This window comes from Rattus norvegicus, chromosome 4, assembly GCF_021556685.1.
Source record: "Rattus norvegicus strain SHRSP/BbbUtx chromosome 4, alternate assembly SHRSP_T2T, whole genome shotgun sequence".
Taxonomy (NCBI): Eukaryota; Metazoa; Chordata; class Mammalia; order Rodentia; family Muridae; genus Rattus; species Rattus norvegicus.
Window position 1 is genome coordinate 1,542,056 of NC_141537.1, and position 72,089 is coordinate 1,614,144.

The 72,089-nt window shown below is 42.6% G+C and overlaps 1 non-coding gene and 1 pseudogene across 1 annotated transcript; both read right to left on the minus strand.

Annotated features, from left to right (window-relative positions):
- Positions 1-33,120: 33,120 nt before the first annotated feature.
- Positions 33,121-33,273, minus strand: LOC134486900 (5.8S ribosomal RNA). Its single transcript, XR_015687308.1, has one exon. It is a non-coding gene; the product is annotated as a 5.8S ribosomal RNA (ribosomal RNA).
- A 1,037-nt stretch (positions 33,274-34,310) lies between these two features.
- LOC147994623 (18S ribosomal RNA) lies at positions 34,311-35,205 on the minus strand (annotated as a pseudogene; the record flags this gene model as incomplete).
- Positions 35,206-72,089: the final 36,884 nt, after the last annotated feature.

The following is a 72,089-nucleotide window of genomic DNA, read 5'->3' on the forward strand; positions in this document are numbered from 1 at the left end:
GTTGAATATAGGTTTTTATAGTAAGATCTGATGATTTTTTGAATTTCCTCTGAATCTGTAGTTATGTCTCCCTTTTCATTTCTGATTTTGTTAATTTGGACGCACTCTCTGTGTCCTCTCGTTAGTCTGGCTAAGTGTTTATCTATCTTGTTGATTTTCTCAAAGAACCAACTTTTGGTTCTGTTGATTCTTTCTATGGTCCTTTTTGTTTCTACTTGGTTGATTTCAGCTCTGAGTTTGATTATTTCCTGCCTTCCTCTCCTCCTCCTGCCTTCTTGCTTCTTTTTGTTCTATAGCTTTTAGGTTTGCTGTCAAGCTGCTGACATATGCTGTCTCCTGTTTCTTTCTGCAGGCACTCAGCGCTATGAGTTTTCCTCTTAGCACAGCTTTCAATGTGTCCCATAAGTTTGGGTATGTTGTACCTTCATTTTCATTAAATTCTAAAAAGTTTTTAATTTCTTTCTTTATTTCTTCCTTGACCAGGTTATCATAGAGTAGAGCATTGTTCAATTTCCACGTATATGTGGGCATTCTTCCCTTATTGTTATTGAAGACCAGTTTTAGGCCGTGGTGGTCCGATAGCACGCATGGGATTATTTCTATCTTTCTGTACCTGTTGAGGCCCGTTTTTTGACCAATTATATGGTCAATTTTGGAGAAAGTACAATGAGGAGCTGAGAAGAAGGTATATCCTTTTGCTATAGGATAGAATGTTCTATAAATATCCGTTAAGTCCATTTGGCTCATGACTTCTCTTAGTCTGTCAACATCACTGTTTAATTTCTGTTTCCATGATCTGTCCATTGATGAGAGTGGGGTGTTGAAGTCTCCCACTATTATTGTGTGAGGTGCAATGTGTGTTTTGAGCTTTAGTAAGGTTACTTTTACGTATGTAGGTGCCCTTGTATTTGGGGCATAGATATTTAGGATTGAGAGTTCATCTTGGTGGATTTTTCCTTTGATGAATATGAAGTGTCCTTCCTTATCTTTTTTGATGACTTTTAGTTGGAAATTGATTTTATTTGATATTAGAATGGCTACTCCAGCTTGCTTCATCTAACCATTTGCTTGGAAAGTTGTTTTCCAGCCTTTCACTCTGAGGTAGTGTCTGTCTTTGTCTCTGAGGTGTGTTTCCTGTAGGCAGCAGAATGCAGGGTCCTCGTTGCGTATCCACTTTGTTAATCTATGTCTTTTTATTAGGGAGTTGAGGCCATTGATATTGAGAGATATTAAGGAATAGTGATTATTGCTTCCCTTTATATTCATATTTGGATGTGAGGTTATGTTTGTGTGCTTTCATTCTCTTTGTTTTGTTGCCAAGACGATTAGTTTCTTGCTTCTTCTAGGGTATAGCTTGCCTCCTTATGTTGGGCTTTACCATTTATTATCCTTTGTAGTGCTGGATTTGTAGAAAGATATTGTGTAAATTTGGTTTTGTCATGGAATATCTTGGTTTCTCCATCAATGTTAATTGAGAGTTTTGCTGGATACAGTAACCTGGGCTGGCATTTGTGTTCTCTTAGGGTCGGTATGACATCAGTCCAGGATCTTCTGGCCTTCATAGTTTCTGGCGAGAAGTCTGGTGTGATTCTGATAGGTCTCCCTTTATATGTTACTTGACCTTTTTCCCTTACTGCTTTTAATATTCTTTCTTTATTTTGTGCGTTTGGTGTTTTGACAATTATGTGACGGGAGGTGTTTCTTTTCTGGTCCAATCTGTTTGGAGTTCTGTAGGCTTCTTGTATGTCTATGGGTATCTCTTTTTTTAGGTTAGGGAAGTTTTCTTCTATGATTTTGTTGAAGATATTTACTGGTCCTTTGAGCTGGGAGTCTTCACTCTCTTCTATACCTATTATCCTTAGGTTTGATCTTCTCATTGAGTCCTAGATTTCCTGTATGTTTTGGACCAGTAGCTTTTTCCGCTTTACATTATCTTTGACAGTTGAGTCAATGATTTCTATGGAGTCTTCTGCTCCTGAGATTCTCTCTTCCATCTCTTGTATTCTGTTGGTGAAGCTTGTATCTACAGCTCCTTGTCTCTTCTTTTGGTTTTCTATATCCAGGGTTGTTTCCATGTGTTCTCTCTTGATTGCTTCTATTTCCATTTTTAATTCCTTCAACTGTTTGATTGTGTTTTCCTGGAATTCTTTCAGGGATTTTTGTGTCTCCTCTCTATGGGTTTCGACTTGTTTATTTATGTTTTCCTGTTATTCTTTCAGGCATTTTTGCGATTCCTCTCTGTAGGCTTCTACTTGTTCTCTAAGGGAGTTCTTCACGTCTTTCTTGAAGTCCTCCAGCATCATGATCAAAAATGATTTTGAAACTAGATCTTGCTTTTCTGGTGTGTTTGGATATTCCATGTTTGTTTTGATGGGAGAATTGGGCTCCGATGGTGCCATGTAGTCTTGGTTTCTGTTGCTTGGGTTCCTGCGCTTGCCTCTCGCCATCAGATTATCTCTAGTGTTACTTTGTTCTGCTATTTCTGACAGTGGCTAGACTGTCCTATAAGCCTGTGTGTCAGGAGTGCTGTAGACCTGTTTTCCTCTCTTTCAGTCAGTTATGGGGACAGAGTGTTCTGCTTTCGGGCGTGTAGTTTTTCCTCTCTACAGGTCTTCAGCTGCTCCTGTGGGGCTGTGTCTTGAGTTCACCAGGCAGCTTTCTTGCAGCAGAAAATTTTGTCTTACCTGTGGTCCCGAGGCTCAAGTTCGCTTGTGGGGTGCTGCCCACAGGCTCTCTGCAGCAGCAGCAACCAGGATTACCTGTGCCACCCCTTCCGGGAGCTTCAGTGCACCAGGGTTCCAGATGGTCTTTGGCTTTTTCCTCTGGCGTCCGAGATGTGTGTGCAGAGAGCAGTCTCTTCTGCTTTCCCAGGCTTGTCTGCCTCTCTGAAGGTTTAGCTCTCCCTTCCACGGGATTTGGGTGCAGAGAACTGTTTATCTGGTCTGCTTCCCTCAGGGTCCGGTGGTGTCTCAGGCAGGGGTCCTGCCGCTCCTGGGCCCTCCCCCACGGGAGCCCAGAGGCCTTATACAATTTCCTCTTGGGCCGGGGATGTGGGCAGGGGTGAGCAGTGTTGGTGGTCTCTTCCGCTCTGCAGCCTCAGGAGTGCCCACCTGACCAGGCGGTTGGGTCTCTCTCTCTCACGGGGTCTGGGAGCAGAGAGCTCATATGTTTCCTCTTTATGTGGTAGAATCTTTAAATAGAAGAACCTAGCTTTATGATAACACATACTGCTCTTCTTTTTTTATCTTTATTAACTTGAGTACTTCTCATTTACATTTCGATTGTTATTCCCCTTCCCGGGTTCTGGGTCCAAATATCCCTAACCCCTCCCTGCCCCTTATATATGGGCTTCCCCACCCCATCCTCCTTCACAGTACCACGCTCCCCCCACAATCACGTTCACTAGATATTCAGTCTTGGCAGGACCAAGGGCTTCCCCGTCCACTGGTGCTCTTACAAGGCTATTCATTGCTACCTATGAGGTGGGAGCCCAGGGTCAATTCATGTATAGTCTTTGGGTAGTGGCTTAGTCCCTGGAAGCTCTGGTTGGTTGGCATTGTTGTTCATATGGGGTCACGAGCCCTTTCAAGCTCTTCCGGTAATTTCTCTGATTCCTTCAACGGGGGTCCTGTTCTCAGTTCAGTGGTTTGCTTCTGGCATTCACCTACGTATTTGCTGTATCTGGGTGTGTCTCTCAGGAGAGATCTACATCCTGTTCCTGTTGGCCTGCACTTCTTTGCTTCATCCATGTTATCTAGTTTGGTGGCTGTATATGTATGGGCCACATGTGGGGCAGGCTCTGAATGGGTGTTCCTTCTGCCTCTGTTCTAAACTTTGCCTCCCTATTCCCTCCCAAGAGTATTCTTGTTCCCCTTTTAAATAAGGAGTGAACACATACTGTTCTTATTGTGTGTGTATGTGTGTATGTGTGTGTGTGTGTGTGTGTGTGTGTGAGTGTGTGTGTGTGATATAAATGATAATGTCTGGGTATGTTTGCTGACAGAGGACAGAGGAAGACATAATGCATCTTTCTCTACCACTCTTTCTTTTTCCCATGATACAGGGATACTCTGTCCTAATTTTACAGACTTATTAATAAATCTTTTTCCATAGCTACTCAATTTGAACACATTACTTGTACGGGAATTTCCCTTAATTAATTGATTGGCTAATAAAGATGAAAAGAAGCCAATCATTGAATGAGAAGGAGGAGGTGAGTCTTCCAGGTCCTAGAAAGGAAAAGGGGACTAAGGAAGAATAAACAGGTTTTAAACAGGGAGGCAAGAGGGAGAGGAGGCAGGATATAGACTGGAACTGTTAGCCCTGGTAGCAGCCTCCACCACAAGAAGATTTCTAACATAGAATAATTGGTGAGTTTAGAAGGATAGATTTCACACCTAGTGGTTGTCTCATCTGTTTATTTTAAACAAAGAGTACTGGTGTTTTCCATTCTAAGTGACCTAGATGAGCATGAGGGAAAGAACATAGCCAGGCGGCATTCAGCTAGGGTTTTGAATGGAAAGACTGTACAAAAGTCCAAGCTCCAGAGGAGAGGAAACCACTGGAGAGCCGAGGCTGGCAAGAATGTCCCCAGAACTGACTATGGGGTGGTGAACTGGCAAGAGAATGATCTTTGAGATCAGGAGAGGTAGAGCTGGCATTTGTGAGAGAGGCGTTGGCTAGGAAAAACACACAGTCATGGATCTCAGACTCTGTACCAGGATAGGAACAGACACCGTCAATGCCAATACATAGCTGACTTTAGCATGGGTTCATTTTTAAAGCTACATGGCTACAATTACTCATAATGTCCAAAGCATGTGAATAGTCCAGTGGACATAGTAAGGTTTTTCAAAACTTGGCTTAACATGTGTACCTTGTTCCATCAGCTATACTATAAAGAGTGTGTAAAAAACAAATCTAGCTATAATCCCAGTAAGGAAAATACATATTATTTATTTGTTTTGATGAGCATTCATTTTTTTCTATGCCTTTTACATGTTTTGGTATGTCTTGACAGAAATTCATATTAAAAAATGTTCATACCACAACTTTTGGTCTCAATTTCTCTTCTAGTTTTCTTTATGTGCTATGAAGAACATTAGAACTAAAAGCAACTTGGTAGAGAAAGAGTATATCTAGCTTACACATTTAAGTCAAACCCCATCATTTAGGGAAAGATTGAAGTGGGCTCTTAAAACAGTAACAATGGAGGCAGGCTGCTTGGGGACTCAATCTGGTTTGCTCAGGCTCATACTTAACTAACATTATAATACATCATGAGTGAACCTTCAGAGGGATTGGTGCCACCAATAATAGACTGAGTCTTTCTAAATCAATTAGCAAAGCAGTCTCTTAAAGACAGGATGTTGAAGACAGATTATTTCATTGAGATGTCTTTTTTGGATGAATCTAGGTCATGTCATATACTTCCTCTACATCCACAAATGTACACTCATCTGTTTTTATAAATGGTAGGATTTTTCAGGAATACATGTTTAATAAATTTAGAAGAAAACTATTAAAAACTTTATAGAACTATTACCCTACTAAAAAATATCATCATTAGCAATTTTCTGAGGAACCAACACAAGACAAGAGAATTATGACATTTGAACACACACAGACACACACACACACACACACACACACACACACACACACGACTTGATAATAAAGAGACAACGTTCTGATTTTTCTCTAAGAAGACACCACTGGATTATATAGAGCTGATTATTATATTTTATAAGCACAGTCAAGTAAATTGATTTTCCGGAAACTGGTAAAGTTACAGTCTGAAGTTACTTATCAAATAGTTTACATACATGCTAGTTGTGTATCTGTGAGAATTGGCTACTGAAAAATGTCTAGGTTTCTTTTGGAGATCCTATCTGACATCAGTGTTGTTAGTGAGCTAATGATCATTAAGCCAATTTCAGCAACTAAACCAAATATTATAATATTTGAGATTTCAGAGTACTCAGGATATGTACCAGAGACAAAAGTAAGTTTAATTTACTTAATATTTGTAGGAAACAAGTTTTAGAAAGTTTTATTTTTTTTTACATTTATGGGTACATATATATGGATGTGGACAGATGAAAGAAGTTGCTCAAAAAGTTCAAAAGTTGGCCTTGGATTTTTGACAGTTGAAGTTACAAACTGTTGCTATCCACTAAGTGTGTTTGCTACAAACTGAACTAGAGCCCAGTGAAAAGCTGCAAGCACTGTCAACTACCAAGTGATCTCTCCACATCTTATATAGTATACTTTCAATTATGACCTGAGGCATTATTAAATCTTTCACTGAAAATAGCATGAGCATTTTTCTTACCAGAGGAATCTTTGCTTAAATTTGTTTTTGACAAAATGTGTAAGAAAAGCTATTCACGTTTACACAGTCCCCAAAATAGCTGAAAAGAAACAACACAAGAAGGAGCTTAAACACCACGCATGTGTGCGCACACAAACACAGACACACCCTGTTTCTCTCCCTTATACAGTCAACCAATGTTGTGTTGAGACCATTGAGTGCAACCATTGATTGTAAAAGTTTAAATTCACAGAGGATGGAAAGAAGATGGAGGAAGACAAAGATGATCCAGATTCTGTGTGGCATTAAATAGCCCACAGGTAGCTATGAATATCTTATAAGGAATGGATAATTACAGGACAATTTGTCTTATCTAGTTCCAGAGGGAGAAGACTTCATCATGGCTAGGAAATATCAAAGCAGGACGAAAAGCTGCAAGATCACATCTTGTAACAGAAATTCAGAGCAGACAGAGAGAACCAGATGTAAGCTGCCTCAGGCTCCTGTCACCATAGCCAGAGCTGCTCTGACTGCCCTGCCTTCCCCTCCTCCATGAGGCCGGTGTCCTAACTGGCCACTACAAACAAACCATGGATAAGTTGATTTAGTTGAATATGTTGTCACAGCAATGAGAAGAATAACAAATACCATCATCTCCCTGAAATGAGAAGTGCTGGCCACCTCAACAGATTCCTGACTTTTCACAAAGCATTCATTCACAAGAAAGAAGTGAGTCTCTGGTATCATCAAAAGACCAAAGCTGTTAAAAGTCACTATTTGTACACTTTCCAGGGATGACAAGTTCAGGTTGAAAAGAGAGCAACAAAGTTAGTTACTCAAAAGCTCTTAATGTTTCACAAAGCCGTTTTCACTACAAAGCCTTAATTAAATGTCACCCCTTAATTATTTATGTGCCACCTAGTGCTTTCCAAAGATTTCCCTAGAAGTGGCAGCTAACCTTCTGCAGAGTAGAGAGCATTGCATACAGTGACTCAGTGACATTCATTCAGACTACTACCTGGTTCTTCCAGTCTGCCTTCAACTGCAGAGAAAGCTGAGAGCTCATGAGGACTCTGATGAGATTAAGAGCTAGGAAAGTGCTGGTATTTGGGGATACTCATTTAAGGCCCAGGGAAATGTAAAACTCTAAGGTTTTTGTTTGTTTGTATTGTTTTGTTTTTGTTTTTTGATGTTTTAAAAAATCAGCTCACAGGAGAACAATCAGGCTGAGACTTGAACAGATTTTAAAGAACTTATAACAACCCTGATGAAAGAAAAGTGATCAAGTTATCTAATGCAGCCTCCTGGTGAGCAGACTGACTCTGAGGTTTCAGGAGAAGTGTCTGGCAAACTCCAGCCCCTGGCAGGTGAGTTAAGAACACTTGAGAGAGAAGGATCCCAATCCGGTCCATGTCCATAGTCCCCAAAACAAAGAGCAAGGATTCATTGGATTCTTATATTCCTAGCTCTTGGAGGGTGGAAGCAGGAGTAGCAAAGTGCTCAAGGTCATCTTTGGCTACATCAGTGTGTTCGAGGCCAGGCTGAGCTATGTAACACCTTATCTCAGAAAGCAAATACGCGCTTCCTGGTTGCTGCCGCTGCAGAGAGCCCGTGGGGAGCACCCCACGAGCGAACCTGAGCCTCGGGACCACAGGTAAGACCAAATTTTCTGCTGCAAGAAAGCTGCCTGGTGAGCTTGGGACACAGGAAAGCAGAATTTCTCTAGGACCGGGCACGTTCTGTGTTTACCGGAAGTCCCACACCCGAGGATCCCGGCCCGCAGCAGCTCTCTGCTCCCAGACCCGGTGAGAGAGAGACCCAACCGCCTGGTCAGGTGGGCACTCCTGAGGCTGCAGAGCGGAAGAGACCACCAACTCTGCTCACCCCTGCCCCCATCCCTGGCCCAAGAGGAAACTGTATAAGGCCTCTGGGCTCCCGTGGGGAAGGGCCCAGGAGCGGCAGGACCCCTGTGCCTGAGACACCGCCGGAACCTGAAAGAAACAGACCGGATAAACAGTTCTCTGCACCCAAATCCCATAGGAGGGAGAGCTGAACCTTCAGAGAGGCAGACAAGCCTGGGAAACCAGAAGTGACTGCTCCCTGCACACACATCTCGGACGCCAGAGGAAAAAGCCAAAGACCATCTGGAACCCTGGTGCACTGAAGTTCCCGGAAGGGGCGGCACAGGTCTTCCTGTTTGCTGCCGCTGCAGAGAGCCCGTCGGCAGCACCCCACGAGCGAACCTGAGCCTCGGGACCACAGGTAAGACCAAATTTTCTGCTGCAAGAAAGCTGCCTGGTGAACTCAAGACACAGGCCCACAGGAACAGCTGAAGACCTGTAGAGAGGAAAAACTACACGCCAGAAAGCAGAACACTGTCCCCATAACTGACTGAAAGAGAGGAAAACAGGTCTACAGCACTCCTGTCACACAGGCTTATAGGACAGTCTAGCCACTGTCAGAAATAGCAGAACAAAGTAACGCTAGAGATAATCTGATGGCGAGAGGCAAGCGCAGGAACCCAAGCAACAGAAACCAAGACTACATGCCATCATCGGAGCCCAATTCTCCCACCAAAACAAACATCGAATATCCAAACACACCAGAAAAGCAAGATCTAGTTACAAAATCATATTTGATCATGATGCTGGAGGACTTCAAGAAAGACATGAACACACTTAGGGAAGCACAGGAAAACATTAATAAACAAGTAAAAGCCTACAGAGAGGAATCGCAAAAATCCCTGAAAGAATTCCAGGAAAACACAATCAAACAGTTGAAGGAATTAAAAATGGAAATAGAAGCAATCAAGAAAGAATACATGGAAACAACCCTGGATATAGAAAACCAAAAGAAGAGACAAGGAGCTGTAGATACAAGCCTCACCAACAGAATTCAAGAGATGGAAGAGAGAATCTCAGGAGGAGAAGATTCCATAGAAATCATTGACTCAACTGTCAAAGATAATGTAAAGCGGAAAAAGCTACTGGTCCAAAACATACAGGAAATCCAGGACTCAATGAGAAGATCAAACCTAAGGATAATAGGTATAGAAGAGAGTGAAGACTCCCAGCTCAAAGGACCAGTAAATATCTTCAACAAAATCATAGAAGAAAACTTCCCTAACCTAAAAAAAGAGATACCCATAGACATACAAGAAGCCTACAGAACTCCAAATAGATTGGACCGGAAAGAAACACCTCCCGTCACATAATTGTCAAAACACCAAATGCACAAAATAAAGAAAGAATATTAAAAGCAGTAAGGGAAAAAGGTCAAGTAACATATAAAGGGAGACCAATCAGAATCACACCAGACTTCTCGCCAGAAACTATGAAGGCCAGAAGATCCTGGACTGATGTCATACAGACCCGAAGAGAACACAAATGCCAGCCCAGGTTACTGTATCCAGCAAAACTCTCAACTAACATTGATGGAGAAACCAAGATATTCCATGACAAAACCAAATTTACACAATATCTTTCTACAAATCCAGCACTACAAAGGATAATAAATGGTAAAGCCCAACATAAGGAGGCAAGCTATACCCTAGAAGAAGCAAGAAACTAATCGTCTTGGCAACAAAACAAAGAGAATGAAAGCACACAAACATAACCTCACATCCAAATATGAATATAAAGGGAAACAATAATCACTATTCCTTAATATCTCTCAATATCAATGGCCTCAACTCCCCAATAAAAAGACATAGATTAACAAACTGGATACGCAATGAGGACCCTGCATTCTGCTGCCTACAGGAAACACACCTCAGAGACAAAGACAGACACTACCTCAGAGTGAAAGGCTGGAAAACAACTTTCCAAGCAAATGGTCAGAAGAAGCAAGCTGGAGTAGCCATTCTAATATCAAATAAAATCAATTTCCAACTAAAAGTCATCAAAAAAGATAAGGAAGGACACTTCATATTCATCAAAGGAAAAATCCACCAAGATGAACTCTCAATCCTAAATATCTATGCCCCAAATACAAGGGCACCTACATACGTAAAAGAAACCTTACTAAAGCTCAAAACACACATTGCACCTCACACAATAATAGTGGGAGACTTCAACACCCCACTCTCATCAATGGACAGATCATGGAAACAGAAATTAAACAGTGATGTCGACAGACTAAGAGAAGTCATGAGCCAAATGGACTTAACGGATATTTATAGAACATTCTATCCTAAAGCAAAAGGATATACCTTCTTCTCAGCTCCTCATGGAACTTTCTCCAAAATTGACCATATAATTGGTCAAAAAACGGGCCTCAACAGGTACAGAATGATAGAGATAATCCCATGCATGCTATCGGACCACCACGTCCTAAAACTGGTCTTCAATAACAATAAGGGAAGAATGCCCACATATACGTGGAAATTGAACAATGCTCTACTCAATGATAACCTGGTCAAGGAAGAAATAAAGAAAGAAATTAAAAACTTTTTAGAATTTAATGAAAATGAAGATACAACATACCCAAACTTATGGGACACAATGAAAGCTGTGCTAAGAGGAAAACTCATAGCGCTGAGTGCCTGCAGAAAGAAACAGGAAAGAGCATATGTCAGCAGCTTGACAGCACACCTAAAAGCTCTAGAACAAAAAGAAGCAAATACACCCAGGAGGAGTAGAAGGCAGGAAATAGTCAAACTCAGAGCTGAAATCAACCAAGTAGAAACAAAAAGGACCATAGAAAGAATCAACAGAACCAAAAGTTGGTTCTTTGAGAAAATCAACAAGATAGATGAACCCTTAGCCAGACTAATGAGAGGACACAGAGAGTGCGTCCAAATTAACAAAATTAGAAATGAAAAGGGAGACATAACTACAGATTCAGAGGAAATTCAAAAAATCATCAGATCTTACTATAAAAACCTATATTCAACAAAATTTGAAAATCTTCAGGAAATAGACAATTTCCTAGATAGATACCAGGTATCGAAGTTAAATCAGGAACAGATAAACCAGTTAAACAACCCCATAACTCCTAAGGAAATAGAAGCAGTCATTAAAGGTCTTCCAACCAAAAAGAGCCCAGGTCCAGACGGGTTTAGTGCAGAATTCTATCAAACCTTCATAGAAGACCTCATACCAATATTATCCAAACTATTCCACAAAATTGAAACAGATGGAGCACTACCGAATTCCTTCTACGAAGCCACAATTACTCTTATACCTAAACCACACAAAGACACAACAAAGAAAGAGAACTTCAGACCAATTTCCCTTATGAATATCGACGCAAAAATACTCAATAAAATTCTGGCAAACCGAATTCAAGAGCACATCAAAACAATCATCCACCATGATCAAGTAGGCTTCATCCCAGGCATGCAGGGATGGTTTAATATACGGAAAACCATCAACGTGATCCATCATATAAACAAACTGAAAGAACAAAACCACATGATCATTTCATTAGATGCTGAGAAAGCATTTGACAAAATTCAACACCCCTTCATGATAAAAGTCCTGGAAAGAATAGGAATTCAAGGCCCATACCTAAACATAGTAAAAGCCATATACAGCAAACCAGTTGCTAACATTAAACTAAATGGAGAGAAACTCGAAGCAATCCCACTAAAATCAGGGACTAGACAAGGCTGCCCACTCTCTCCCTACTTATTCAATATAGTTCTTGAAGTTCTAGCCAGAGCAATCAGACAAAAAAAGGAGATCAAGGGGATACAGATCGGAAAAGAAGAAGTCAAAATATCACTATTTGCAGATGACATGATAGTGATCCCAAAAGTTCCACCAGAGAACTACTAAAGCTGATAAACAACTTCAGCAAAGTGGCTGGGTATAAAATTAACTCAAATAAATCAGTTGCCTTCCTCTATACAAAAGAGAAACAAGCCGAGAAAGAAATTAGGGAAACGACACCCTTCATAATAGACCCAAATAATATAAAGTACCTCGGTGTGACTTTAACCAAGCAAGTAAAAGATCTGTACAATAAGAACTTCAAGACACTGAGGAAAGAAATTGAAGAAGACCTCAGAAGATGGAAAGATCTCCCATGCTCATGGATTGGCAGGAATAATATAGTAAAAATGGCCATTTTACCAAAAGCAATCTACAGATTCAATGCAATCCCCATCAAAATACCAATCCAATTCTTCAAAGAGTTAGACAGAACAATTTGCAAATTCATCTGGAATAACAAAAAACCCAGGATAGCTAAAGCTATCCTCAACAATAAAAGGACTTCAGGGGGAATCACTATCCCTGAACTCAAGCAGTATTACAGAGCAATAGTGATAAAAACTGCATGGTATTGGTACAGAGACAGACAGATAGACCAATGGAATAGAATTGAAGAGCCAGAAATGAACCCACACACCTATGGTCACTTGATTTTTGACAAAGGAGCCAAAACCATCCAATGGAAAAAAGATAGCATTTTCAGCAAATGGTGCTGGTTCAACTGGAGGGCAACATGTAGAAGAATGCAGATCGATCCATGCTTATCACCCTGTACAAAGCTTAAGTCCAAGTGGATCAAGGACCTCCACATCAAACCAGACACACTCAAACTAATAGAAGAAAAACTAGGGAAGCATCTGGAACACATGGGCACTGGAAAAAATTTCCTGAACAAAACACCAATGGCTTATGCTCTAAGATCAAGAATCGACAAATGGGATCTCATAAAACTGCAAAGCTTCTGTAAGGCAAAGGACACGGTGATTAGGACAAAACGGCAACCAACAGATTGGGAAAAGATCTTTACCAATCCTACAACAGATAGAGGCCTTATATCCAAAATATACAAAGAACTCAAGAAGTTAGACCGCAGGGAAACAAATAACCCTATTAAAAAATGGGGTTCAGAGCTAAACAAAGAATTCACAGCTGAGGAATGCCGAATGGCTGAGAAACACCTAAAGAAATGTTCAACATCTTTAGTCATAAGGGAAATGCAAATCAAAACAACCCTGAGATTTCACCTCACACCAGTGAGAATGGCTAAGATCAAAAACTCAGTTGACAGCAGATGCTGGCGAGGATGTGGAGAAAGAGGAACACTCCTCCATTGTTGGTGGGATTGCAGACTGGTAAAACCATTCTGGAAATCAGTCTGGAGGTTCCTCAGAAAATTGGACATTGAACTGCCTGAGGATCCAGCTATACCTCTCTTGGGCATATACCCAAAAGTTGCCTCAACATATAAAAGAGACACGTGCTCCACTATGTTCATCGCAGCCTTATTTATAATAGCCAGAAGCTGGAAAGAACCCAGATGCCCTTCAACAGAGGAATGGATACAGAAAATGTGGTACATCTACACAATGGAATATTACTCAGCTATCAAAAACAACGAGTCTATGAAATTCGTAGGCAAATGGTTGGAACTGGAAAATTTCATCCTGAGTGAGCTAACCCAATCACAGAAAGACATACATGTTGATAAGTGGCTATTAGCCCAAATGCTTGAATTACCCTAGATCCCTAGAACAAACGAAACTCAAGACGGATGATCAAAATGTGAATGCTTCACTCCTTCTTTAAATGAGGAAAAAGAATACCCTTGGCTGGGAAGGGAGAGGCAAAGATTAAAACAGAGACTGAAGGGACACCCATTCAGAGCCTGACCCACAGGTGGCCCATACATATACAGCCACCCAATTGGACAAGATGGATGAAGCAAAGAAGTGCAGACCGACAGGAGCCGGATGTAGATCGCTCCTGAGAGACACAGCCAGAATACAGCAAATACAGAGGCGAATGCCAGCAGCAAACCACTGAGCTGAGAATAGGTCCTTCGTTGAAGGAATCAGAGAAAGAACTGGAAGAGCTTGAAGGGGCTCGAGACCCCAAAAGTACAACAATGTCAAGCAACCAGAGCTTCCAGGGAGTAAGCCACTACCTAAAGACTATATATGGACTGACCCTGGACTCTGACCCCATAGGTAGCAATGAATATCCTAGTAAGAGCACCAGTGCAAGGGGAAGCCCTGGGTCCTGCTAAGACTGAACCCCCAGTGAACTAGACTATGGGGGGAGGGCGGCAATGGGGGGAGGGTTGGGAGGGGAACACCCATAAGGAAGGGGAGGGGGGAGGGGGATTTTGCCCGGAAACCGGGAAAGGGAATAACACTTGAAATGTATATAAGAAATACTCAAGTTAATAAAAAAAAAAAAGAAACAGTAAGTGCTAGTGTGGATGAAGAGGAAAGGAGCTCTTACATAGCAGTGGTGGGAACGTAAATGAATAGCTGATGGACATTATTATGAAACTCCCTGGAACACTAAAAATAGAACTACTATAGTCTCCAGTTAGATGACTCCTAGACATATGCCAGAGGTAACCTAAAGCCTGTATGTCCACCAAGAGATGATGGCTATAGCAGATGTGAGAAACGCATACCATAGATCACTGCCAACCTGACTGGCTTACCTAGGAGATGGGAAGGGTGTGTGTGTGTGTGTGTGTGTGTGTGTGTGTGTGTGCATGTGAGAGAGGGGGGAGGAGGAACATTTTCAGATTAACTGAAGAGAAAAGATTCATCCTGAATATGAGCAAAAACCTCTCATGGACTGGAGACCTTAAAAGAGGTCTCTAGTATAAAAGAGGAGGAAGGCAACAGCTGACAGAACACAGGCATTCTCCTCTCCCTGCTTCCTGGTCTGCCATGAGCATCTTATACACACATGCATGCATGCGCGCGCGCACGCGCACGCACGCACACACACACACACACACACACACTTCTGCCATAGAGGGCTGAACCTGCATTCTCCTCTCCCTGCTTCCTGGTCTGCCATGAGCATCTATGTATACACACATGCATGCATGCGCACACACACACACACACACACACACACACACTCCTGCCACAGAGGGCTGAACCTGCTGAGACTATGCACCAACGTAAATAATTCTACTCCTAAGCTGTCATTAGCAGTTCTTTTGATCACAACCGTGAAAAGGTGACGAGTACATACATAATAAAACTTTATTTAGCCATAAAGAAGAACAAAAGTATTTCATTCAGGAAATGGTGAACATGTGAGGACTGTGTTAAATGAGGCAGCCCAGCCAGAGAGGCAAATGCAACTTGTTTTCTCTCATAGGGGGAATGTAAATTTAAGACACATGACATGGACGTTAAAATGAACTATTTGGGAGGAAGAAAGAAAGAAAGAAAGAAAGAGAGAGAGAGAGAGAGAGAGAGCAAGCAAGCAAGCTAGCCTTCGGGGAATGAGGGGATAGTAAGAGGGTGACTAAAGGAAATCTAAGGACATGCATGCACAGAAATTCTCATGATAATTAAAAATAAATAAATGTTCTCTCTGTCTCTGTCTCTGTCTCTCTCTGTGTCTCTGTCTCTGTCTGTCTGTCTGTCTGTCTCTCTCTCTCTCTCTCTCTCTCTCCCTCCCTCCGTCCCTCCTTCCCTCCTCCCCCTCTCCCTCTCCCTCTCCCATCTCTGTTTAGGTGACAAGGTATCAATCACTCTATAGCCACGGCTGGCCTGGAATTCTCTGTAGGCCAAATTGGCCTCAAGCTCAGATATAAACATCTGCCTTCCATGAGATGAAAGGCAGAAAGGAAGGAGCCCAAACGACTTCACCCCTGCAGGTCAGGATCTACTGCACCCACCCATGTCTACAATCCCAGAAGCTGGCACAGGGCCTGGCACAGAGAAGATCGGTAAACACTGTGGTGGAAGAGCCAAGTTCGAGACTAAGCCTTGCTTCCAGTTCATTCAGTGACTTCACCTCTTGGAGCCTCCTTTCCATCTACAAAGACAAAGGTCACAGCCATCCCTCTCCAGATTCTGTGTTTCTGCTGTTCTCACTGGCAACCGGACAATGTCCCTGGAGCACTACGGTTTTGTTTGGCTCTATTTGTTGAGACAGGGACTAAACTCCTCATCTTCCTACTCTACCTCCCTCATGAGTCCTTTGTGTGCTTGCCCCTCTGCCTGGTGCACACATGAAATTGTCACTGCAGGAAATAGAAGGTTATCAAAGGCCACGCCTGTCATCACCACACACAGCTCACATGAGGGACCCTATATAATAACACAGTTGTGGCATTCATGCAATGGTACCAGAAATCATTCGTAACTTGTTGGCATATCTTGAGAACACTACGAAATATGCACATATAAACTGAGCAGTGCAGCTTGGCATCAGGTTTCTCTAGAAGGCAAAAAGAGAATTGCATGCATTGGAGGTTTAGGACGACTTTAAAAGTCAGGACCACAATGCAGTGTGGTGCATAGTAACTGCCCCTAGGTGGTTAAGTAGAGAAATTTGGTGAACTGACGTGTGCCAGACAAAGTAATAGGATTAAAAAGAACAATGCAAAGGGCAGGGGAAGGAACTGCTGTCGTCATCTTAAAATCAGACAAGATGGATATAATTCTTGCACAATAGGAATTCCACCTAAATTAGGTGCGTAAGTTGGGGAGAAGCAGCGAATGGTTGGTACCCCACTGCCCAGAAAAGACCCTGTATCCCTCCAGCCCGGAAAGGCCACCCATGGTACTGTAACCTCCCGGTTCTTTCTCAACTGAGGGAGCGCACAATTGGATTAGACCTTGCCATTAGAGAAATTGGTCTCTAGAGAGCAGCTCTGAGATCATTCGAGCAGAAAAGTGAGAAAAAGCATTTTATGCCTTGCGGATGCTTCTGAAACTATGCATAAAACTGAGAGCCGGGCCTGCCGAGCGCCAGACTCTGGCTACCAGTTCCGTATTAGATCAAGGGATAATAAATGTGCGGATGAACATTAAAAAAAAAAAAAAAAAAAAAAAAAAAGAAAGCAAACACGCAAGGGAAAATCCCAGAAAACAAACAAATGAGCCACATAGGCACTCACAACTCCTCCAGCATCCTGATAGGACAGGAGAAATAACCCGCATAGGCACTCACAACTCCTCCAGCATCCTGATAGGACAGGAGAAATAACCCGCATAGGCACTCACAACTCCTCCAGCATCCTGACAGGATGGGAGAAATGTCTTTCCACTTGGACATCTATGGCAGGAAAGCTACAGACCGTGAGCTTTCACATTTTGATGAGCAGAGGGAAAAATTGAGGATGTATCCTGGTGTCCAAGAAGCAGGCCAGCCAACATCTGTCCAGCTGCTGGTGGGAGGTGGTGGGAGAAAGCATTGTGGGAAGCTCTGTGACCAGTGAGACTCAGGATAGGAAAACATCCAGTCTGTTAAACTGAATTTTGTATTCACAAATACAGAGTAAAAAAAAAAAGAAAGAAAGAAAAGAAAAGGAAAAAAGAAAAAAAGAGGTCAGGTTCAGGGCTTTTGGTCTTTCAGTTACTTGAGTGCGGTCCTTGATCCCTTTGGAGTTGACTTGTGTTCAGGGTGAGAGATATGGAACTATTTTCATTTCTCTGTATGCTGCTATTTACACCATCTGTCTGTCAAGATGCTGACCTTTTCCCCAGTGTGTAATTTTGTTTGCTTTGTGAAAAACAAGATGTTTTTACATGTATGGAATTACATCTGGAGCTGAGTCTTCAATTCTTTACATTGATCAATGTGTCTATTATGTCAATAAAATGCTTTTTTTTATTACTGTAGGCTTTTTAATACAACTTGAAATCTGGGAAAAAAAGTTTAAATCCGCTGTAATGACATGTATTCTGTGTTTTTCTACAGTTTACCATACAAAGTTATCCATGCAACCATTTCCATGGACATAAATATCAATAATTTATCAATTAAATTCAAATACATTCATTTAGTCAATTTCAGGTTAGTCTACCAAATCAACTGCAAGACCTCAACTCAAATATAAGGGATGATTCTACTAAATCATCCGATACTAATCATATGATACTAAAAATCATAACTTTTAACAACATATGGCATCTATAATTTATTATTTGAGTATGTGCTTAGACAATATCCACTGTAAACTTAGCTTGGCTTAAAACTCATGAACAATATAATGTAGCAGTTTGATCCAGTTCTTCCACACAGCGCCATGCTCCGAGAACTAAGACTCAGATTCAAGATATATTTACAAATACCTTGACTAATAGTGAGGCTCTTCTCTAACTAGATCACAATTTAGAATAACTGACTTATTTTAAGCTATATTCTATAACATGCCCACTTAACCATGTTCAGGTACTATGTGTCTCTCTCCTCATGTCTTCCAAGGTGAATCTCCTGCCGCATTCCATCTCAGAATTATGATTTCTCCCAGATTTTCCACTTCTTATTTACCACCTAAATAATAATCCATCAGATTTATTATTAACAAGTCATATCGATATTAGATATTCTCTCAATAATCCCCCTTCGAAGTACAATAAATGTCTCTATTTCAAATAAAATTGAATAAAATTATAAAAATTATAATAGTTATAAGGTGTGATATATATTTACAATGTCAAGTCCATAGTATGTGGTAATTAAGAAAAATATCCTATTATCTATCCTGTCCTGGTGAGTTCAGAGTTCTGGATCTAAATCACATTTTATCCTAACTTGCATTAACAACCTAACACCATCTTTTTAGGTCTAATAAATCCTCTTATATATAACAACTTAAGCTTTTACTGAGACTATGATTATCTTGTATTCAACCCCAAAAGACAACTAAGAAGAAATATTTCCTGATTAAGTAGGAAGTGCAGACAAACACTTTCAAAGTTTTAAAAATGGCAGACAGTTGGCTGTCGAGACCACTTCAAAGTATTCCAAGACATTGAAGCACTGTCTTCAGCCCTCTTGTTCAAAGTATCTGACAAACCTTATGTGAAGCAGGAATTACCAAGGATTTGCTTACCCTGTATTGGCAAAGCTTGGCAATCAAGTTCCATGCATTTGTTTTCATTTTGTTTTCTTTTCTTTTCTGGATGGCATTCTGTCTGCCGATTAAGTTAGGGCACTTTCTTTGCCCAGAGGCTAGCTTGCCACAAATGAAGACAGCTCTAAATGGAGTTTCTTTGGAGCTCATCATCTTCTTCTTCTAAGTTCAATGAGGTACAGCTGAGATCTGATATGTTTTGAAAGACCCTCAGACTGAGGAGACTCTTGCTCCAATTCTGAGGACACCCACCACCCCACAAACATGCGGGACTCAGTCTTGATGGAAAAACAAGAAGTTTACTTTGGGATACCAATGCACTGGGGCTTGACACAGTCCTCACTCAGGAGGAATGTGAAGAGCCCAGACCAGCAGAAATATACAGCTTATACAATCATTTAAGGTTACACAGTTTCATTAGCTCAGCTATTTTGGTGCCAAGGATATCTGACGAGGCAGATGTTCTTGTTCTGGAGTTTCGGAGAAAAGGATGCAACCATATCAATACAGCCATTTCAGTACCAAGGATGTCTGACTTGATATATGTTTTTCCATCCTGGGGTTCCCAGGACAAGGACCAAGGATATCTGACTTGGCAGATGTTTCTCTCCTGGTGTTCCCAGGACAAGGCTGTAGCTATGTCAGCAGCTATGTCAGTACCAAGGACATCTAACTTGATATATGTTTTTCATCCTGCAGCACAATCTATAGTGGTCAGTCAGCTTCCCGGAAATGTTTCTTGCCTTGTAATTGCCCTGCAGTAAATACGATCTAAACCATCTGTTTTATGTTTGGGTACCTTCCAAGACAGTGGGTGGGAATGTGCTTTCTGTACTTTCTGGTCTATTGTCTAACATCTAGGGTCTAAGCAAGGTACAGCTTTAAAGATTCTCATTCTTAAGAAATGGCTGCACTTGATCCATTCTTATCACCCTGTACAAAGCTTAACTCCAAGTGGATCAAGGACCTCCACATCAAACCAGATACACTCAAACTAATAGAAAAAAAGTGGGGAAGAATCTTGAACACATGGGCACTGGAGAAAATTTCCTGAATAAAACACCAATGGCTTATGCTCTAAGATCAAGAATCAACAAATGGGATCTCATAAGACTGCAAGGCTTCTGTAAGCAAAGGACAGTGTTGTAAGGACAAAAAATCAACCAACAGATGGGGAAAATATGTATACCAATCCTACAACCGGTAGACGACTTATATCCAAAACATACAAAGAACTCAAGAAGTTAGGCTGCAGAGAGACAAATAACCCTATTAAAAAATGGGGTTCAGAGCTAAACAAAGAATTCACAGCTGAGGAATGCCGAATGGCTGAGAAACACCTAAAGAAATGTTCAACATCTTTAGTCATAAGGGAAATGCATATCAAAACAACCCTGAGATTCCACCTCACACCAGTGAGAATGGCGAAGATCAAAAACTCAAGTGACAGCAGATGCTGGCAAGGATGTGGAGGAAGAGGAACACTCCTCCATTTTTGGTGGGATTGCAGACTGGTACAACCATTTTGGAGATCAGTCTGGAGGTTCCTCAGCAAATTGGAAACTACCTGAGGACCCAGCTATACCTTTCTTGGGCATGTACCCAAAAGATGCTCCGACATATAACAAAGACATTTGCTCCACTATGTTCATAGCAGCCTTATTTATTATAGCCAGAAGCTGGAAAGAACCCAGATGCCCTTCAACAGAGGAATGGATATAGAAAATGTGGGATATCTACACAAAGGAATACTACTCAGCTATCAAAAACAATGACTTTATGAAATTCATAGGCAAATGGATGGATCTGGAAAATATCATCCTGAGTGAGGTAACCCACTCACAGAAAAACACACGTGGTATGTACTCATTGATAAGTGGATATTAGCCCAAATGCTCGAATTACCCTAGATGCACAGAAGACATGAAACTCAAGAAGGATGGCCGAAATGTGAATACTTCACTCCTTAAAAGGGGAACAAGAATACCCTTGGCAGGCAAAGTTTAGAATAGAGACTGAAGGAACACCCATCTGAGCCTGCCCCACATGTTGCCCATACATATACAGCCACCAAACTAGATAAGATGGATGAGGCAAAGAAGTGCAGGCCGACAGGAACCGGATGTAGATCTCTCCTGAGAGACACAGCCATAGTATGGCAAATACATAGGCAAATGTCAGCAGCAAACCACTGAACTGAGAACGGGACCCCCATTGAAGGAATCAGAAAAAGGACTGGAAGAGCTTGAAGGGACTCATGACCCCATATGAACAACAATGCCAACCAACCAGAGCTTCCAGGGACTAAGCCACTACCCAAAGACTATACGTGGACTGAACCTGGCCTCCAACTGCATAGGTAGCAATGAATAGACTTGTAAGAGCACCAGTGGCAGGGGAAGCCCTTGGTCCTGTGAAGACTGAACCCACAGTTAAAGTGATTGTTGTGGGGGTGGTAATGGCTGGGAGATGGGGAGGGGAACACCCATATAGAAGGGAAGTAGGAGGAGTTGGGGGATGTTGGCCCAGAAACCAGGAAAGGGAATGACAATTGAAATGTAAATAAGAAATACCCAAGTAAATAAAGATGGAGAGAAAAAAAAAAAAAGAAATGGCTACACTAATATCAAACAGGTATCTTTCAGTTTCAATATCAACAAAGTTCTTAAATTAATAAAATTATGTTTAAGTGCCATATTTTCTGAGTGTTTGAAGGACTTCTATTTATAGCCTATTTCAACAACAAAACATTGTTAGGCCTTTTTATAAAGGCTTAACCTGTAGGATTGTAAACTTCATCTGGAATAGGCTTCATGCCATAATGCCCATGAAATTTTATTTTAATGAACCTCTATTGCTAAGCATCATCAGTTTTAATCTTTAAAGGTATATCTAAGATAGCCTTCATTTCTAATAAATGTGTAATCTCAGCATTATCCTCCTCAGAACTCAAGGCAGAAAGCCATTGTAACATTTACCAATGTTACACTGTATCAAATTTTCCAAATAAAATTACAACACAACCTATTGTATGGCATTGCTTTTATTTAGGATTAATAAGCAGAATCTGTATTCTTATTTCAATATATTATATGCCTATGAGCTGCCATCCTAATTTCTCAAGCTCCTGTGGAACCATTCTAACTGGAACTACATTTTTTGATTTTACTATAGTAAATTACAGATTGTATTCTTCTGAGGGTTTCCTGTTTTGATTTAAAGATGCTTTCAACCTCTGTTTTATGATCTTTAATCTAGTATGTAATTTCTCAATCTCCCACATCTTCCTTATTCTGATTTCTCCCAAAGAGGACATAGAGAACTATAATGATTGAAATATAGTCATTTGCATGCTTATACACAAAGCAAGATCATATGAAATCTATATACCCTGTGTCATTGTACTTTCCCTCATCCCAAATATAGAAAACATTTTTTGTTTTTAATCTCAAAACATCTCTCAAAGGACTTTGTTTTACCAATTTTAAGTTTAATGCCCCACAAGTTTAGCTCCCTATGGCTTTTATTTTGTGTATTATGTTGTTTTTATCCCAGCATTAGTTTTGTAATGGCAGACCTGGCCAAGCCTTTTCAACCCCACATGTTTTCCTGGAATTCTTTCAGGGATTTTTGCGATTCTTTCAGGCATTTTTGCGATTCCTCTCTGTAGGCTTCTACTTGTTCTCTAAGGGAGTTATTCACATCTTTCTTGAAGTCCTCCAGCATCATGATCAAAAATGATTTTGAAACTAGATCTTGCTTTTCTGGTGTGTTTGGATATTCCATGTTTGTTTTGATGGGAGAATTGGGCTCTGATGGTGCCATGTAGTCTTGGTTTCTGTTGCTTGGGTTCCTGCGCTTGCCTCTCGCCATCAGATTATCTCTAGTGTTACTTTGTTCTGCTATTTCTGACAGTGGCTAGACTGTCCTATAAGCCTGTGTGTCAGGAGTGCTGTAGACCTGTTTTCCTCTCTTTCAGTCAGTTATGGGGACAGAGTGTTCTGCTTTCGGGCGTGTAGTTTTTCCTCTCTACAGGTCTTCAGCTGCTCCTGTGGGGCTGTGTCTTGAGTTCACCAGGCAGCTTTCTTGCAGCAGAAAATTTGGTCTTACCTGTGGTCCCGAGGCTCAAGTTCGCTTGTGGGGTGCTGCCCACAGGCTCTCTGCAGCAGCAGCAACCAGGATGACCTGTGCCGCCCCTTCCGGGAGCTTCAGTGCACCAGGGTTCCAGATGGTCTTTGGCTTTTTCCTCTGGCGTCTGAGATGTGTGTGCAGAGAGCAGTCTCTTTTGGTTTCCCAGGCTTGTCTGCCTCTCTGAAGGTTCAGCTCTCCCTCCCACGGGATTTGGGTGCAGAGAACTGTTTATCCGGTCTGTTTCCTTCAGGTTCTGGTGGTGTCTCAGGCAGGGGTCCTGCCGCTCCTGGGCCCTCCTCCACGGGATCCCAGAGGCCTTATACAGTTTCCTCTTGGGCCAGGGATATGGGCAGGGGTGAGCAGTGTTGGTGGTCTCTTCCGCTCTGCAGCCTCAGGAGTGCCCACCTGACCAGGCGGTTGGGTCTCTCTCTCACAGGGTCTGGGGGCAGAGACATTTTAAGCCTTTTAAAAGCTAAAATATATCTAAATGTTCTGTTTAACTGATAAAAGTTGGGCTGGGTGTTAGGTACATCTTATACTTTTAAATTACAGAATGATAATAGTTGCGCTCAACTTATACTTGAGAAAAAAGTTTTTGTTTTTTTTTTTTAATTAAAAGGGTAAAAGAGTAGATTGATGTCATTATTAAGGTGAAGGGAAGTACAGGATAGAACCAGGCCTGTCATTGAATAAGAAGGAAGGATGGGTGGGAGAAAAGTTTTAGAGAGGCATAGGAAGCCAGAGTGAGAATGTGAGAGCACAAAGAACATGGCAGTAGATGTTTAGATGTCTCTCTGTACATATTACAGGTTGTTATGACTATTCTCAAGAGATGGGTGTGTACAGGATTTTGTGCCATCGAGTTTGGCAAATTATATCTTATCAATTGCATCAGAAAATATTGTTTGATATGTTCTTTCATAATGCAACTTAATTGAGTTTAAGAGAGTGTATGGGGGCCAGATGCATGGGCCAGCCAAAGAATTGGGATGTGTATGCCTGCGTGGTGGAAACCCAACCAAGAGGGCTATGGATGAGGGAGGAGCAGCCGGACAGAGTTCCGTGTTGGTAAGAATAGTGTGTCAGAAAGTAGATGGGGCAGCATGGAGCCACTGAGATAAATTATTACTATTTCCAATGGCACCAGAAATATTAAGGGAGTGAGACAGCTAGGGTATAACTGGGAACAAGTTCTGTAGGGTTTTTTGTTTTGTTTTGTTGTTTTTATTTTTACTGCAGCACATATATTGTGTGTCGAGTGTCCTGAAGGGAAAACATGCTTAAGTCCTTGGGTATGAAGTGATTTATTGCATCATGGCCACATATAACCATGATGGGATACTAAAGACAAAAAGAGGAGAGTGAGGATTTTTAATTTCCAAGAAATTATAGGATTTTGGTGTTTCTCAATCGTATGATTTTTTTTGGGTAGGATATATACCTTGTGATCCAGACTAATAGATGAATCACAGAAAGAAAAAAGGTGGAGGCAGAGTTACCATGAAAGGTTTTTGGGGCCTGGGAATCAGATGAAAGGGACAGAGAGACTACAAGGCCACAGAATATGTTGCTTATCAATTATATTGAGAGGTTACAAAGGGAATGGCAAGTTTGAGGAAAGCAGCCAGTTAGACAGGACTGTGATCTAACACTTCCCTGCTTATGAAAGAAAATTCAAAAGTCACATCCAGCTGGAAAGTCTTATGAATACTATGAAGTACCTGTTAATGTGGGGAGTCAGGACTGCCCAAGGCTGTCTGAAAGACCTGGACAAAGGAATAACTGGAACACTAGTTCTATGCCCTTACTCAGGATCAAACTTGCCAAGGCCTGTCTGATGCTGAAGCCAATGTCTTAAAGGAGTCAAGGTTGAGGGAAGAAACTCTTCCCATAGGTTGCGGTTATCAGTTCTTAGGCAGCTGTAACTGTGGTATCCCATGTTCTTTTCGTTAGCATTGTCTGACTTAAACATTTGCTGACTTAGTTGTTCCCCATGTACAACTACCAGTACCCCCAGGACTGAAAATTATAAATATGATTCTACAATTTCTAATAAAGTGCAAATAAATTTCAAGCAATCTTCACAAAAATGTTTACTAACAGCAATCACATTTTAAATCAGACAAACTAAAATAAATTGAACACCATGTGCTCCAGCTGTATATCCTCTGGACGTAACCCCAAGACACCAAATTACTACAGAGGTACTTGTACAGTTTTACCCATTGTTGCTTAGTTCCCAGCAGGGAGGAAATGCAATTCATATGAATCCTAATGCAGTGACTGCTCTGCTTTTCCTATCAGTTATTTTGCTATACTGCCACTATGCTATCCTCATCGTGCAATTCTAGATAGCACAGTAATCTATGACTCCAAGATATAATGTTTGACTATGTAATTGCAAATATTGGAAGAGAAATGAAGTCTTAAACACTGCTATATATTTATTTAAATGTCCCTGTTTGTTTTATTCCAGAGACTGTGCTGCAAAAGGTACATACACACTTCTCCCTCATTTCCTCTGCTGAAGGCTATGTGGCTCAGTTTTAATTATCATGTGATAAAGTATCAAATTCTCTATACTATTTCAAGAGATGTATCTCTCTTATTCCTTTTCTATTTAAAGAGTCTAAACTGTCCTTATATCAAACTATGCTGTCTATATAACAGGCAAACCCAGAAATATCAACTGTGCTTCACAAGGTGAGTATGCAAAATACGGTTTTATAGAATTGCTTGTAATGCATCTACTCCTATTTTTATTTTCTGGTCTATTCAGGTGTGTTTTATAATATCCACCTGCAGAGTGATCTATGGAAAATTACAAACAAAAGCAAAAACAGAAAATAATTAAGATCTGTTTTCAAATCTTAAGCAAACATTCACCACACTAGGACTGGGAAATTGCTCAGTGGGTAGAAACATATGGACCTGGGTGTGAATATTCAGCATGTATACATAATGCCAGGCATAGGGGATAGCTACACATAACTATTACCTCTGAATCCTGAGGGCTCGCTGACCAGTTCTCCAATCCCACACTGAATTTCTAGTTCAACAAGAGAACTTATGTCAAGAACAGTGAGCAGCAATAAAGAAGACACTTGAAATCCTTCTCAGAACTCCAAAAACACATGCACAGATGGGTAAAGCCACACAGTTACAGGCATGCACCACACACTCACATCCACCAACATTCTTACAACACACAACACCACAGATACATAGAAAATGGTTAAGGGACTGCAGGGTAATTCTTAATTTGCTGTTGTCACCCAGCATGTATCTTAGATACTGATAATAACCAAGGAAAGATTAAGCTAGAAGAGAATTTATCCATAGTTTTAACTTTTGCTTTATTTAAATTAAAATGCTTTCATATTTTTACACAAAATACTATACCCAGATTTATGGAAATCTAGAATCACTCAGGACAAAAACTTTTGAGCATGTCTGAGAGAGAGACATCAGACATGAAGAGGTCCTCCAGCCAGAAGCTGGAACCCAGATGCCCTTCAACAGAGGAATGGATACAGAAAATGTGGCATATTTGCACAATGAAGTACTACTCAGCTTTTAAAAACAATGACTTCATGAAATTCATAGGCAAATGGATGGAACTAGGAAATATCATGCTGAGTGAATTAACCCAGTTAGTAGATACTAGTCCAAAGCTTGGAATACCCAAGATACAATTCATAGACCATATGATGCTCAAGAAGGAGGAAGAACAAAATGTGTACACTTCAGTCCTACCTAGAAGGGGGAACAAAATACTCAAGAGGGAGGGGAACATAGGGACACAGAGTGGAGCAGAGACTTAAGGAAAGGCCATCTAGATGCTGCCCCATCTGGGGATCTATCACATATGCAGCCACCAAACCTAGTCAGTATTGCTGATGCCAAGAAGTCCTTACTGATGGGAGCTTGATGTGGATGTCTCCTGAGAGACTCTGCTAGAAACTCACTGATATAGACAAGCATGCTTGAAGCTAACCATCGGACTCCATGGGGACTCCAATGAAGGAGTAAAGGAAGAGCTGAAATGGTTTGCAAACCCATAAGAACAAGAATATCAACCAGCTAGACTAACCAGTGCTCCTAGGGATTAAACTACTAACCAGATAGTACTCATGTAAAAGCCTATTGCTTCAGTTGCATATGGAGCAGAGGATGGCATTGTCTGGCATCAATAGGAGAAGCCCTTGGTCCTGTGAATCCTCCTTTCTCCAGTGCAGGGGAATGGTATGCTATTGAGGTGTGAATGGGTGGATGGGAGGAAAAACATCTTCATGGAAGCAGGGGGTGGGTTGTGGGAGAGTGGGTAACTGGGCAAGGGAATATCATTTGCAATGTAAATATATAAAATATCAAGTTAAAAATGTTACCACTGCTCTTAATAACACTATATAAGTTTTTAAAATCCATTTGTCAAAATTCTTACTAAGTCTGTTTCGTTTTCACACATGGACTATGATGGATTAACACCATATCTGGGAATATCTTCCCAATATTAGACATATCATCTGAATATGTGATTATTTATATCCATATTTTTGTTCAAGAAGAATCCAATGCCAAAGAAAATTTCCTCTTTTTGATTAGCATGGAAAATATATTCAAAATAAGCTAATTAAATAAAGGATACTTGAGTGTATACACATTCATATACATATTCATATATATGAATATGTGTGTATGTATGTATACATGATGTAGGCCTCCTTCAAAGAGCATCCAGGCCTTAACAGTTTCCTCAGGCCTTCATGTTTTACCTAGACCTTTAACAGCCAGCAGCTTTGCCCTCTGAGCAACCAGTCTACAGAGGAATTCATAGAGAAACCCTGTCTGAAAAACTAGGGGAGGGAGACAAACAGATTAACAGATCTTGCTCTCTTTCTCTCTCTCTTTCTCTCTCTCTCTCTCTCTCTCTCTCTCTCTCTCTCTCTCTCTCTCTCTCTCTCTCTCTGTGTGTGTGTGTGTGTTCAACTGAGGAGGCACTGGCAAATAAATGTTTGCCCCTCCTCTCTAAGCCAGGCCACCCCAATACTGCCTTTCCTTTTCCTTAGTTTGTTTGGTTTATTCCAAGTTAATTATACCTGTTTCTTTAATTTCCTCTTCATTTCTTTAGTTGAGTCAGGGGTCTTTGCACATAAGCTCTGGAAATCAGTACCTGGATCAGGTCTGCATCCTGCTCACAGGGTTCTACCCACCTCCACCCCTCAAGTGATGCAATAAAAGACATGCATCACCACACCTGGTTTCTTTTCACTGTACATTTACTTTAGTTCCAGTGTTCATTCAGGTCTGAGAGATGGGGGAGGGAAGGAGGGAAGATAGACAGAGAGTGACAGAGAAACAGTTGACAGAGAGGGAGAATTGTAGGTTATTGTTCCATCTCTTCAATCACTGTCTGTTGTTCGCCATCTTGGCAACCATGCCCCGACACCCTACCTTGGATAAGATCAAGCATAATGGAAGCAACCATATAATTCCTACTTAGTCGCACTGAACACTCCAGTCATCACTACCTGTGGAGAATTGTAAGGGGCTCCTCTGATCTAGAGAGTAGTACCCTTGAATGAAATGAGAAGCACAACAAGCATTATTTGTTTTGAAATATAAGACATGGAAAGAACTACATGTGTGGATTTACAGACAGAAAGACAGAGAGACAGAGAGACAGACAGAGAGACAGGACGGACAAGACAGAACAGGACAGGACAGGAAAAAAAAAACAAGAACAGAAACAAAAACTCAAAATGGAAGTCCAGTTCCAAATAGTCTCTGTCTGCACTGTCGCTCTAGTGTTGGTGGTCCAGCTTATAAAAGCTTATACATGGGTGGGTGCGGGAAATGCTGCTGGGTGTTCGGTTCAGGTCCAAGATTATTGCACGTAACTAGACATTGCATCTAGATAAGCCTTCCTATATTCCTCTCCAGTGCTGAGACCAAAGTGTGATCAAAGTCAAGCATCACCATGGGTGCCTTCCTTTTCATTTTTTCTTTCATCCTAGGAAGTGTGTGTGTGTGTGTGTGTGTGTGTGTGTGTGTGTGTGTGTGTGTGTGTGTCTGTGTGTAGAGAGAGAGAGAGAGAGAGAGGGAGAGGGAGGAGAGGGAGAGGGAGAGGGAGGGAGAGTGAGAGAGAGAGAGAGAGAGAGAGAGAGAGAGAGTTTTAGAGAGAGAGCTTTAGAGAGAGAGCTTTAAAATCAGCACTCAAGACTTCTTTCTTCCTATCCCTATCCCAAGCCCCCCAAACCAGGAGTAAAGCCACCAGCACCAGAGACAGAGGAAGATGAAATCTCTAGTATGAAAAACTAGAGGAGGGAGATAAACAGATCTCTCTCTCTCTCTCTCTCTCTCTCTCTCTCTCTCTCTCTCTCTCTCTCTTCCTCATAATTTGTTAAAGTGTTCCCTTTGTGCTGTATGGATTCTACTTTATTAAGCAAGTTTCACATCGTACTAGCTCCAAAGAGGAGTCAACAGTCTCTTGGCGTGCAGGCAGTTGTTGCCTGCTTTAAATATTTTTTGGTGTTTTTGTTTGTTTGTTTGTTTCAAAACCCAGGGCCTGCCTTCATTCAACAGATCCAAACCCAGTTCTCCGAGGGGAAAATGGAGTCAAGTCTGAAGTCACTGGCATTTAAGTCATCTGCCATTGACAGTCATAGGAGATGGGAATATCGTGCTTTCTCCAATGGAGATTCACCTGGGTATGCATCAACCACATATAAGGACAGGCCTGGGGTACAACGGGGTGGTGGATGGGGAGGAAGGATCTGGAAAGAGCTTTGTGATGATAAACTATGATCAGAATGTTGCACAGAAAACAAAATTTGTACTTTAAAAAACAACAACAACAAAAAAAACCTCCCGATATCTCTCCAAAAAGGAAAGGAAAAAAAAACTACAGCAGAACTTTACTAACTGCAAATGTTCCATCTCCCTGTATCCAATCACTCCACTCCCAGATAGGTAGATGACAGTTTGCTCTTCTGTCCCAGTTGGGCTATCGAGGTTAAGAAAAGGGGAACCACCACAGGAAATAAAATAAAAGGAGTGGATAGATGTGCCTGGCATTTTAAGATGCGCAGTTTCTTTGTAAGTTTCATTTTGTTTCATTCTTTTAAAGGTTTATTTATTTATTTTCATTTATATGAGTATACTAAAGCCCTTTTCATATAAACACGGCAGTAGAGTACATGGGATATCCCTTCGCAGAGGGTTGTGAGCCACTATATGGTTTCTGTGGCCTGGAACTCAGGACCTCTGAAAGAGCAGAGCAGTGAGTGCTCTTAACCTTGGAGCCATCTCTCCAGCCCTTCACAAGCTTAGTTAACTAAACATTAAACATTAATCAGAAATGCCAAATCCTGTGAATATGGTCCAGATTCAGCCTTACTTAGAAATCCAGAGCTGGTAGGGCGAGGCTGGGAGTGAGCAAAGGGAGTCTTCCTCTTTCCCTGAGGGTGTGCTATCAATTCCATTACCATTTCCAAACAGCTGGGTGTGAGTCTAACTAAGGTTTTCTTCTGTCATTTGCCATTAGCCAGAGCACTGAAAGGACAGGGAGGGATCAGACTTTCATGCTGAAATCATCACTCACTGATTTCAGGCAGAAAACTTGCCACCCCTAAAGAGGCACCGCCTAGCTCAGCACTGAAGCAAAGCATGCTAGGGCAGCAGCAGTATTTCCCTGACAGACCTTCAGGGAAATGCATATTCTCCAGCCCCACCCCACCCCACCCCCTCTCAGCTAGCTCTGGTCCACCCCTCCCCCTCCCCCCACATACAGGGTGGAGGCCTTGTGTGTGTGGAGGGGAGGGGGATGGAAATATCGCTTGAGAGAGGGTTCGGGTCTCCCAAACAAATAAATAACTAGAATCTTCATTTATTTACTTTACTTCATCGAGCATACCAAGGAAGAGGGAAAAGGAACAGGGAAACTAGGCCAACTGGTAGAGCTCCTTTCATTTTGTTTCACAAGGCAAAAGCCAAAGAAACAACACTCCCTGGTTTTCCTGAAAGGAACAGGATGGCAAAAGTTGAAACATCAGCTCGCAACTTAATACTTTGGCTTTTAATAAAAGGGCCAACAGATCTACCTCCTATTTGGTAAAAAAGAGAATAAAAAAAACACAAAAACGTTCTGTCAGCCAACTTCCCTTTAAACCTCTGTTAAACAGGAAGACTGTTTTTTTAAAACATCATTTTAAATATTTAAATATGTATTTGTGTGTGTGTGTGTGTGTGTGTCTGTGTGTGTGTCTGTCTGTCTGTCAGTCAGTGTCTTCTGTATGGATAGGATGTGCTGTAACACTTGGGGCGGGGTGGTCCGGGTCCCACGGGTGATGCCGCACCGCCCCCAGTCACCTTCCCTGCAGGGCCTTCCCAGCAGTCCCATAGCCGGTTTTGGCACACCTCCAAGCCAAGGTGGAAGGGAGCCCAGTCGCCGACGGGGGGTGGGGGGGAAGGAACGGTCACCCACCAACCCCACCCCTGGCCCCAACCACGCGCCCAACCGCACCCCGCGCCCGCCGCCTGAGCGCCCGCCGACCCCCCTGTTGGGAGGAGCGGACAAGGCGACGGAGGGACGCGTGGAGAGGGAGAAAGACGCACGGGTGGAGGGGTCAGGAGGAACGGGGAGAAGGAAAGATCCTCTTGGATAACTGGCACAGCCGAACGCGTGCCTCCGGGTTGAATCCTTTGGGCGGACTGTGCTGACCCACCCGTTTACCTCTTAACGGTTTCACGCCCTCTTGAACTCTCTCTTCAAAGTTCTTTTCCACTTTTCCTTACAGTACTTGTTGGCTATAGGTCTCGTGCCGGTATTTAGCCTTAAATGGAGTTTCCACCTGCTTTGGGCTGCATTCCCAAGCAACCAGACTCCGGGAAGATCCGGGCCCGGCGCCCCTGGGCCCGCTACCAGCCTCACACCTTCCACTGGCTGGGCCTCAATCAGAAGGACTTGGGCCCCCCACGAGCGGCGCCGGGGAGTGGGTCTTCCATACGCCACATTTCCCGCGCCACGGCACTCGACGGGGATTCGGCGCTGGGCTCTTCCCTGTTCACTCGCCGTTGCTGAGGGAATCCTGGTTAGTTTCTTTTCCTCCGCTGACTAATATGCTTAAATTCAGCGGGTCGTCACGTCTGATCTGAGGTCGCGGTTGAGAGGAGAAGGAGGAAAGGAGGGCGCGCGCGGTCATGGGCGGACAGACGGAGAGGAGAGCAAGTGGGCGCCAGGGTCCCAGGCTGGGGTCTGCGACCTCTCTATCCCGGCCAGCTCCCACATCCCAGGAGCAAGTCGCGTCAGCAAAGGGCTGGTGCCCGAGCGGTCGGCACCCGGCGGGGGGGGGGGGGGGGAGGAGAGGTACCTGAGACCGGCCCCCGCGGGTACGGTATGACTCCCCCGTCCGACCCTTGCAGGTCGCTCTCTCTGAGCGCACTGGCGGGTGCCTGGCGGCGGAGGACGCACCGACCCAGTGGGCGGTGCCCGCCTCCCACCAGACCGGAGGAGCGATGACGGGCCCCTCTCGGCCCCTCTCGCGCCCAGGCACCTGACTGGCCCACGCCGATGCGTCCCCAAGGTGGGGAGAGCGGGCGAGGACGGGAGCTGGAGCGGCAGAGCGAGCAGGAATGAGCCACGAGAAGGGTGGTCGGCTCCTGGCGCCGGTGGACGGGGAGATCGAGGCCCACAGATCGAGGCTCAAGCAGATCCACCGGGCGTGGACGACCAATGGACGCCGCCCAAGTCTGAACTTCGGGAGGTGGAGGGCCAAAGGAAGAGGCCCTGCAAGCAGAGACCCAGCTGCGCGACGCGCCCCCCCCCCACGGCGACGAAACCGCAGGGGGCGTGGCAGCGATTGATCCTCAAGCGCCTCTCAGACAGGTGTAGCCCCGGGAGGAACCCGGGGCCTCAAGTGCGTTCAAAGTGTCCATGATCAATGTGTCCTGCAATTCACATTAATTCTCGCAGCTAGCCATGTTCTTCATCGACGCATGAACCAAGTGATCCACCGCTAAGAGTCATATAGGTATCTGGGGTGTGAGCAGACTTGTATGCGAGCTAACAATGGCACCACCTCCCCCGCCTGCCCCTGTTGCACGGGAAGAGAGGGGCCAAACGGGAGGCGGCTCCACCTCAGGCCCACCAGCCGGAAACTAAAGGATACATGTGAAAAGAAAAAAAAAGACAGGGTCGGGAACGGAAAGGCGGGACGCATAGGACATGGGACACTGCGAACCCAGCACCCAGTGGCAGCCAGTCAATGAGCGGGCAAGTCAGGCGCTCGGGCCGGGATTCCACGGGCGCCCAGAGGGGGCTCGCAACGCACCCCCCCCCCCGACGCCTCTGGAAGCGCCAGCCCTCCCTCGGACGACCAATAGGCGGTAGGGCGACCACCCCCCCCCCCCTGGGGTTTTTAAACCTCTGCGCTGGAACACGACTGCTAAGTACCCGGACAGGAGCGGGGCGGACACGGTAGGCCCAGAAGGCGGGGCGGGACGGGGTGCGTGAAACCCATCCGCGGCACAGGCACCCCCACACTCGACAGAGCCACCCTGGCACCATCAAAGCTGGAGAGCTGTGGCGAAGGGGCAGCAGGTGCCGTGAGGAGAGCGAGCGTGTCCCGGCCACCGCCCGGGAAGAGATCACATATTCCCCCCCCCCCCCCCCGGGCACACGAGATGAGATCACGGAGCCGGTCCAGAAAGAGGCAGAATGACCTCAGTACGCCAAGGGCCGTGGCTGGCCTACAGGCAAGGGAGGCGCCTGAGCCGGCTGTTGCAGAAGCAGCAGTGGCGGAGCCAGAGGCAGGCGCTTGGAGGCGAGGACATAGGCAGAGGAGCAAGGGAGAGAGAGAAAATGGAGGAAGTCCCTCGACGGACCACACCAGACACACTCCACGCACCGCTCCGTAAAGACCCCCGCCTTTCCTGAAATGCTCACTTGGTCAGCCGGCTGTGGCACGTGCCAGGAATGCGACCGGGACCCAGGGCCGCGCCTCCAGGTGAGAGGAGGGACTCACACAGAGAAAGGACCAGACACCCCCTCGGCCTTCTCCGTTAATGATCCTTCTTCACCATTTCACCTACAGAAACCTTGTTACGACTTTTACTTCCTCTAGACAGTCAAGTTCGACCTTCTTCTCAGCCCTCCAACAGGGCCATGGGCCGATCAGGCCTCACTAAACCATCCAATCAGTAGTAGGGAAGGGTGGTGTGTACAAAGGGCAGGGAATTAATCAACGCAAGCTTATGACCAGCACTTACTGGGAATTCCTCGTTCATGGAGAATAATTGCAATCCCCGATCTCCATCACGAATGAGGTTCAATGGGTTACCCGCGCCTGACTTTGTAGGGTAGGCACACGCTGAGCCAGTCAGTGTGGCCCTAATGCAGCCCCAGACATCTAAGGGAATCACAGACCTGTTATTGCTCAATCTCGGGTGGCTGAACGCCACTTGTCCCTCTAAGAAGTTGGGGGACGCCAACCGCTCAGGGGGTCGCGTAACTAGTTAGCATGCCAGAGTCTAGTTCCTTATCAGAATTAACCAGACATATCGCTCCACCATCTAAGAACGGCCATGCACCACCACCCACGGAATCGAGAAAGAGCTATCAATCTGTCAATCCTGTCTGTGTCCGGGCCGGGTGAGGTTTCCCACGTTGAGTCAAATTAAGCTGCAGGCTCCACTCCTGGTGGTGCCCTTCTGTCCATTCCTTTAAGTTTCAGCTTTGCAACCATACTCCCCCCAGAACCCAAAGACTTTGGTTTCCCAGAAGATGCTTGACTATCATGGGAATAACTCCGCCGCATCCCCAGTGGGCATCTGTTTAGTTATGTACCCCCATTTGTTTTTCTTTTTCTTTCTCCATTTCTCTTTCTTTTTCTTTCATTGGGGGAGGGGATTTTTTTAATTCACATTTTAAATATGATTTTCCTGATTTGCCCTCCATAAACCGGCTATTATTTCCCCTCATGCCTCCTGTTCTGAGGGCAGTTCCTCACTCACCCACTCACTCCTTCCAACCTGCCCATTCTGACAGTTCCCTACACTGGGGCATCAAGCCTTGACAGGACCAAGGGCATTTGCTCCCATTGGTGCCTGAAAAGGATATCCTCTGCTTCATATGCAGATGGAGCCATTGGCTCATCCTTGTGTAGTCTTTGGATGGTTGTTTAGTCCATGGAAGATCGAGGGCAGGGGTTTGGTTGGTTGATATTGTTCTTATAGGATGGCAAACCCCTTCAACAACTTCAGTTCTTTCTGTAAGTCCTCTTTTTGGAACCTTGTTCTCAGCTCAATGGTTGACTGCAAGCATTTTCCCTTCTTCCCTCCCTCTCTTCTTCTCTCCCTCCCCACACTGCTCTATGTTTGTATGTTTGTGTGTTTGTGTGTCTCTGTGTATGTGTGTGTGTGTCTGTCTGTCTGTGTGTGTCTGTCTGTATGTCTTTCTAAGTGAATGTCACTTTTCTTTTCTTAGATAAAGTGATGAGATAAGAGTCTTACCCAAGCTATGCAAATAAGTCCTTTAGGCTGAGGCCAGAGTATTTTTTCCCTCTGTTCTACTATTTATAGACCTAATACTAGGAGCTTCTAGCCTCCATGTAATCCAACCTTCCAAGCTGACTGATTCAATATGGTTTCTCTTGGCATCTTCATGAGTTGTCCTACTTGGACTCACATTAACTTGGACAATGTGTTACAATCTTCTGGATCCTTCTAATTCTCCAGCTTTTTCTGTTTTCCCCAGTGAATAGTTTGTTCTCTCAGAACCTGAATCTGTAAAATCATGTCCAGAAAACTTCCGTAAACACATGCCACACACCACAACTTCTCTTTCTTGCTCTACTTCTCTCTGTCTTTCTTTTGTCTATTTTTGTCTCTCTTTCTCTACTCTTGTGTATTCTCTTATTTCTAAGCTGTTCTCATGTGAATTGGGCATATTTTATCTGTGATACATTCTGTCACTTTTTTCTTTGAATTACTACTTTATCTGGCCCTCAATTATATGACACTTTCAAACATGGCTACTTCCTTATATAAACTAACCTTACAATGTACAATCATTTTGCTAATATTTATCTACCTAGTTCTTACCTGGACCTATTGGTTGTAAAGAATTAACCTTTCAGGATGCCTATATTTATGGCAGAATCTTTCTGGCCTTTCATATATGATGTCCTGTGTCTCAAAGATGAGGGTATTAGAATAAAATTATTCTACACATTTTCTGAAGGTTGAAAGATTCAACTTAAGTCTTATTTTATGATCCCATTAGCAGCCATCAGTCCAAAACACAAAATCACTAAAACAAATCCTAGTTGCGTCAGGTAGGGTGGGAAAATATCCCAGTGATTAAGCAGGCAGGAAATGTTAGAGTGACGTGGAAGAAGATTGTTTATTGCTCAGCCTGTGTTTTTATAAAAGTTAGAACAATAAACCCAGGAGTGGGACAACCTACAGTGAGCTGGGCCCTCCAACAAAATTATTGATCAAGAAAGTGCCCACAGGCTTTTTCATAGGACAATCTTATGAAGAGTTTTTTCTCAGTTAATATTTCTTCTTCCAAGTTATCTCTAGTTTTATATCACATTGATAAAAAACCTTCCTATATAGTTTGTAGGTGAGAGTTTGTGGATGTATATCTCTAAGCTTGTGTATTGAAGTGATATCATTAAAAGTTTTACAAAAGAATGGATAATAATAACCTCTGTGTGTGTGTGTGTGTGTGTGTGTGTGTGTGTGTGTGTGTGTTTCTTTAATTTTGCAGGCTTTCGCCTGATTCTCGGTACTGTCTCGGTGCGGGCATGGGGCACCGACAGTGTATGTCAGTGAAATTATGTATGTATATGTGTTTCTGCATGCCCACAGATATTATATGTATCATAATAGGGTATTAAAGAGGACAATGTCTTAATCTAAAGAAATGCTTTAGATTATAGCACACACCAGCAAGAAAACATTCCTTTTTTGGCATGGGGTAGCAATTGGGCTTGCAACAATAAATTATGAAATATACTAGGAAGAGTAAAATAGCTCAGTGGGTACAGACATTTGTTGCCAAGGCTGTTAACCTTGGTTTGGTCCTTGGGACATACACAGTGGAAGGAGGAAATGGATGCCAAAAATTGTACTCCATCATCCACATATGTGCAATCACATGCAGAAACAAGCAAATACTCAACTAAAAGAATCAGAAAATTAGAATTCTATAAATATAGGACTTAAAATATATGCATAAATTAAAGTAAGGAAATAAATTGACATGAGATATGGTAAGAATTCTGTAAAGGTGATACATACCCAGACTTAGAGAAAGTATCCCTATACATATGTGTGTTCCATTTCTCCCATTTCTGGAGCAAGAAAAAAATTGCATACATGGAATTTCTGCTTAGTATTACAGAGCAACAGAACATAATATTGAGAATTAAAAAAAGAATACATGGGGTTGGGGATTTAGCTCAGTGGTAGAGCGCTTGCCTAGGAAGCGCAAGGCCCTGGGTTCGGTCCCCAGGTCCGAAAAAAAGAACAAAAAAAAAAAAAAGAATACATACATAGTTCATATGAAGGCAACTTGGTCTTGCAGAGATAAGCTAAACAACTCGTGGATACTATAAGTTCAGACTCATGAACATGTATTACTCAGATTGGTGAATCAAAAAACTTAAATATGGGGCATGTAGATTCCAGAGACTTTTCCACAGTGGAATTGTGTAACTAGGGTGACCAGACAATAGCACTTGCATTTGTATCACTTAGATTTAGGGACCTTTCCTTGCATGGTGGAGGAATAGGCACCTACACTGCAATGTACTATATGTAACTAGAAAAATAAAACAAGTTGGGGATTTAGCTCAGCGGTAGAGTGCTTGCCTAGCAAGCACAAGACCCTGGGTTCAGTCCCCAGCTCTGAAAAAAAGAAAAGGAAAAAAAAAAAAGAATGCAGAGAAATAAAACAAAATGTTCTCCTTTATAACCAAATCAGGAATACTACTAGGAGATTCCAGGTTTCTTAGTCACATCATGAAATAAAATCAAGTGACCTTGTTCTAATATTATATTCTTCATTCTTTCTGAGATATGAGGTAGAGGATGAAAGAAAATACCCAACAACCTGGGTTTAGGGTAATATATTAGTTTAAAATGTCAAGTGTATGAGTCCAAGGGGATCTGACATCCATCAGGAGTCCTGGAATACTTCCACTGGACTCTCCACAGTGGTTGCCTGTGTAGGATTTAGTTGCTGAATCAGCACTCATTTTTCAAATGTAGAAGACATCAAAATGTAGACAAGAGGGATCATTCTCATATTCATTTACAAAGCACCCCCACAAGTTTTCTATTGTCTTACTTGGAAAGGATAAATTTAAAAGAGTAAAACAATATTATTATACTCAAGGAAAAAGCTTGTGTCAAAGAAACAAAACAACAATTAAAGGCAAAAGTCTATGTTTTTCAATAGAGTGACTATAAGGAAAAGAAGTACATTTTAAGCAGAAATTGTTGTTATCTTCTTCAAATTTATGGAGCATGGATGTTATAAAATGAATGGTAAGATAGAATAACAATGTAGGGTGAGAAGCTAATTGAGAGAGTAGCAGAAAGTAAAATCAAAACAGCTCAGAGCATCAAAGAAGCCTGTGGTAAAACCAAATCTGCAGCAACACAATTGTAAGCAATAGTAAAAGTAAAAGACAATTCAAAAGGAGCATTAATGTATATGATGGACACTTGTGTCAACTTGGAATTAGATGCCTCTAAATCTGGAGGGGTTTGTTTCCTATTGAGAAGGCAAAATATTGTTCCCCTTTAGAAATTTGAAGTAGATTGAATAATTTTACCCTCTTTGTCCTAGTTAAAAAAAAATAAGGCCAGATAATAATTTAAATTGTAAACGTGTGTGTGTGGGTGGTGTGTCTTTATTAAATTATGTGTGAGTATTTGCATGCATAGGGTTGCCTGTGGAGGCTAGAAAAGGAAGAGTATTGGGTCCCTGAAACTGAAATTACCAGTGATTATGAGTCTTCTTGTTCTTTGAATCTAACATGGGTCTTCTTCAAAAGTAGTACATGTTCTTAACTTCTCCGTCATCTCTCCAGTCTCCTGTCAAAATAAGTTTAAAAAAATGATTTCTGTTGCCTAAAGACAAGGAGGCTGAATGAATATAATGATTCTGAGGTCATTTTTAAAGATGAAATTCATTATGATAGACAATGGGCATAATATATCTAAAACTAAGAAAAGATAAAGTGCAAACAATAAGGAACAGTGTGCTGCATGAGAGATGTTGCAGGGTAAAAAATGTCATGAAACTTTCTAAAGAGGCTTGAGTCTGCTTATAAGGTCGCAGTACTTTGTGTGTATATGTTTGTGTGGGGGTACATGTGTCTGCAGGTGCATGTCCACAGGTGTTAATAAGGAGGTCAAAGGTCAATACTGGGTATCATTCTCAGTCACTCTCTACTGTATTGATTTTGTGACATGGTCTCAAGCTGACCATGGAATTACCAATTTAGCTAGACTGGGGCTCTGTCAAGCCACAGGGTTTCTTTCTTTTCCATTTCACAGGCACCAGGATGATTAGCTTGGAACATAGTCCCATGACATTTTACATGTTCTCTGGAGACTGCACTCAGATCCTCATGCATGTATCAGAAATAATTTAACAGAGGTGCTACCTCTTTCTGGCAGTGGCCATGTAGCTGCTGCAAGGAATAGCATATGAGTGCTTCAGTGACAGGATTCTACTGTGGCAAGTCCATTTAAACCACTTCTCAGTTGACAAGGGAAATTTGGTGGCCTTTATATTTAGTGCCAAGTTTGCATGCCCTACAAGCTCTCCTTTCCTTCATTGTACTGCATATAGTCATTATCAAAATTGTATCACTTCATCAGTCATGGACAAGGCCATCTGGAGTCACACAGGCTAAGTCACTGTGGATGATTCTACATCTTTCTCAAAACTCTTTCAAGGGATAAAATGTTCTTCACCTTTTTTTTTTTTTGTATCTATCAATCCTCCAGATGTTACCATAAATCCTGGGAATTTGAGACTTACAATCATATCTCTAGAGAAGTACCCAGTCACACTGAGCAAGTCTGTGTCAGTTGTGGAGAGAGGTAGGTCCTGCTTACATAACTGTTTTTAAGAAGCTATATCTGATCAGTAGAGACATGGAAAATGCAGAGATTATGTTGGATTGGTAGAGACTTGAAAATGGCTCTTAGAATGATTACATCTTACAAAGATCTATATATTAGAAAGATATCTAGAAGATCTGCTTTGTAAAATGAACTTGTCTGTCTGCAATTAAAAGGGAATTATGATAGGAGATAATAACTAGAGATAGTTTACCAACAAATGTTCAATTAGGCCTCTCACCATGCATAACTATGTAACCACGTTTGCTACCAGACAGGTAAGTCTTCCTGTTTACAGGACAAGCCTGGCCAGACATCTCCTTTGTCTTGCTGAAATTGTGCTTTTTAATGCAAAAAAAGTTTAGGTGGTGACTGATCCAAGGAATGGGAGAAGGAGGAAGGGGAACTATTGGTGGCTTTGTGTAAAGATAGAGCTTTTGAAAGGTGGGTATTATGATTTTTTTTTAATAATGTAAGCAATGGTATCACTGCTTGGGTAAGCACAATTGTCATTGTATAAATATAGAAGGCTCAAGTTATTTGTGGCCACTTTCCTGAAAATCAAAAGGTGGTCAGTGTCTTCACTTTTGTTAACTCCCCTTCTCCATCTCAGGACCTAAACATTATAGCTAGAACTGGCATTGGCATCTTCTTGGTTCCTAAATTTTAATTTTTTAAACATTTTTATTAGATATATTTCTTTACTTCCATTTCAAACATTATTCCCCTTCCCAATTTCCTGTATATAAGCCCCCATTCCCTCCCATCCCCCTCCCCCACACAGGCATTCCCCCTATACATCCACTTTATCCCCCCCCCCATATTCCCCTGCACTGGGGGTCCAACCTTGGCAAGACCAGGGGCTTCCCCTTCCCCTGGTACCCCAACAAGTCTGTTCTCTGCTATATATGCGGTTGGAGCCCTGTATTATTCCATGTATAGTCTTTCGGAACTGGTTTAGGCCCTGGAAGCTCTGTTTGGTTGGCATTGTTGTTTTGATGGGGTTGCATGCTCCTTCAACTCTTTCAATATTTCGTCTAATTCCCTCCAAGGGTCTTGTTCTCATATCAGTGGTTTGCTGCTAGCATTGACTTCTGTATTGGACATGCTCTGGATGTGTCTCTCAGGAGAGATCTATATCCGGTTCCTTTCAAGATGCATTTTATAACTTCATCAATCGTATCTAGTATACATATATATACATACATACATACATACATATATATACATATATTTACATATATATACATATACATATATATGTGTATATATATATATATGTATATATATACCCCCTTTTAAGAAGGAGTGGGAGCATCTGAACTTTGGTCATCTTTCTTGGGCTTCCTGTGGTCTGTGGATTGCATCTTGGGTAATTCAAGCTTTTTGGATAATATCCACTTATCAATGAGTGCTTACCAAGTGTGTTTTCCTGTGATTGAGTAACCTCACTCAGGATGATATTTTCTACTTCATTCCACTTGCCTATGAATTTCATTACATCATTGTTTTTGATAGCTGAGTAGTACTCCACTGTGTAGATGTACCACCTTTTGGAATCCATTCCTCTGTTGAAGGGCATATGGGTTCATTCCAGCTTCTGGCTATTATAAATAAGACTGATATGAACATAGTGGAGCATGTTTCTTTGTTGTATGTTGGAGTATCTTTTGGGTATATGCCCAAGAGAGGTGTAGCTGGGTTCTCAGGTAGTGCAATCTCTAATTTTCTGAGTAAACTCCAGAATGATTTCCAAAGTGTTTGTACCAGTTTTCAATCCCACTAACAATGGAAGAGTGTACCTCTTTCTCCCCATCCTCCTCAGCATCTGCTGTCAACTGAGTTTTTTATTTTAGCTTTTCTGAATGGTGTGAGGTAGAATTTCAGGGTGTTTTTGATTTGCATTCCCCTGATGACTAAGGATGTTGAACATTTCTTTAGCTGTTTTTTGGCCACTTGATAATCTTCAGCTGAGAATGATTTGTTTAGCTCTGTACCCCATTTTTAATAGGGTTATTTCACTCTCTGGTTTCTAACTTCTTGAGTTCTTTGTATGTTTTAGATATTAGCCCTGTATCAGATGTAGGATTGGTAAAGATCTTTTCCCAATCTGTTGGTTGCCATTTCATCCTATTGACAGTGTCTTTTCCTTTACAAAAGTTTTGCTTTATGAGGTCCCATTTGTCGATTCTTGATATTAGAGCATGAGCCATTGGCGTTTTGTTCAGGAAATTTTCCCAGTGCCCATGTGTTCGAGACACTTCCCCATTTTTTCTTCTCTTCATGGGAGTGTATCTGGTTTGATGTGGAGGGCCTTGATCCACTTGGACTTAAGCTTTCTACATGGTAATAAGAATGGATCAATTTGCATTCTTCTACATGCTGACCTCCAATTGTACCAGCACCATTTGTTGAAAATGTTATCTTTCTGCCATTGGATGGTTTTAGCTCCTTTGTCAAAGATCAAGTCATTATAGATGTGTGGGTTAATTTCTGGGTCTTCAATTCTATTCCACTGATCTATCTGTCTGTCTCTGTACCAATCCCATACAGTTTTTATGACGATTCCTTGGTAATGTTGCTTGAAGTCAGGGATGGTGATTCTCACAGAAGTTCTTTTAATGTTGGGTATAGTTTTTGCTATCCTGGGTTTTGCAAATTGCTCTTTTTATCTCTATAAAGAATTGAGTAGGGATATTGATGGAGATTGTATTGAATCTATAGATTGCTTTTGGCAAAATGGCCATCTTTACTCTATTAATCCTGCCAATCCATGAGCATGGAAGATCTTTCCATCTTCTCAGTTCTTCCTCAATTTTTTCCTTAAGAGACTTGAGGTTCTTGTCATGCAGATCTTTCGTTTGCTTGGTTAAAGTCACACCAAGATATTTTATATTACTTGGGAATATTGTGGAGGGTGTCATTTCCTTAATTTTTTTCTCAGCCTGTTTATCCTTTGAGTAGAAGAAGGCTACTGAATTGTTTGAGTTAATTTTATACCCCGGCACTTTGCTGAAGTTGTTTATCAGGTTAAGTAGTTCTCTGGTGGAACTTTTGGGGTCACTTAACTATACTATACTATCATATAATCTGCAAATAGTGATAATTTGATTTCTTCCTTTCAAATTTGTATCCCTTGGACCTCTTTTCACTGTCTGATTGCTCTGGTTTTGACTTCGACTATTAGATTGAATAAGTAGGGAGAGAGTGGACAGTCTTGTTTACTTCCTGATTTTAGTTGGGTTGCTTTATTTTCTCTCCATTTAGTTTGATGTTAGCTACTGGTTTGCTGTATATTGCTTTTACCATGTACAGATATGGGCCTTGAATTCCTGATTTATCCAGGACTTTTATCATGAAGGGGTGTTGAACTTTGTCAAACGCTTTTTCAGCATCTAATCAAATGACCAAGTCATTCTTATCTTTGGGTTAGTTTATATAGTGGATTACATTGATGGATTTTCGTACATTAAACAATCCCTGCATCCCTGGAATGAAGCCTACTTGATTATGATGGATGATCATTTCGATGTGTTCTTGGATTCCGTTTGTAAAACATTTGTGAGTATTTTTGCATCAAAAATCATAAGGGAAATTGGTCTGAACTTCTTTTTCTCGGTTGGGTTTTTGTGTGGTTTCAGTATAAGATTAATTGTATAATCTTATTATACAATTATTAATTCATAGAAGGAATTTATGTGTGTTCCATCTGTTTCAATTCTGTAGAATAGTTTGAACAGTATTAGTATGAGGTCTTCTGTGAAGGTCTGGTAGAATTCAGACCTGAATCCATCTGGACCTGGGCTCTTTTTGGTTGGGAAACTCTTAATAAGAATAATTGCTTCTATTTCTTTAGGAGTTATGGGGGTATTTAGATGCTTTCTTTGTTCCTGATTTAGCTTTGGTAACTGGTATCTGTCTAGAAAATCGTCCATTTCCTCCAGATTTTCCAGTTTTGTTGAATATAGGCTTTTGTAGTAGGATCTAATTTTTTTTTTTTAAATTTCTTCAGATGCTGCCTCCCTATTCATTTCTGATTTTGTTAATTTGGATACACTCTCTGTGACCTCTGGTTAGTCTAAGGGTTTATCTATCATGTTGATTTTCTTAAAGAACCAGCTCCTGGTTTTGCTGATTCTTTGTATACTCATTTTTGTTTGTACTTGGTTGATTTCAGCTCTGATTTTGATTATTTCCTGCCTTCTACTCCTCTTGGGTTTATTTATTTCTTTTTATTCTAGAGCTTTTAGGTATGCTGTCAACAGTAGCCCTTAGAATTGGGGGTGATTTGGAGGGGGGTTCTGGGTCTCCTTGGGTATTCCATTGTCTTTATAGGTGATATCTTCTGTTCTAGTATGGTCTTTATCTGGTTGGCTGTTTTAACAACTACCTCTAAGGAGAGATCTCTTTAGTTGGATGAGGGGAGGTGGAGTAAGGGGAGAGGCAGGTGGAAGCTCCTTTGTTTTTCTAATGGAGTCGTGCCCTGGGGGGAGAGGGAGGAGCAGACAGTCTGTTTAGTGTCTCCTTTGAAGCCTTCTGGGTTTTCTGCATCAGCTCTGCCACAGGGCACATCCCCTAGGTGATACAGGACTTAGAAGTTTGAGCACACTTACCCCACACTGCCACAGGGTGGGTGTTGGGCTGTGGAAAACTGCAACAACACTGCCGGCCGGGGTGGGGGTGGGGGTGGGGGTGGGGGTGGGGGTGGGTGGGTAGGGCGGGTGCAGGAACTGAGGAATTTTTTTTAATGTTGTGTTTTCGTGTGTGTCAGTGAACTGTCACAGAAAAGAGGAGAAACGGTTTGTCCAATGGGAATATTCCCTTGGCCTATCGGCTTTGGGGAATTCCACAGAAGTCCAAAACGTTAAGCCTTTCTGCAGATTAAAGAACTAGGTGCCCTGTGGCTTTAAGTGTCTGCTACATTACCAGGTTAGATAGGGAGTCTGCCAAAACCAATTGCAGGCTGTTTTGCAGACTGTCTGGATTTAGACAGGGGCTAGAGGGACCTTCAGCCAACCCCAGAGAGCTCTGGCCAGGAGCCTTCAGGTGCCCCTTCAGCTTGACCTAAGCTTGAAATGGTGCTGACTGAAAACTCAGCAGGAAAAGATAGGTTGCTAGTCTCCAGAGTTGGGGGAGGTGACTCACCTTCCTGCACTGCAGTTTTGTTGATCATTGTTCGAGCACTACATTGTAGGGCTCTGGTGCCAGAGTGCTCTCTGCAGTTATCTCTGACCAGGCTGGCTAGTTGTGTGGGTACAGGTAAAGGGAGAAAGATCTCAGGCAGGGAGGGGGAACATTTTTTTGCCACCCCAACTGCTGGTCCTTCTCCTTACCCTGACTGCGTGCCACTTTGGGCTGAACCAGGAGGGGATTGACTAGTCAGTGAGGAGTGCAAGGGAGATTCTGGCAGTGATGATTTCTGGAGAGCAGATCTCATCTCCAAGTGGCTCTTATAACCGAATGGAATAATTCCTGCACGCCTTTCATTGTGCTTAAATAGTTTTGTGAATGGGTCAGTGTCTGACAGAAGGTACTTCCTATTGGTTTGTCCTGAGAGCTTGGGAAGACCTCCTCATATACTTATTAGTAGGTGTGATCCCGCTTCTACCTCTGATCTGTCTTGAGCCTACATGACCTGTCCTGAAGGGGCTTGCAGCATTGCCCTACATGTCTGGTCTGTCTCAAACCTCTGTAATGGGGTGTTTGGGGGGAACTGATATCCTGGGAAATTGGGAAGGGACCGGCAGTCCCCTTTAAGTGTCCTGGGGATTCCACCTATCTCCTCCAGGAATCAGGGTACCTTTCACTGCCTGCCCCTCTAGTGAATTACATTGATGGATTTCCATATATTGAACCGTCTCTGCATCCTGAAATCTACTTCATTATGATGGATTATCATTTTGATGGTTGCTTGGATTTGGTTTGTAAGAATTTTATTGAGTATTTTTGCTTTGATATTCATAAGGGAAATTGCTCTGAAGTTCTCTTTTTTTCTTGTTTTTTTGTGTGGTTTAGGTATAAGGATTGTTGGTATCAAGTGTTGCTTTTAGCAGTAACACCATACATTCCCAGAAGACGTTTTGGCCCAAGTCTCACCTCCACTTGGGCATCTTTACCTCACAGTACAAATAAAAGCAGACGCCCTCCACCCTCACTCTCTTTTCTGTTCTTTCTCTGGCCCCTTCCCCTTGTATTTAATAAGGGAATTATTAAATCTCACCACATGGAACCGTGTTGGTATTGGTTTGGTGTGCTCTTTCTGGACGGGTGCAGCCAATATTTAATAGCAACAAGCATAATTATGGTTTCATAGAACTAATTGGCCAGTGTTCCTTCTTTTTCTATTTTGTGGAATAGTTTGCACCATATTGGTATTGAAAGACCCACCCCATGAGTCTTAACTCAGAGCTGCAACAGGCTTGAATGAGCCCAGGCATGCCCAGATACCTAGGCTGAGTCACCGTTAAAACTAACAGACCATAAAAGGAAAGGAATACAGAACAGACTAGGCGTACCATATCTGACTCACTGGCCACCTGGCAGGAAGGGATAAGCCCCTAGCCCCCCGACATTCAGGACGTCCCAGCCCGCATGTACTCTCTTACCATGTTACAACCTCATTCGAATATGATTCAAACCTGCCAATGTATGTAGCTATACCTTATTACCTCATCATGTGAAATAACCAATCATATGTGAACATGTCTATATGCCTCGTTTAAATCCACCAATCCCCGTAACTATGCATCTGCTTCTGTATGCCCGCTTCTGCTTCCCCAAACCCTATAAAAGCCCCGTGCTGGAGCTGCTGGGCACACAAGTCCTCCAAAGAGACTGTGTGCCCGCAGGTACCTGTGTTTTCCAATAAACCCTCTTGCTGATTGCACCCAAGTGGCCTCGGCTCAGTCATTAGGCGCTTGGGGTCTCCTCCTGAGGGAAAGGTCCTCTCTGGAGGTCTTTCATTTTGGGGGCTCGCCCGGGATCTGGAGATCCTCCACCCAGAGATCACCGACCACCCACCGGGAGGTAAGCTGGCCGGCATCTGTCCTGTCTTGCCCTGTCTTGTCTTGTCTTATCCTGTGCTCGTGTTTAGTTCGTCTCAGTTTTGGAGTCAGATCTGGGTTTTTGTCGGAGGAGAAGGCCCAGGGCCTTCGTTGTCTCAGGGTTCAGGACCCTCAGTGTCTCTGTTTGGGCGGGCCAGAGAAGGAGCTGACGAGCTCGGACTTCTCCCCCCACAGTCCTGGAAGACGTTCCAAGGGTGTCTGGAGCCCGGTTCTTTGGGGCTCAGCCCGTATCGGAGTGATACGTGGTTTTGGTTGGGGGAGAGGTTCCAGGACCCTCAGCACCTCCATCTAACTCTTTGTTTTGGGTTTTACGTCGAAGCCGTGCAGCACGTCTGTCTGTTGTTTGTCTGATCGTTGGATTTGTCTGTCTAATTTGTGCCCTAATTTTCTTTGAAGCTACCATGGGACAATCACTAACAACCCCCTTGAGTCTCACTCTAGACCATTGGAAGGACGTCCGAGACCGAGCACATGATCAGTCGGTCGAGATCAAGAAAGGAAAATGGCAGACCCTCTGTTCATCCGAGTGGCCCACTTAAGATGTGGGATGGCCGGTGAACGGCACTTTTAACAAGACCACTATTTTGCAGGTTAAGGACCTGATTTTCTGCCAGAAGCCATACGGACACCCTGACCAGGTGCCCTACATTGTCACCTGGGAGAGCTTGGCATTTAGCCCTCCTCCTTGGGCAGAACCCTTTGTGGACCGGAACTGGCTTCCTGTTTCCCCTAAACCTGTTTCCCCGAGTCCACTTGACCCTTTGGTTGCTTCTTCCTCTCTCTATCCTGCTCTAACTAAGGAAGAGCCTCCCGAAGTCCCTCCCCCGAAACCTGTCCTCCCAGCGGACCCAAATTCCCCCCTTATAGATCTCCTGTCGGAAGAACCTCCTCCGTACCCTGTACCTACAGTCCCACCCAAAGAAGAGGAAGTGGAGCCGCCTGCTAGATCGAGACACTAGGCGGCCCCGTTCCTTGTGGCTGGAAAACTGCGGGGACGACGCGAGGTGACGCCAGACTCCACCTCCCAGGCCTTTCTGCTTAGACAAGAGGCCGGCAGTCAGACGCAATACTGGCTGTTCTCAGCAGACATATATAACTGGAAACAACACAACCCCCCCCCCCTTTTCTAAGGATCCAGTGGCTCTCACCGACCTGACAGAATCTGTCTTGCTTACCCATCAGCCCACTTGGGATGATATCCAGCAACTTTTACAGGCCCTCCTGACCTCTGAGGAGAAGCAGAGAGTGCTCTTAGAGGCCAGGAAACATGTTTTGGGGGACAATGGATGCCCCACCTTGCTCCCGGAAGAGATCGATGACGCATTCCCACTTACGAGACCTGATTGGGATTTCACCATGGCTAAAGGTAGGAGACACCTACGCCTTTATTTCCAGTTGCTCCTATCGGGTCTCCGAGGGGCGGCACGACACCCCACCAATTTGGCTCAGGTGAAACAAGTGGTACAAGTGGCTTCGGAGACTCCCTCAGCCTTCCTAGAGAGACTTAAGGAAGCTTATCGCATGTATACCCGTTATGATCCAGATGATCCAGGACAAATGACAAGTGTCTCCATGTCCTTCATCTGGCAGGCAGCACCAGATATCAGGGCCAAGCTACAGAGACTAGAGAATTTACAAGAGTATACATTACAGGATTTACTTAAGGAGGCAGAAAGAATTTATAACAAGGGAGAGACACAAGAAGAAAAGGAAGATAGAGTATGTAGAGAAAAGGATGAGAGAGACCGAAAAAGAAGCAGAGAGTTGAGTCGAATCTTGGCCGCCGTAGTTCAGGGTCAAGAGAAAAGGGGAGAGGGGGTGGGAGTTCGAAAGGGGCCAAAGCTAGATAAGGATCAATGTGCTTATTGCAAAGAAACCTCTTTCTTTGCAATGTGCTTATTGCTAAGAAACCCAGCGGGCTCCGAAGACCCCGCCCACAGACCTCCCTCTTGGACCTAGATGAAAATTAGGGAGGTCAGGGCCAGGAGCCCCCCCCCCTGAGCCCAGGATAACTCTTGAAGTTGGGGGGCAGCCGGTCACCTTTCTGGTGGACACAGGAGCCCAGCACTCAGTCCTCACCCAGGCCCCTGGACAACTCAGCGACCGGATGGTCTGGGTACAAAGATCCACTGGCAGCAAGAGATACCATTGGACTACAGATCGGCTACTAGTAAGGTGACTCATTCCTTCTTATATGTTCCGGATTGCCCATACCCTCTGCTGGGCCATGACTTGCTTACCAAATTAAAATCTCAGATCCATTTTGAAGAAGGAGAGACCCGAGTAACTGGCCCCCACAGTATTCCTCTTCAGATTTTAACCCTTCAGTTAGAAGATGAATATAGATTATATGAACCAGAACAGGACAAGCCAAAATCTCTAGAAATAGACTCTTGGGTCACGAAATTTCCACTGGCCTGGGCGGAGACTGGCGGGATGGGGTTGGCACTCCAACAGCCTTCCCTAATTATCCAGGTAAAGGCCACCTCAACTCCTGTCTCCATTAAACAGTACCCCATGTCATGGGAAGCCTATCAGGGCATAAAACCACATATCAGGAGGCTCTTAGACCATGGCATCCTAGTCCCTTGCCGGTCACCCTGGAATACGCCTCTCCTACCTGTTAAGAAGCCCGGCACTGGAGACTATAGGCTGGTACAAGATTTGAGAGAGGTCAACAAAAGAGTAGAAGATATTCATCCAACTGTCCCAAACCCTTATAACCTACTCAGCACCCTGCCTCACACCCATACTTGGTATATGGTCTTAGATCTGAAGGATGCTTTCTCCTGCCTCCAGCTGAGCCTGGAAAGCCAGCCCTTATTTGCTTTTGAGTGGAAAGACTCTGAAATGGGGCTTTCGGGACAGTTGACTTGGAGAAGGTTACCACAGGGTTTCAAAAACAGCCCAACGCTCTTTGATGAGGCCTTACACCGGGACTTGGCTGACTTTCGAGTCCAGCACCCCACTCTTATACTACTTCAGTTTGTTGATGATGACCTTCTCCTAGGGGCCACTTCTGAGACAGCATGCCACCAGGGAACAGAATCCCTCTTGCAGACTTTGGGGCGATTGGGCCATCGAGCTTCTGCCAGAAAGGCTCATATTTGCCAGACCCAGGTTACTTATTTAGGCTATCAACTAAGGGACGGAAAGTGATGGCTGACTCCGGCTAGGAAACAGACCGTGGCCAACATCCCAGCCCCAAGAAATGGCCGACAGCTACGGGAATTCCTAGGAACGGCAGGATTCTGTCGCCTCTGGATTCCTGGGTTTGCCGAGATGGCAGCCCCCTTGTACCCTCTCACTAAACAGGGGGTGCTCTTCCAGTGGGGGGCAGAACAACACTAGGCATTTGATAACATTAAACGAACCTTGCTGTCTTCCCCTGCCTTGGGTCTCCCAGACATCACCAAGCCCTTTGAACTATTTGTGGATGAGAAACAAGTGTATGCTAAGGGGGTCCTAACACAAAGACTGGGACCCTGGAAGCGCCTGGTAGCCTACCTGTCTAAGAAATTAGACCCTGTGGCCTCCGGTTGGCCACCATGCCTGAGAATGGTGGCAGCCATTACCGTCCTAACCAAAGACGCTGGGAAGTTGACCTTGGGGCAGCCACTCACCATCCTGGCACCTCATGCAGTGGAGGCTTTGATAAAACAGCCCCCTGACCACTGGCTCTCTAATTCCCGCATGACCCACTACCAAGCCTTGCTACTGGATGCGGAACGGGTCCAGTTTAGGCCCGTGGTCGCTCTCAACCCAGCCACTCTGCTTCCTTTGCCAGAGGAGGCAGAACAGCACGACTGTCCGCAGATCCTTGCAGAAGTACATGGAACCAGACCAGACCTATCGGACTGACCTCTCCAGGATGCTGACCATACGTGGTACACCGATGGTAGCAGCTACTTGGTGAACGGGGAACGGAAAGCTGGAGCCGCGGTCACTACGGAGTGCAAAGTGATCTGGGCAAGTGCCTTGCCAGCTGGTACCTCCGCACAGTGGGCTGAACTCATTGCCTTAACTCAGGTGCTCAAAATGGCAGAATGTAAGAGGCTGAATGTATATACAGACAGCCGCTACGCCTTTGCTACAGCACACATCCATGGAAAGATCTACCGGAGAAGAGGGCTGCTCACATCTGAGGGCAAGGACATTAAGAACAAGACTGAAATTCTGGCCTTCCTGGCAGCTCTGTTCCTACAAAAAAGACTGAGCATTATACATTGCCCAGGGCATCAGAAGGGACACAGCCCCGAGGCACGGGGAAATCGGCTAACTGACATCTCAGCGCGTGAGGCCGCCATGGGCACCCAAGTTCTGTCCTTAAAAGACCAAGATCAACCCACGTCTCCACAGCCGGAACAGACCAGTTGGCTCTACACCACGGAGGACACAAAGCTCCTACAGAAAATGGGGGCCGTTTGGTACCCACAACTAAAACGGTGGGTCTACACAGGGAAAACAGTTATGCCTACGAAGATGACCTTTGAATTAATCTCCTACCTACATAAATTAACACACCTGGGACTCAAGAAGATGAAGACCCTCTTAAGACAAGAAGAGATTGACACCTACCTCCTGGGACGAGATCAGGCCTTGCGGGAGGTGACTGAAAGCTGCAGGGCCTGTGCTCAGGTAAACCCAGGAAAAGCTAAAATTGGACAAGGAGTCCGTCCCCGAGGACATTGGCCTGGTACCCACTGGGAAATTGACTTCACTGAAATCAAGCCTGGTATGTTCGGACACAAATACCTCTTAGTGTTCATAGATACCTTCTCCGGATGGATAGAGGCTTTCCCCACAAAACATGAAATGGCCAAGGTGGTGACCAAGAAGCTCCTCGAAGAAATCTTCCCCAGGTATGGAATGCCCCAAGTATTGGGGTCAGATAACGGGCCCGCTTTCGTCTCCCAGGTAAGTCAGTTGGTGGCCAAGTTATTGGGGATTGATTGGAAGTTACATTGTGCTTATAGACCCCAAAGTTCAGGACAGGTAGAGCGCATGAATAGAACAATTAAGGAGACTTTATCTAAATTAACGCTTGCAACTGGCTCAAAGGATTGGGTGTCCCTACTACCCCTAGTCCTATACTGGGCCCAGAATACACCGGGCTCCCATGGCCTGACTCCCTTTGAAATAGTATACGGGACCCCACCCCCATTTATCAATTTCTTTGATTCAAATATCGTTGAATTCGCTAATAGCCCTTCCTTGGCAGCACATCTTCAGGCCCTACAAATCGTGCAGAGAGACATCTGGAAACCTCTAGCCGCGGCCTACCAAGACAGGCTTGAACAACCGATGGTGCCGCACCCGTTCCAGATCAGAGACACTGTGTGGGTGTGCAGACATCGGACCAAGAATCTCGAGCCTCGGTGGAAAGGACCCTATACAGTTCTCCTGACTACCCCGACAGCCTTGAAGGTAGACGGAATTGCGGCTTGGATCCACGCGTCTCACGTCAAGGCAGCCCGACCTGAGGAAACGGCAGATCACAACACCGCGCCCCAGACATGGAAGGCTCAACACACTCAAAACCCCCTAAAGCTAAGATTTTCACGTTGTTGCTCTTAACTGTCTTATGGACTAGGGGTGGGGCAAGTCTGGGGGCTAGCCCCCACCAGGTATATAATATGTCCTGGATAATAACTAATTTAGAGACGGGCTGGTCTCAAGTCCTAGCTAATGGTAAGCATGCTGAAGGAACCTGGTGGCCCCCTTTGACTTTCGACCTTTGTCAACTGGCTAAGGACTCCTGGGAGCATACTGAGCGGACTCCCCACAACTCATACCCACCCTGCAGACACTCTGATTGGTATACTTGTCCCGGAGGTAAGAGGACACGGGAGTGCGGAGGTCCTGAGACCTTCTACTGCACTAAGTGGGGGTTTGAGACCTACACTCCAGGATGGTGGGAGACCAAGAAGGGGGACTTAGTGGCCTTCTCCCCTGAGTCTCCAGGTGAATCTCAAATTACAATAGAATTCTCAAATTACAATAGATCTACAGACTGGAAGGTGGGGCATAGGTGGGGGATACGGTTGTATACCCCTGGCCAAATTAACCCAGGACTCCTGTTCTCCCTCCAACTGGTGAGAGAACGGGTCAGACAAGAGAGTGGACCAAACCCAGTCCTCATGGATCAAAAGCCCCCTTCCCAACCAGCACCGGCACTGCCCCCGGTTGAACCCCCACTATGGCTAAACTCCACTCAGAACTCCGGGGATATCTTGACAACTCCCTCCCCGACTAGGGACCCTTCTACACCGGCCCCTCAGCTGCTAGGAATGGGAGACTGGCTAGTAAACTTAGTGATCGGGGCATATTTGGCACTCAATTATTCAGAACCTGACAAGACCCAAGAATGCTGACTGTGCCTGGTCTCTAGCCCGCCCTATTATGAGGGTGTGGCAGTCATGGGGAATTATACTAATCAAACCACGGTCCCGGCCAGCTGCACAACCCTCCCTAGCCATAGGCTGACGTTGCCGGAAGTCTCAGGACAGGGACTCTGTATAGGGACCATACCCCCCACTCACCAGGTCCTCTGCGCTATCACCAAGAGGATCCCCACTGGAAGCTACTACCTAGCAGCTCCTACAGGCACCTATTGGGCCTGTAACACCAGATTGACACCTTGTATCTCCGCCGCAATACTCTGCAGATCCTCCGACTACTGTGTACTGGTAGAAATCTGGCTTAAGGACACCTACCATGGGCCCGAGTACATATACTCACATTTTGAGGGGCTGACTTGATTCAGGCGAGAACCCATCACCATGACCCTAGCTCTACTCTTAGGAGGAATCACCTTCGGAGGAATGGCTGCAGGTATAGGGACGGGTCCACTGCCCTCATCGAGACGGGTCACTTTCGTCAGGTACAAGCGGCCATGAATGCATGTCTAAAAGCTATCGAGGAATCCGTGAGTGCATTAGAAAAGTCCTTAACATCTTTGTCTGAAGTAGTCTAACAAAATAGGAGAGGGCTAGACATGCTGTTCCTTCGCGAAGGAGGGCTATGTGCTGCTCTAAAAGAAGAATGTTGTTTCTATGCAGACCATACAGGATTAGTGAGAGATAACATGGCTAAGCACCGAGAACGCTTGGCCCAGAGACAGAAGCTGTTTGATTCCCAACAAGGCTGGTTCGAGGGGTGGTTTAACCAATCCCCTTGGTTTGCTACCTTGGTGTCCACCTTGATGGGACCCTTAATCATCCTCCTCCTAATCCTCCTCTTTGGCCACTGCATTCTAAACAGATTGATGCAGTTCATAAAGAACAGACTCTCAGTCATTGAGACGCTTGTTCTAACTCAACAATACCATTTTTCAAATGAAAAAAAGAGCATTTTCAGCAAATGGTGCTGGTTCAACAGGAGGTCAACATGTAGAAGAATGCAGATCGATCCATGCTTATCACCCTGTACAAAGCTTAAGTGCAAGTGGATAAAGGACCTCCACACCAAACCAGATACACTCAAACTAATAGAAGAAAAACTAGGGAAGAATCTGGAACACATGGGCAATGGAAAAAATTTCCTGAACAAAACACCAATGGCTTATGCTCTAAGATCAAGAATCGACAAATGGGATCTCATAAAACTGCAAAGCTTCTGTAAGGCAAAGGACACTGTGGTTAGGACAAAATGGCAACCAACTGATTGGGAAAAGATCTTTACCAATCCTACAACAGATAGAGGCCTTATATCCAAAATATACAAAGAACTCAAGAAGTTAGACCGCAGGGAGACAAATAACCGTATTAAAAAATGGGCTTCAGGGCTAAACAAAGAATTCACAGCTGAGGAATGCTGAATGGCTGAGAAACACCTAAAGAAATGTTCAACATCTTTAGTCATAAGGGAAATGCAAATCAAAACAACCCTGAGATTTCACCTCAAACCAGTGAGAATGGCTAAGATCAAAAACTCAGGTGACAGCAGATGCTGGCGAGGATGTGGAGAATGAGGAACACTCCTCCATTGTTGGTGGGATTGCAGACTGGTACAACCATTCTGGAAATCAGTCTGGAGGTTCCTCAGAGAATTGGACATTGAACTGCCTGAGGATCCAGCTATACCTCTCTTGGGCATATACCCAAAAGATGCCTCAACATATAAAAAAGACACGTGCTCCACTATGCTCATAGCAGCCTTATTTATAATAGCCTGAAGCTGGAAAGAACCCAGATGCCCTTCAACAGAGGAATGGATACAGAAAATGTGGTACATCTACACAATGGAATATTACTCAGCTATCAAAAACAATGACTTTATGAAATTCGTAGGCAAATGGTTGGAACTGGAAAATATCATCCTGAGTGAGGTAACCCAATCACAGAAAAACACTCATGGTATGCACTCATTGATAAGTGGCAATTAGCCCAAATGCTTGAATTACCCTAGATGCCTAGAACAAATGAAACTCAAGACGGATGATCAAAATGTGAATGCTTCACTCCTTCTTTAAAAGGGGAACAAGAATACCCTTGGCAGGGAAGAGTGAGGCAAAGATTAAAACAGACACAGAAAGAACACCCATTCAGAGCCTGCCCCACATGTGGCCCATGCATATACTGCCATCCAATTAGACAAGATGGATGAAACAAAGAAGTACAGGCTGACAGGAGCTGGATGTAGATCTCTCCTGAGAGACACAGCCAGAATACAGCAAATACACAGGTGAATGCCAGCAGCAAACCACTGAACTGAGAATGGGACCCCCATTGAAGGAATCTGAGAAAGAACTCCAAGAGCTTGAAGGAGCTCGAGACCCCTTATGAACAACAACGTCAAGCAACCAGAGCTTCCAGGGACTTAGCCACTACCTAAAGACTATACATGGACTGACCCTGGACTCTGACCTCATAGGCACCAATGAATATTCTAGTAAGATCACCAGTGGAAGGAGAAGCCCTTGGTCCTGCTAAGACTGAACCCCCAGTGAATGTGATTGTTGGGGGAAGGGCGTCAATGGGGGGAGGATGGGGAGGGGAACACCCATAAAGAAGGGGAGAGCGAGGGATTAGGGGGATGTTTGCCCGGAAACTGGGAAAGGGAATAAAACTCGAAATGTAAATAAGAAATACTCAAGTTAATCATAAAAAAATAATAATAATAAGAGGAGTGAGTTTGCTGCTCTTTTAGACAGTCTGACTATAAACTACCATTTACCTACTCTGTGTTAGGAACACTTGCCTTCAACTCTCCAGAGATGACTATATCAGAGGAGATGGAATATAAAATGTTTGTTCTTTTTTGGTCTCATTGGTTCTGTAGTTTCTGGAGGAGGACTGGCTTTTGCTTGCAACCAAGTATTAACAAGGAGGTTGCCCATCTGCACATTCCAAAAAGAGAGCATAATCTGTAACTCATACATTTTCCAATGCTGATAGATTCCCCAATTCACACCCTTGGACCAGATATGCATTTCCTGAGAAGCAGTAAAAATGACAATAAGCTTTCTCATTTTACTCCATGTCTTTCTGTTCTGGAAAGAGGCTTCCAGTAAATTTTCAAATGATTCTTTTCTTTTTCTTCCAATTTCTTCCTTCCATTTTTGATTTTAGCAAATTACTGCCACTTGAAAGGAATACAATTTTAGCCCTTTTCACTGTGCTCTCAGCAGAGTATGGACTTGAATTTTGAGCCATCCTGGGTCAGTTTCTAGTCAAAACCATAAGCTATACTCAGCTATACTTAGGAACAAGCTAAACCTGTTCACTGTGTGTAGAATGCAGACATTCTAAGTAACATAAGGGATTGCTGGCAATGAAATGAGCATTGCATTGTTCTTGATACAAGGGGTGATGTTGTCAACCTCAGTGCAAGTCATTTCAGTGAAAAGGCAGGATGAAGTTAGAAAATTTTGAAATTAAGTTTCTATAGAAGACAGTTAAATTTAAAGTTCTACCATTCTCTATGGATATGTCTCTGGAAATTTCTATCATCGAATTGACTTATTTATACATTGGTCTTGAAGAAGAGCTCACCAAATGCTGTTCGTGTTCAGCAACAGGAAAAACACAAGGAGTCTGGGAGAAGGACTCAACAGGAGTTGTTTGTGGACAGCAGCAAGAAAATTCATGAGGATCTTGTCACTCCTAACTATTTGCTGAATTCTCCTTTTTTTTTTTCCTATAAAATCTCATTACTCTGGGGATAGAGAGGTAGGGAAGTATTGTTGAAAAAAAGTAGGCCTAGAGCTAAATCCTCAGAACCTATAAAAAGCTGGTCTTGATGATTTGTACCTGCAATCCCCAAAGCAAGAGAGAGATGAGTCACACAAAGAAGTGTGTTACAATACAAAATCAAGACACTCAACATGAACTTCGGGCACACACACAGAAATAGGCACCTACCTAACACATACACACACACAAACACAGATACACGCACACACACACACACACAGGGAGAGAGAGAGAGAGAGAGAGAGAGAGAGAGAGAGAGATACACATGTGCACACATACAAACACATACCCATAAATATAGACATATGCACATAAAATGCATATTGAAATAAAACACTCTATCCAAGAAATATGTACAATTACACTGTGTTAATAAAAATGTAAAAGAGACTAGAATATTAGCTACTCATAATCCCTACACCCAGGCTTCAGGTTGAAGGTGATCCTAACATCACCAAAGGGCAGCTTACAGATCCTACAGGAATAACTTTTACTGTGCTTGTGTTCAGGGAGGCTTCAGAGAACTGCGTTCAATATTTGAATCTAGTGGAAATCTTTGGAATAAAGTAATTTAAAGGATTTTTGGGTTGGTTTTTGGGGGAACTTTTGGAGGACTGACTTTTATTTTCTTAAAGAGTTTTACTTTAAGTTTTTAATTGTTCATTTGGTTATTGCAAGAAATGGTATGTTTCATTAGGCATCTTTATACTTACAAATGATCATACCTTATTCTTCTTGAGTCCTTTCCTTGGGGTCCCTCTTTTAACTTTCTCCTCCCTTTGTGCCATTCCTTTTCTTCCAGTTAATCACAAGGTCTACATATGCCTACACTATGAGACGCAGGTGAGATTTCAGAGAGGAAATGATCAATAATTTCAGTTACTTCATAGTCTAGTATTACTCTTTAAATACCATGCTCTGCTCCCACTGTGGGAGAAAGAGCTCACCGCCCAGACAGGTGGTCACTCCTGAGGCTGCAGAGCGGGAGAGAACTACAATACTGCCAACCCTTTCTCACATCCCTGTCCCAAGAGGAAACTGTATAGGGCTTCTGGCAACAGGAAGATAGGGCACTCAAGCAGGAGGTCCCCTGCAGTCCAGACACTGCCCGTAACTGAAGGGACCTAGTCAATAGATCCCTGCACCCAAATCCCGTGGGAAGGAGAGCTAAACCTTCAGAGGGGCATACATGCCTGGGAAGCCAGAAGAGACTACATTCTGCTCACATTTCTGACTCCAGAGGAAAACACCTAATGACATCTGGAACTCTTGTGAACAGGGACCCGGGAATAGGCAGTGCAAACCATTCTGTTTCCCGCCCTCATGGAGAGCTCAAACGCAGACACCCAGGAGCAACTTCAGCCAATGGACAAGAGGTAAGACCAACTTTTATGCTTCAAGTGACTGACCTGGTGGACTCAGGACACATGGCCACAGGAAGAGCTGAAGACCAATAGTCAGGAAGACTACACACCTGAAAGTAGAACACTCTGTTCTCATAACTGGCTTAAAGAAAATAGGAAAACAGGTTGACAGCATACCTGACACACAGGCCTACAGGATGGTCTAGCCACTGTGAGAAATAGCAGAACAAGGTAACACCATAGACAACCTGATGGCAAGAGGCAAGTGCAGGAACCCAAGCAACAGAAACCAAGATTAAATGGCATAATCAGAGCCCACATCTCCCACCAAAGCAAACATTGAATATCCAAATACACCAGAAAAGCAAGATCCTAATTATAAATCACATTTGATCATGATGGGAGAGGACATCAAGAAAGACATAAAGAACTCCCTTAGAGAAATGAAGAAAACATAAATAAATAAGTAGAAGCCTATAGAGAGGAATAACAAAAATCCCTAAAAGAATTCCAGGAAAACACAATCAAACAGGTGAAGATATTAAAAATGGAAATAGAAGCAATAATGAAAGCACAAAGGTGGAAAACCTTGGATATAGAAAACCAAAGGGAAAGACAAGGAGTCATAGATATAAGCATCACTAATAGAATACAAGAGAGAGAAGAGGGAATCTCAGGAGCAGAAAATTCCATAGAAATCATTGACACAACTGTCAAAGATAATGTAAAACAGATAAAGCTATTGGCCCAAAACATACAGGAAAGCCAGGACAAAATGAGAAGATCAAAGCTAAGAATAACAGGTATAGAAGAGAGTGAAGACTGCCAGCTAAAGGACCAGTAAATATCTTCAACAAAATCATAGAAGAAAACTTCCCTAACCTAAAGAAAGAGATGCGTATAAACATATAAGAAGCCTACAGAACTCCAAATAGATTGGACCAGAAAAGAAACTCCTATCGTCACATAATATTCAAAACACCAAATGCACAAAACATGGAAAGAATATTTAAAGCAGTAAGGGAAAAAGGTCAAGTAACATATAAAGGCAGACCTATCACCAGAGAGTATGAAAGCCAGAAGATGCTGGACAGATGAGATACAGACCATAAGAGAACACAAATGCCAGCCCAGGTTACTGTATCCAGCAAAGCTCTCAATTAAAATAGATGGACAAAACAAGATATTCCATGACAAAACCAAATTTACACAATATCTTTCGACAAATCCAGCACTACAAAGGACAACAAATGGTAAAGCCCAACATAAGGAGGCAAGCTACACCCTAGAAAAAGCAATAAATTGTCTTGGCGGCAAAACAAAGAGAGGAAAGCACACAAACATAATCTCCCATCCAAATATGAACATAATGGGAAGCAACAATAACTATTCCCCCCCCCCTTTTTTTTGGTTCTTTTTTTCGGAGCTGGGGACCGAACCCAGGGCCTTGTGCTTCCTAGGCAAGTGCTCTACCACTGAGCTAAATCCCCAACCCATAACTATTCCTTAATATCTCTCAGCAACAATGGACTCAATTCCCCAATAAAAAGACATAGATTAGCATACTTGAAATGCAATGAGGACCCTGCATTTTGCTGTCTACAAGAAACACACCTCAGAGATAAATACAGACATTACCTCAGAGTGAAAGCTGGAAAAGAGCTTTCAACAAAATTGGTCTGAAGAAGCAAGCTGAAATAGCCATTCTGATATCAAATAAAATCGATTTTCAAACAAAAGTCATCAAGAAAGATAAGGAAGGACACTTCATATTCATCAAAGGAAAAATCCCCCAAGATGAATTCTCAATTTTGAATATCTATTCTCCAAATAAAAGGGCACCTACATACATAAAAGAAACATTATTAAAGCTCAAAGTACACATTGTACATCATACAACAATAGGAGGGGTTTTCAACATCTCATTCTCATCAATGAACCGATCGTGGAAACAGAATTTAAACAGAGAAATAGACAGACTGAGAGAATTCATGAGGAAATGGACTTAACAAATGTTTATAGAACATTCTGACGTAAAACAAAAGGATACACCTTCTTCTCACCACCTCATGGTACTTTCTCCAAAATTGACCATATAATTGGTCATAATACAAGCCTCAACAGATACAGAAAGATAGAAACAATCCCATGTGTCATATCAGACCACAATGGGCTAAAGCTGGTCTTCAATGACAATAAGGGAAGAACGCCCACATATAAATGGAAGTTGAACAAAGGCCTACTCAATGATAACCTGGTCAAGGAAGAAATAAAAAAAAATTAAAGATTTCTTAGAATTTAATGAAAATGAAGGTACTCAAACCTATGGGACACAATGAAAGCTGTGCTAAGAAGAATACTTACAGCTCTGAGTGCCTGCAGAAAGAAACAGGAGAGAGCATATATCAGCAGACCTAAAACCTCTAGAACAAAAAGATGTAAATACATCCAGGAGGAGGAAAAGCAGGAAATAATCAAACTCAGAACTGAAATCAACCAAGTAAAAACAAAAAGGTCTATAAAAAGAATCAAGAGAACAAAAAGCTGGTTCTTTGAGAAAACCAACACGATAGATAAATGTTTTGACAGACTAATGTGAGGACACAGAAGTGTGTCCAAATTAATAAAATCAGAAATAAAAACGGAGACATAATTGCCGACACAGAGGAAATTCAAAGAAATAATCAGATCCTACTGCAAAAGCCTATATTCAACAAAACTTGAAAATCTGGAGGAATGGACAATTACCTAGACATGTACTGGGTACCAAAGTTAAATCAGGAACAGATAAACCATTTAAACCACCCCATAAATCCTAAAGAAATTCCAGGAGTCATTAAAGCTCTTCCAACCAAAAAGAGCCCATTTCCATATGGGCTCAGTGTGAATTCTTTCAGACTTACATAGAAGACCTCATACCAATACTATCCAAACTATTCCACAAAATTGAAACAGATGGAGCACTACAGAGAATTGTTCCTTCTATGAAGCCACAATTACTCTTATACCTAAAACAGGCAAAGACCACCCAAAAAAGAGAACTTCAGACCAATTTCCCTTATGAATATCAACACAAAAATACTCAATAAAATTCTTGCAAACCAAATACAAGAGCACATTGTTTAATCATTCATCTTAGTCAAGTAGGTTTCATTCCCGGCATGCAGGAATAGTACAATATATGGAAAAGCAGCAACGTAATACACTATATAAACAAACGAAAAGATAAAAACCACATGATCATTTCATTAGATGCTGAGAAAGCATTTGACATAATTCAAGATCCGTTCACGATAAAAGTCCTGGAAAGAAAAAGCAGTCAAGGCCCATACCTAAACATAATAAAATCCATATATATCAAACCAGTAGCTAAAATTAAACTAAATGGAGAGAAACTTGAAGCAATACCACTGAAATCAGGGACTAGACAAGGCTGCCCACTCACTCCCTACTTATTCAATATAGTTCTTGAAGTTCTAGCCAGAGCGATCAGACAACAAAAGGAGATCAAAGTGATACAGATTGGAAAAGAAGAAGTCAAAATATCACTATTTGCAGATGATACGATAGTATATTTAAGTGATTCCAAATGTTCCACCAGAGAACTACTAAGTCTGAGTAACACCTTCAGCAAAGTGGCTGGGTATAAAATTAAGTAAAATAAATCAGTAGCCCTCCCCTACACAAAAAGAAACAAGCGGAGAAAGAAATTAGGGAAATTATATCCTTCACAATAGTCCCAAATAATATAAAATACCTCATTGTGACTCTAACCAAGCAAGTGAACGTTCTGTATTATAAAAACTTCCAGCCTTTGAAGAAAGAATTTGAAGATCTCAGAAGATGGAAAGATCTCCCATGCTCAAGGATTGGTAGGATTAACATAGTAAAAATGGTCATTTTACCAAAAGTGATCCACAGATTCATTGCAATCGCCATCAAAATACCAATCCAATTCTTTAGAGAGATAGACAGAAAAATTTGCAAATTCATCTGGAATAACAAAAAACCCAGGATAGCTAATACTATCCTCAACATCAAAAGGACTTCTAGGGGGAATCACTCTCCCTGAACTCAAGCACAATTAGAGAGCAATAGTGATAAAAATTGCATGGTATTTGTACAGAGGCAGATAGATAGACCAGTCCGATAGAATTGAAGACCCAGAAATGAACCCACACACCTGTGGTCACTTAATTTTTGACAAAGCAGCCGAAACCATCCAATTTTAAAAAAAATAGCATTTTTCAGAATATGGTGCTGGTTCAACTGGAGGTAAGTATGTATAAGAATGCAGATCGGTCCATGCTTATCACTCTGTACAAAGCTATATCTCCAAGTGAATCAAAGACGTCCACATCAAAGCAGATACACTCAAACTAATAGAAGAAAGATTGGGGAAGAATCTCGAACACATGGGCACTAGAGAAAATTTCCTGAACAAAACACCAATGTTTTATGCTCTAAGATCAAGAATAGACAAATGGGATCTCATAAAACTGCACAGCTTCTTTAAGGCAAAGGACACTGTTGTTAGGACAAAATGGCCACCAACAGATTGGGAAAAGAGCTGTACCTATCATACAACTGATGGGGGCTTATATCTAAAACATACAAAGAACTCAAGAAGTTAGACTGCAGGGTGACAAATAACCCTATTAAAAATGATTTTCAGAGGAAAACAAAGAATTCCCAGCTGAGGAATGCTGAATGGCTGAGAAACACCTAAAGAAATGTTCAACATCTTTAGTCATAAGGGAAATGCAAATCAAAACAAGTCTTAGATTTCACCTCACACCAATGAGAATGGCTAAGATCAAAAACTCAGGTGACAGCATATGCTGGCGAGGATATGGAGAGATTTTTTGGGATTTCAGATTGGTACAACCATTCTGGAAATCAGTCTGGAGGTTCCTCTGAAAACTTAATAATGACCTAACAGAGTACCCAGCTGTACCTCATTTGGGCATATACCCTAAAAATGTCCCAATATATATCAAAGACGCTGCTCCACTATGTTCATAGCAGCCTTATTTATAATAGCCAGAAGCTGGAAAGAACCCAGTTGCCCTTCAACAGAGGAATAGATACAGAAAATATGATACATCTACAAAATGGAATATTACTCAGCTACCAAAAACAATGACTTTATGAAATTCATAGGTAAATGGATAGAACTGGCAAATATCATCCTGAGTGAGGTAACCCTATCCCAGAAAAACATAATGGTATGCACTCATTGATAACTGGATATTATCCCAAATGCTCAAATTACCCTAGATGCACAGAACACATGAAACTCAAGAAGGATGACCAAAATTCAAACACTTCACTCCTTCTTTAATAAGCAAACAAGAATTCTCTTGAGAGGGAATAGGGTGGCAAAGTGTAGAACAGAGACAGAAGGAACACCCATTCAGAGCCTGCCCCACAAGTGGCCCATACATACAGCCATGAAACTAGATAAGATGGATGAAGAAAGAAGTGCAGGCCTACGGGAACTGAATGTAGATCTCTCCTGTGAGACACAGCCAGAATACAGCAAATACACAGGCGAATGCCATCATTAATCCACTGAACTGAGAACAGGACCCTCGTTGAAGTAATCTTAGAAAGGACTGAAAGAGCTTGTAGGGGCTTGATACCCCATGTGAACAACAATACCAACCAACCAGAGCTTCCAGGGACTAAGCCACTACCCAAAAACTATACATGGATTGACACTGAGCTCCAACCTCAGTGAATAGGTAGCAATGAATAGCCTAGTAAGAGCACCAGTGGAAGGGGAAGCGTTTGGTCCTACCAAGACTGAACCCCCAGTGAACGTGATTGTTCTGGGGGCAGGGTGATAATGGGGGGAGGTTAGGGAGGGGAACACCTGTAGAGAAGGGCAGGGGGAGGGGTTAGGGCTATGTTGGCCAGGAAACCAGGAAATGGAATAACATGTAAATAAGAAATATCCAAGTTAATAAAGATGAAAAAAATAAATACCATTATTCATTAACCTTTGGAAAAATCATGCTTCATATTTAATAGATTCAATTATGCTTTTTCTGCAATACCTGTGAATCATGCCACTTTCCTTATTTAAAGCCTTGTGAGACACAATCTGTGATGCTGTGTTATTCTAGGTAAGAAGACTTACAGACCCAAACTTCAGGAAAAGATTAACAGATCAAGAAGCCTTTACCTTTATCCACCAGTTTAAGTCTTATTATTCTGTCACCAAGCTTCTGGGTGAGGGTATGGCTGTGTGTGACAATTTTATTAACAATTGGAGGCAAATGGGTATGGTGGCATGTACCTTTACCCTTCAGACAAGCATATTTGCTCAGCCTGTTTTACATAGTTCCAGGAGAGACAGCAATATGTACATAGACTCTGTATAAAAATAGAATTAAGTAGATTATTTGTCCTTGTATATGTGCATTTTAGGAGGCATTCTAACTTCCCTTGATAGCCTCCTCCCAGGTTTCTTGAAAATACCCACACCTTAATAACTTACCAAGGAGGAAATTTGTTTGAGAAAAATATTCCTAATTATATTACCTAGCAATTTTTATATTTCTTTTTTTAATTTTCTCTTCAAACCTCACCTGTATGTGGATTTGTCCTTCACTTTCTTTCATGGTGGGGTCAATTTATCTGTGTCCTTTCCAATTCCCATTGCTTCAGTTTAAAGATCTCTTTTTTTCAGAAAAAAAAAAAAGACTTACTCTGAAATGGAATGTACCTGGTTTGTTGGCCAATCTTCGTACACCTGTACTAAGAGTAAATCCTACCATTCCAATATTTTCTCATGAATTACCTCAGTGTATGTTCTGGTATGGTTTTAATGTTGTAATAAAACACTCAGACCAAAATCAAGTTTGACGAGGGAAGGATTTATCTGGTTTATTCTTACACAGCAGAGTTCATCATTAAGTAAAGTCAGAGCAGGACCTAAAGCAGCAGCTGGAAGTACAAACCACTGAGAAAGATGTTGCTATCTGGCTTGTTTGCTCATGCTTAAATAGCCTTCTTATACAACTAGTACTGCTTGTATAGCAATCTACAATCCCACAGTGGGTTTTACCCAAACACAGCACTTGACAAATAAGAATGTCCCCTATGGACATGATGAGAGGCCACCCAATCTAATTTAGACCACCCGTCAATCAATGCTATCCTCTCAGATGACTCTAGGTCATGTTAAATAGATAATTAATGCTGATCAGGACAGCAAATCAGTATAGCGAATACACTTTAACAATGACACTATACTTCTCACATCCAGTTAACAGTCTTTCTTTCTTCTTTTCCTATCCTCTGCTAAACCTGCTCTGATTATCCTGTATTTATTTTTATTATTTTATTTGAATCCAGGAGAAGACACACCTATAACTAGTTACCTTTGTGAATGCTAGTCTTATATTATTTTGATCTGTTGCAAGACATTTAGGGTGCATCCACGTTATGAAGGAATATACATAGTTTAAGGCTGGTGGACTTTTTACTGGGACAGTCCCTTAGGTAATTTCTGAACTTAGAATTTTTTTTCAGCTCCAGCAGATTATATTTATTGGATATTTTTATTTATATTTCAAATGACATTCCCTTTCCTAGTTCCCCAGCCATAAGCCTCATATCCCATCACTCTCTCCTTCTATAAGGGTATTCCCCCTCCACAACTATCATTCCTTCACACACCCACCACCCTGACATTCCCCTACACTGGGAGGTCAAGCCTTGGCAGGACCAAGGACTTCTCCTTCCATTGGTGCACAACAAGGCCATCCTCTGCTACATATGACACTGGAGCTATGAGTTTGTCCATGTGTAGTCTTTGAATTGTGGTTTAGTTCCTAAGAGCTCTGGTTGGTTGGGATTGTTGTTCTTATGGGGCTGAGAGCCCCTTTAGCTCTTTAGTATTAGAGCTCTTCTCTAATACCTCCAATGGGGACACCGTTCTCAGTTCAATGGTTTGGTGTTAGCACTCACCTATGTATTTGACAAGTTATGGCCATGTCTATATCAGACTCCTGCCAACGTGCATGTCTTAGTTTCATCAATATTATCTAGCTTTGGTGGATATATATGTATATTTTTTCCCACATGTGGGGCAGGCTCTGAATGGCCATTCCTTCATTCTCTTTTTCCCCCTCTTAAGAAGGAGTGAAGCATCTGCACTTTGGTCATCCTTCTTCAGCTACATGTGTTTTGGGGATTGTATCTTGGGTAATTTGAGCTTTGGCGCTAATATCCACTTATCAGTGAGTGCATACCATGTGTGGATTTCTGTGATTGGGTTACCTCACTCAGGATGATATTTTCTAGTACAGTCCATTTGCCTATATTTCATGAAGTCATTATTGTTTTTGATAACTGAGTAGTACTCCATTTTCTAGATGTACCATATTTCTGTAACCATTCCTCTGTTGAACGGCATCTGAGTTCTTTTCAGCTTATGGCTATTACAAATATGCCTGCTTCAAACATAGTGGAAAATGTGTCTTTGTTTTATGTTTTAGCATCTCTTGGTTATATGTTCAGGAGAGGTATAGTTGGGTCTTCAGATTTTGAAATACCTAATTTTCTGAGGAATCTCCAGACTGATTTTGAGAGTAATTGTACAAGACTGCAATCCCACCAACAATGGAGGAATGTTCCTCTTCCTCTGCATCCTGCCCAGCATCTGTTGTGACCTGAATTTCATATCTTAGCCAATTTGACTGGTGTTAGGTGGAATCTCAAGGTTGTTTTGATTTGCATTTCCCTCATGACTAAGAATGTTGGACATTTCTTTAGGTATTTCTCAGCCATTCGATTTTACTCACCTGAGAATTCTTTCTTTAGATCTGTGCCCCATTTTTAATAGGGTTATTTGGCTCTCTGGAGTCTAACTTCTTGAGTTCTTTGTATATTTTGGATATTAGATGATCTATCAGATATAAGATTGGCAAAGAAATTTTCCCAATCTGTTGGTTGCCATTTTGTCCGTATGAGAGTGCCCTTTGCTTTACAGAAGCTTTGCAGTTTTATGAGATCCTATTTGTTTATATTTGATTTTACAGCATAAGTCATTGGTGTTTTGTTCAGGAAATTTTCCCCAGTGCCCATGTGATCAAGACTCTTCCCCATGTTTTCTTCTATTAGTTTGAATGTATCTGTTTTTATTTGGACGTTATTGATCCACTTGGACTTAAGCTTTCTACAGTGAGAGAAGAATAGGTCAACTTGTATTCTTCTACATGTTGAAGGTGAACCAGCATCAATTGTTGAAAATGATATTTTATTTACAATGTATGGTTTCTTTTCCTTTGTCAAAGATCAAGTGACCATAGGTGTATGGGTTCATTTCTGGGTCTTCAATTCTATTATACTGATCTACCTGCTTGCCTCTTACTAGTACCATACAGTTTTTGTCACTATTGCTCTGTATTACTGCTTGTGGTCAGGATGGTGATTTCCCCAGATGTTGTTTTATAGTTGAGGACAGTTTTCTCTCTTCTGGGTTCTTGGTATTCCAAAATATTTTGCAAATTGCTCTTTCTAACTCTAGAAGAATTGAGTTGTAAATTTGATGGTGATTGCATTGAATGTTTAGATTGCTTTTGGCAAAATGGACATTTTTTACTATATTAATCTTGCCAATCCATGAGCATGGGAGATCTTTCTGTCTTCTGAGATCTTATTCCATTTCTTTCTTCAAAGACTTGAAGTTCTTGTCATACAAATCTTCCACTTGTTTGGTTAGAGCCACACCGAGGTATTTTACATTATTTGTGGCTGTAGTGAAGGGTATCTTTTCCCAACATCTTTCTCAGCCTGTCTATCCTTTCAATATAGGAAGGCAACTGATTTGTTTGAGTTAATTTTAAACCCAGCTGCTTTGCTGAAGTTGGTTGTCAGGTTTATTAATTCTCTCATGGAACGTTTGGCATCATCTGTGGAGACTATCATATCATCTGCGTATAGTAATATTTGAGTTCTTTATTTCCACTTTTTTCCCTGTGATGTCCTTTCATTATCTGATTGTTCTGGCTAGGACTACACTGACTTACACTGAATAAATAGGGAGGGAGGGGGCAGCCTTGTCTAGTCCCTGATTTTAGTGGGATTGCTTCAAGTTTCTCTCCATTTCGTTTAATGTTGGCTACTGGTTTGCTGTATATTGCTTTTACTATTTTTCTCTATGAGCATTGAATGCCTGATCTTTCCAGGACTTTTATCCTGAAAAGGTACTGTACTTTGTCAAACAATTTCTCATCATCTAATGAAATGATCATGGTTTTTTTTCTCATTTTGGTTTTGTTTACATAGTGGATTATGTTGATGCATTTCTGACTATTAAACCACCCCTGCATCCGTAGGATGAAGCCTACTTGATCATGATGGATGATCCTTTTGATGTGTTCTTGAATTAGGTTCGAGAGAATTTTACTGAATATTTTTGCATTGATATTCCTAACGGAAATTGATCTGAAGTTCTCTGTCTGTGCTGGCCCTTTGTGTGGTATAGGTATAAGTGTAATTGTGACTTCATAGAAGGAATGGGAAGTGTACCTTCTGTTTCTATGTTGTGGAATAGTTTGTACAGTGTTGGTATGAGGTCTTCTATGAAGGTATAATAGAATTCTGTAGTAAAGCCATCTGGTCCTGGGTTCCTTTTGGTTGGGAGACTTTTAAAAATGCCTTGTATTTCTGTAGGAGTTATGCGATTGTTTGGATGGTTTATCTGATCCCGATTTAACTTTGTTACCTTGTATTTGTTTAGAAAATTGTCCAGTTCAGTCAGATTTTTCATTTTTGTTAAATATAGACTTTTCTAGTAGGATCTGGTGATTTTTTTGAATTTCCTCTTATTCTGTTTTTATGCCTCCCTTTGCATTTCTGATTTTGTTTATTTGGATATACTCTGTGTGCCCTCTGGATAGTCTGCATTTATCTATCTTTTTGATTTTCTCAAAGATCTAGCTCCTGGTTTTTCTGATACTTTGTATAGTCCTTTTTGCTTTAAATGTCCCTTAAGTAGTATTTGTGATCATGGAGGCATAACTTGAATATGATAAAAGGATACATACTTGATTTTTTATGTCCTTGTTTTCAATACAGTAGTTGATTCCTTCTACAAATGAAGGATGCCTATTTTTTTTTCATTACAAACACAACTAACACAAGGAAATACATTTTGCTAAATTGCTTTTAAACGTCACATCAGCATACTTCTGTGCCTAAGTAACTCTGGAAGATCAATTTTCATGGTTGCTCTTTTTTTCTGATTATGAAATATCTGAGTGCATTTAACTATTTTTTATAGTTGAAATTTGTGTGTGTGTGTGTGTGTGTGTGTGTGTGTGTGTGTTGGGGAGTTTTCAGAGGATAGAGGTAAATCTCTGGTGTTGTTTTCTGTCAATATCTACCTATACTCTCCATGCCCCCTTTATTTTTTAGGCAAGGTTTCTCCCTGTGACTGCCTAACTTGAAAGCTTCAGAGGTTACCATGAATCTACCTCTCCAGCACTGTGGTTATAAGGATAAGCTACCATGCCTGTGCCTGTGTGTTTACACAAGTGCTGGGAATTGACTCAGGTTTTTACATATGAATATTATTTTATCAATTGAGTCATCTCTGTAACCATTATCTGTGGAGAGCCGCAATAACATTTGTCACCACAAGATGGCGCTGTCTTCCACTGTGGCCCACGTGGAAAGCCGGAATAGCTTTTGCCATTACAAGATGGCGCTGGCCTTCGCCGCGCCAGCCAACTTCCTTTCAGGAAGTTAACTGTGTGCACATGTGCAAGAGTGCCTTCATGCCAGGTCTTTGCCCACTCCGGGGCGTGCCTATGAGATCATGGGTAATCTACCAATCATGTGTGGATGCACCGCGCTAGGGTGTATATAAGCCATGCTATGCTGGCACCCCGGGCCCTCTCTTTAAGATACAATAAACGTTTTTGCTGCAGAAGGATTTGTGTGTCCCCACGTGTTCTTGCTGGCGAGATAGCGCGGGACATCTGGTGCTGAAACCCAGGAAAAAAACGCCACACCATCGCCAGGCGCCGAGGAGTGGTCCTCTGTCCGCGGAGAGAATCCAGAACTGTAGTGTTTAAGGTAAGCTCTGAAAGATATGTTTGGTCTTGATCTGTTCCACTTCTCTCCCCCGCTAGAAGATGGTGCGGAAGTTTTTGTTATCGTTTTGGCAGCCTTCATGCTTTCTCTTTTGGTTTTTGATTTTGTGGCTGCTGCTAGACAACGTCAGAAGTCATGCCTAGAAAATGGGAGCCGCCCAACTGTAATAGCAGGACAGAGAGTGCTAGGGGAGTTACAAGGCAGCATGTCAGAAACAGAGCGGGATAAAAAATTAAAGAGCTCAAAGAGAAAAGATAAATATAAGCAAAAAGACCCTTCCAAAGACTTCAGATCTGAGGGAGCGAGAGGTTGGGGAAAGAATGCCCTGGGAGAGAAACAGAGAAAGGAGAAAAAAGTTTTGTAAAGGAGAAGCCTTTATCTGGTAAAGGAGTTAGAGGCTTTAGAGCTTGATAGCTCAGAGACAGACGAGCTTGACTCCTCTGAGGAAGAGGATTTAGAAGATGAGGCAGCTCGCTATGAAGAAGAGCTTCAAAGAGTCATACTGATCAGATTTGATAGAGGTAGACCACCTGAAAAATTTACTCTGGAGAATCAAACGAAAGGACATCTCAACGCCCATGCACAGCTTGATGGAGTTAATGTAATTGGGTTGTGAGTAAAAATATTCAGGACTGTGTTTCACTTCCATACCATTTGTGAATGTCAGTCGTGCTGCTCAGATATCCCGTAATATATCTCAGTATCTTACAGGAATTTGGTTTCAACACATTAATGGACTAGTCCAGGAATTGAGACAATCCATCGTCCATATCAACTCCACTTGAGTGGATGGTCACCGTGGAAGTGGTGGGAAAGGGGAAATCCTACCTCTCTGCTGACTCCTATTGGAATCTGGATCCCCTTGGCGGGACACCATCTAGTTTTTCCCCTTTGTCTATTGTCTGTCCTTGGTGCACCAAGCTGTCCATGTATGTCAGTTTATGTCTGTGGTTTT